General features: G+C 44.8%; 1 protein-coding gene and 2 long non-coding RNA genes across 8 annotated transcripts in view; 1 reads left to right on the top strand and 2 right to left on the bottom strand.

The window, feature by feature from the left end:
* The first annotated feature begins 9,347 nt into the window (after window positions 1-9,347).
* Window positions 9,348-10,488, top strand: LOC105762565 (protein MKS1). The gene has a single exon (XM_012580317.2). It carries the CDS (start codon window positions 9,551-9,553, stop codon window positions 10,187-10,189), a length of 639 nt encoding a protein of 212 aa, XP_012435771.1. The 5' UTR covers window positions 9,348-9,550; the 3' UTR covers window positions 10,190-10,488.
* A 363-nt stretch (window positions 10,489-10,851) lies between these two features.
* LOC105762566 (uncharacterized) lies at window positions 10,852-13,949 on the bottom strand. 6 transcript variants are annotated; one of them, XR_008192134.1, is made up of 6 exons: window positions 13,652-13,949; window positions 12,619-12,703; window positions 12,172-12,485; window positions 11,921-12,078; window positions 11,425-11,710; window positions 10,852-11,308 (listed from the first exon to the last, which is right to left on the bottom strand). It is a non-coding gene; the product is annotated as an uncharacterized LOC105762566 (long non-coding RNA). The 6 variants fall into 6 exon arrangements; XR_008192131.1 differs by having other exon boundaries at window positions 10,947-11,308; window positions 12,571-12,703; XR_008192132.1 differs by having other exon boundaries at window positions 10,947-11,293; window positions 12,571-12,703.
* Window positions 13,950-58,646: 44,697 nt separating this feature from the next.
* The window catches only part of LOC128035607 (uncharacterized), a 1,420-nt gene continuing 103 nt past the window's right edge, over window positions 58,647-59,963 (bottom strand). Inside the window, exons 1-2 of the long non-coding RNA XR_008192116.1 lie at window positions 59,407-59,963; window positions 58,647-59,229 (exon numbers count right to left, since the gene is read on the bottom strand). The exon at window positions 59,407-59,963 is cut by the window's right edge and continues 103 nt beyond it. This is a non-coding gene — a long non-coding RNA (uncharacterized LOC128035607). The remainder of the gene's footprint in view (window positions 59,230-59,406) is intronic.

Genomic DNA, 59,963 nt, shown 5'->3' with positions numbered 1-59,963 from the left:
CAATATTTCCTAGGGCTGAAAACCTAAAATCTATGGATGAAGCAAGTGATTTCCATATCAGAAAAAAAAACAAAAACGATTGAGAAGGAATAGATGAAAACGGATGAGAGTGGAAAATTTTGAAGAGAAAGAGATGGTGAAGAAATGGGAAAGTGAAGGAGAGAGGATTTAAATTTCCAACGATGGGGAAGGAAGGGGATTTGAAAAGAATGATGAAAATGGGCAGAGGGGCTCTTCTTTAGACGTGTTCATAGCGACGCCCGGCCCGACGGCCCGCCCGAAATATGGGAGGATTCGGGTAAAAATATAGGCTCGAAATATGGGTTTGGACAAAAAAATGAGGCCCGTTTAGAAAATTGGCCGGGCCTCGGCACCAATTTTTTGGCCCGGGCCCGGCCTGGCCCGAATATAATAAATATATATTTTTTATTTTTTATTTTTAAAATATTTTTAAAATACCTTTATATTTTTTATTTTTAAAATAAATTCTTGGTGTTTATTAAAAAAATGGGCCAGGATTGGGCTTAGGAATTTTTTCCTGGGATGGGCCTGGACAAAATTTTAGGTCCATATTTCGAGCCATGCCCGGGCTTAGGATGCGGGCCAAAATTTTTTTGGGTCCGGCCCATAAACACCTCTACACTTCTCCTGCCAACGGTAACTAGCTATTTAATACACTCATTTAATAAAGTGATAATTGAGTTGTTTATGTCTGAATATATTTATTTTTAAAATAATACTATTTACTATATCAAATATATAAAGAGTTAAAAAAGATAGTCAAAATTTGATAGATTAGTGATGTTAAGTGTGGTGACTAGTAAAGAGAAGCCTAAAATTTGAGACGTTATTGGGCATTTCAACCTAATATAGTAGAGGCACGCATCTTATATGGGTATGTTTGACTTTTTTTTTGGTAAGTTTTTCACTATATTTTAACCCAACTCTTCATTTTGCCTAAATAACTACTGTGTCAGAATTCATCTCCAACAAATGCTCGGACATGGGCATCGAGATATGGTCCTCCAAGAGTCCTCTAAATACATGCAATCCTAGAAAAAACTGAAAATACTCAAGTCAGATGCCTATGTCCAACACTTACACCCAAGTCCGAGTAACATAACCTTTTCATGTATTTGGAGGGTCATATGCTATACCCACGGCCGGGAATGTGTTGAACACGGATACTTCAAGAAAAATGAAAATTAAAGAAACATATGATGATTGCTTTTAATTTACATTATTCAGTTTGGTCGATTCCACAGACTGCTAAACTAGTAACCATATTATGCAGAAAGCGTTATCAGCATAACCCTATTGTCAAACGAATTCCCTGATAAGTAGAACCATGTTTAACCCGTACATTAAACAGAATTTTAACAATTTTTACAAAGGCACAATTGCTTAAACAATTTCACTAGAAATGAAGTTATATGGTCTTAGTTGAAATTTAAGCATTATATCCATAAAAGAAATATGGGTATCACGTTAAACTGGCATCTAATCCCCATTCATCTCAAGCTTTAGGGCATTAAAGAATGAATTTAAGCCATGGGAGAGTGCATATGAACATTAAAATTGAAAAGAAAAGATATTGGGATAAGAACATTACCGTGCAATACGATGAAGGGAATAGCGTGTCTATTTTGGATAAGAATCAGTGTAATAGAGAATATGAATAAGAAAGTAGTTGAATGCAAAAGGGAGGGCATTACTGGTGAAATCTTGCAGAGCCAGAGTTTCTTTCTTTCCCAAAGCATCCAACAAGAGCAACACAAAGACATCCATAGATTTGAAAAGACGAACCGAAACAATATTTCGTAGGGCTGAAAACCCAAAATCTATGGATGAAGCAAGTGATTTCCATATCAGGAAAAAAAAACAGAAACGATTGAGAAGGAAGAGATGAAAACGGATGAGAGAGGAAAATTTTGAAGAAAAAGAGATGGTGAAGAAATGGGAAAGTGAAGAAGAGAGGATTTAAATTTCCAACGATGGGGAAGGAAGGGGATTTGAAAAGACTGATGAAAACGGGCAGAGGGGCTCTTCTCTAGACGTGTTCATGGGGACGCCCAGCCCGACGGCCCGCCCGAAATATGGGAGGATTCGGGTAAAAATATAGGCTCGAAATATGGGTTTGGGTAAACAAATGAGGCCTGTTTAGAAAATTGGCCGGGCCTCGGGCACCAAATTTTTGGCTCGAGTCCAGTACGACCCGAATATAATAAATATATTTTTTATTTTTTTATTTTAAAATATTTTTAAAATACTTTTTTATTTTTTATTTTTAAAATAAATTCTTGGAGTTTATTAAAAAAATGGGCCAGGATTGGGCTTAGGAATTTTTTCCCGGGCTGGGCCTGGACAAAATTTTAGGCCCATATTTCGAGCCATGCCCGGGCTTAGGATGCGGGCCAAAATATTTTGGGTCTGGCCCATAAACACCTCTACTCTTCTCCTGCCAACGGTAACTAGCCATTTAATACACTTATTTAATAAAGTGATAATTGAGTTGTTTATGTCTGAATATATTTATTTTTAAAAGAATACTATTTACTATATCAAATATATAGAGAGTTAAGAAAGATAGTCAAAATCTGATAGATTAGTGATGCTAAGTGTGGCGACTAGCAAAGGGAAGCCTAAAATTTGAGACGATATTGGGCATTTCAAACTAATATAGTAGAGGCACGCATCTTATATGGGTCTGTTTGACTTTTTTTTGGTAAGTTATTCACTATATTTTAACCCAACTCTTTATTTGGTCTAAATAACTACTGTGTCTGAATTCATCTCCAACACATGCTCGGACATGGGCATCGAGATATGGTCCTCCAAGAGTCCTCCAAATACATGCAATCCTAGAAAAAACTGAAAATACTCAAGTCATATGCCTATGTCCAACACTTACACCCAAGTCCGAGTAATATAACCTTTTCATGTATTTGAAGGGTCATATGCTATACTCACGGCCGGGAATGTGTTCAACACGGATACTTCAAGAAAAATGAAAATTAAGGAAACACATGATGATTGTTTTTAATTTACTTTATTCAGTTTGGTCGATTCCACAGACTGCTAAACTAGTAACCATATTATGCAGAAAGCGTTATCAGCATAACCCTATTGTCAAACAAATTCCCTAATAAGTAGAACCATGTTTAACCCGTACATTTAACAGAATTTTAACAATTTATACAAAGGCACAATTGCTTAAACAATTTCACTAGAAATAAAATTATGTGGTCTTAGTTGAACTTTAAGAATTATATCCATAAAAGAAATATGGCTATTAGGTTAAACTGGCATCTAATCCCCATTCATCTCAAGCTTTAGGGCATTAAAGAATGAATTTAAGCCATGGGAGAGTGCATATGAACTTTAAAATTGAAAAGAAAAGATATTGGGATAAGAGCATTACCGTGCAATACGATGAAGGGAATAGCGTGTCTATTTGGGATAAGAATCAATGTAATAGAGAATATGAATAAGAAAGTAGTTGACGGCAAAAGAAAGGCCATTGCTGGTGAAATCTTGCAGAGCCACAGTTTCTTTCTTTCCCAAAGTATCCAACAAGAGCAACCACAAAGACATCCATAGATTTGTAAAGACGAACCGAAACAATATTTCGTAGGGCTGAAAACCCAAAATCTATGGATGAAGCAAGTGATTTCCATATTAGAAAAAAAAACAGAAACGATTGAGAAGGAAGAGTTGAAAACGGATGAGAGAGGAAAATTTTGTAGAGAAAGAGATGGTGAAGAAATGGGAAAGTGAAGTAGAGAGGATTTAAATTTCCAACGATGAAGAAGGAAGGGGATTTGAAAAGAGTGATGAAAACGGGCAAATGGGCTTTTCTCTAGACGTGTTCATGGGGACGCCCAGCCCGACGGCCCGCCCGAAATATAGAATGAATCGGGTAAAAATATAGGCTCGAAATATGGGTTTAGGCAAAAAAATGAGGCCTGTTTAGAAAATTGGCCGGGCCTCGGGCACCAATTTTTTATTTTAAAATATTTTTAAAATACTTTTTTATTTTTTATTTTTAAAATAAATTCTTGGTGTTTATTAAAAAAATGGGTCAGGATTGGGCTTAGGAATTTTTTCCTGGGTTGGGCCTGGATAAAATTTTGGGCCCATATTTCGAGCCGTGCCCGCGCTTAGGATGCGGGCCAAAATTTTTTTGGGTCTGGCCCATAAACACTTTACTCTTCTCCTGCCAACGGTAACTAGCTATTTAATACACTCATTTAATAAAGTGATGATTGAGTTGTTTATGTCGGAATATATTTATTTTTAAAATAATACTATTTACTATATCAAATATATAAAGAGTTAAAAAAGATAGTCAAAATCTGATAGATTAGTGATGTTAAGTGTGGTGACTAGCAAAGAGAAGCCTAAAATTTGAGATGTTATTGGGCATTTCAAACTAATATAGTAGAGGCACGCATCTTATATGGGTATGTTTGACTTTTTTTTTGGTAAGTTTTTCACTATATTTTAACCCAACTCTTCATTTTGCCTAAATAACTACTGTGTCTGAATTCATCTCCAACACATGCTCGGACATGGGCATCGAGATATGGTCCTCCAAGAGTATTCCAAATATATGCAATCATAGAAAAAACTTAAAATACTCAAGTCAGATGCCTATGTCCAACACTTACACCCAAGTCCGAGTAACATAACATTTTCATGTATTTGGAGGGTCATATGCTATACCTACGGCCGAGAATGTGTTGAACACAGATACTTCAAGAAAAATGAAAATTAAAGAAACACATGATGATTGCTTTTAATTTACTTTATTCAGTTTGGTCGATTCCACAGACTGCTAAACTAGTCACCATATTATGCAGAAAGCGTTATCAGCATAACCCTATTGTCAAACAAATTCCCTGATAAGTAGAGCCATGTTTAACCCGTACATTTAACAGAATTTTAACAATTTATACAAAGGCACAATTGATTAAACAATTTCACTAGAAATGAAGTTATGTGGTCTTAGTTGAACTTTAAGCATTATATCCATAAAAGAAATATGGGTATCAGGTTAAACTGGCATCTAATCCCCATTCATCTCAAGCTTTAGGGCATTAAAGAATGAATTTAAGCCATGGGAGAGTGCATATGAACATTAAAATTGAAAAGAAAAGATATTGGGATAAGAACATTACCGTGCAATACGATGAAGGGAATAGCGTGTCTCTTTGGGATAAGAATCAATGTAATAGAGAATATGAATAAGAAAGTAGTTGACTGCAAAAGAGAGGCCATTGCTGGTGAAATCTTGCAGAGCCAGAGTTTCTTTCTTTCCCAAAGCATCCAACAAGAGCAACCACAAAGACATCCATAGATTTGAAAAGGCGAACCGAAACAATATTTCGTAGGGCTGAAAACCCAAAATCTATGGATGAAGCAAGTGATTTCCATATTAGAAAAAAAAACAGAAACGATTGAGAAGGAAGAGATGAAACCGGATGAGAGAGGGAAATTTTGAAGAGAAAGAGATGGTGAAGAAATGGGAAAGTGAAGGAGAGAGGATTTAAATTTCCAACGATGGGGAAGCAAGGGGATTTGAAAGTAGTGATGAAAACGGGTAGAGGGGCTCTTCTCTAGACGTGTTCATGGGGACGCCCGGCCCGACGGCCCGCCCGAAATATTGGAGGATTTGGGTTAGAATATAGGCTCGAAATATGAGTTTGGGCAAAAAAATAAGGCCCGTTTAGAAAATTAGCCGGGCCCCGGGCACCAATTTTTTGGCCCGGGCCCGGCCCGGCCCGAATATAATAAATATATATTTTTTATTTTTTATTTTTAAAATAAATTTTTAGTGTTTATTGAAAAAATGGGCTAGGATTGGGCTTAGGAATTTTTTCTCGGGATGGGTCTGGACAAAATTTTAGGCCCATATTTTGAGCCGGGTCCGGGCCTAGGATGCGGGCCAAATTTTTTTGGGCCCGGCCCATGAACACCTCTACTCTTCTCCTGCCAACGGTAACTAGCTATTTAATACACTCATTTAATAAAGTGATAATTGAGTTGTTTATGTCTGAATATATATATATTTTAAATAATACTATTTACTATATCAAATATATAAAGAGTTAAAAAAGATAGTCAAAATCTGATAGATTAGTGATGTTAAGTGTGGTGACTAGCAAAGAGAAGCCTAAAATTTGAGATGTTATTGGGCATTTCAAACTAATAAGAAGAGGAGTTTCGATTTGATTTATTTCTCCACTAATACTCAATATGATTTAAATAATATTTTTTGTTCGTTCAATAAATATAATTTTTTAATAATTGTATTTGGAAAAGTTTATTCGTTCAATAAAGCATTTGGAAAAGTTTGGCACACTTCAATCTGGTGTATCATGAGAACTAGCTGTTGTTCGTGTTCAACATTGCTACTAAAGTTAATTGATAATTCACTGTTTTCTCGCGTAAGTCTTCTTAGGATGTGTCAACTGATGGCCTTTTTTTCTCCAACAAGCTTCATATTCTCCTATGCTTATTGATGCCTGCAATTGCTTACAAGCCTCTTACAATCGTTAATATGTGTTCACTGCAGTTCATAGAGAAAGCTCCCAAGGATGTTGTCCGTGGGGCTCAGGAAAAAGCAATAGAAGCAGAAGAGAAGATTAATCTGACCAAAAACCGATTGGCTTTCCTGAAATCAACTATTATGCTTTCGCAATTGGCTCCATATTGGTCATATTTTCAGTCTTAGCAAAGCTACACGTCCTGTTGGGATGATCTGCACTGTTTACTCATTTATGTCACTATAAACTCCATTTCAACTGTTCTGCACATTCAACCTTTAGAGGACTTTGCAGTTTTCTGTTGTGAGAAACATATTATACCCAAAGTTCCGCACTGATAACGTGAGCCCAGAACGCAACTGGCTTGGTCAGATAAGAAGGATAGAGCAATCCATAAATTGAGTGGAATTGAAATGCCATAATTGTGCTTTCATTGCTTAATCGAAGTTACAACAAAATATTAAACCTTGCTCATTGTTCTTCATTGTACCTTTATTCAGGTATTGATTTCATTGGTTTCTTGTTTTGGGTTCCAATCTTCCATAGATTTAAGTAGCATTTCTTTTATCAAATATTATTGGTGTGGGAGAATGGAAGATGATGGGTTTCTATTACTCAGTGTTAGCATTGTATATTTGCAAGATTTAATCTCTCTAATGTTTGGCGTCTTTTATGCCTCGGTTTGAGGCGTGACATGAATACTCGTGGATTCTTTTACTTTTCCTATACTAACATGTTTAGGAATTTGAATGAAATTGTGTAATAAAATGTGAATTAGGATTAAGTGAATGAATGTATGGAGGTTTCCATGGCCTTCTAGATTTGGCATGTTACTTTTTTTCTTTGGACAGTTAGGATATATTGTTTTTTTGGGTAGCAAGAATGGTCATGATGAGAATGGAATTCACAGCAATTGTTCCATTTTCATATGTATATCATCGTGGTCTAATCCGTAATTCACAAGTAAGTAGAGTTCCTAAATTATGCTACTATATAGATGCCCATCTTAAAGTAGAATTTTTTTTCTCGAGTCGTGCTCCCATTGCTCTAAGACTCAAGTTCTACCTAGTATTTTTGTAATTTCTGTTGAGCAGAATACTTTTCCTCTCTGTTTTTAGTTGAGATATATTTCTTTTTGCTAATATGTTCGGTGGGTTTTTGTCAAGGTTGGTTACTGAATCATTATGGGACTTGGGGAAGGGTTTCTAAGTTTGATTAGTTAAATTTTGTTTAATTTTTTAAAAAAAGTGAATTTTTTATTTTTAATAAAACATTAGTTAAAATATTAAAATTTTAAACATTGCAAGAATACTCACAATTTACATGTATTTGATATTTTTTAAAATTGTAATGAATTATATTTTTTTTTATTTTTTAAATATTTTAATATATTCAAGTAATAGTTAAAAATATTTTCTTTTACAAAGTAAATTATTTTATTATGATGATATTTATATATATAAAATCAATTAAAAAAATAAATAATAAGATTTTTAAAAGAATGACAAATCTCAGACTTTTTGTTTTTTTCTTTATAAATCCTTTGTCTTCGCCTGTTCATCTCTATTTCTTGTTTCAGATACACTTGAAGCAAAGCAAAAGGGGAAGTAGGAGGGTTTTGAGGAGAGTGAAAAATAGCTAATCCTGCTTCATCGGAGAGTGAAGTCATTCTGAAAATACTATTTGGGTCAGGAGGTTGCTCCAGTTCCCACCATTTTTTATCGATGGAAAAAATAAAGCTTCCAATTATTTATGGGAATTGTAAGTCACCTCTTTTTCTTCATATGTTTTAACTTGGGGATTTTGATTCTTTCATGACAAGGCCTGGAATTTTATCTTCTGCAATTGAAATGTGTGAACTTTAGGTATTATGGGGATGGGCAGCACCTAATATATACTTCTTGGGATTTGTTGGGGTTGTGAGGTTTGGCAATATCCGTATCGGTGGACTTTCTGGAATTTACAATGCGCATAATTATTGTTTAGGTTGGGTTTGAAGTTCTTTTACTTGTCTATTTTGTGTTCATTCTGGAGTTCTAATGGTAATTGTTTATTTAGTGCAAGTGAGTGTCAAATATGTTATATTGATTCTTATTTAGGGTGGAGAGTTGAAGCTTTGAAATTGAAATGAATTAGCCTTGAAATTGAGCAGGACACCATGAAAGGCCACCTTATAATGACAATACTTTCAGGTCTGTATCATGTCCGGGAGTATGATGCTCACAAGCTCATGCACCTAGAGGAACTGATTGATATTTTCCTTTCACACGATTGGCCGCTCGGCATCACTGATTATGGGAACTGCAACAACTTGTTCGCTACAAAAAAACATTTCAAAGATAAGGTAATTATAATCAATTGGTGGAAATGCGATGTGAAAGAATGAAAATCTTCATATCAAGCGTATTCAGTTTTTTTGTTGACCCTTACTGGTTGCTTATTGGTTGAAACATATTTCCTAAATCCAGCAATTTACCTTCCGAATAAATTTTAAATTGTTTTGTACAAAGCTACTTTATTAAAAAAAAATTGAGTGTTATTATGGAATTTTTTTAGCATTTTTACTTTTTTAGTACCATGAGTTTTGATTAACTGATGATTGTAGAAATTGATTGAAATTTTCTGTGTAATACACATTTTAATCATTATAGTTTATATAATATTAATTATATTAATTAAGACCAGTAGACACCAATTGGCATTTTCCTGCTGAAAGGGGAGAGCAAAAGAACCTTGGGGCCAAAAGAAGCTTATATGATATAATATGAAAATTTAAGTGTGAAATGTGATTGGAGAGAAATTAGAAATAATTAGGGAAAAAATTAAGAAAGAAAGAAAGAATAATTGCATTGACTTTTCTTTTTGGTTCGTGTTTTCCAAAGTCAAATAATTTTGCCTGAAAGTGTTCAAAATGATTCACTTCAAATCTACCAACAAATTTGGTCGCCGCTTTCCCTTCTCCTACCCCGAAAAACCCGTCTCTTCGCCGCTCATCATCAACCATGGACTCTCAATTCCCCGCCGGCGGGACAACCCCAAGGCGTCAGCTACAAATCCAAGGTCCACGCCCAACCCCACTCAAAGTCTGCAAAGACTCCCATAAAATCAAAAAGCCGCCTCACCCACCACCCCACGCTGCCGCTGCTTCCATCCCACCACCCGTTGCTGCAGATCAACGCCGTCGGGAGCCGGTTATCATCTACGCGGTCTCCCCCAAAGTCATCCACGCCAAAGAATCCGAGTTCATGTCCGTCGTCCAACGCTACACAGGACTTTCATCCGGCAACTTCTCTGGCGATGGTGACGTATCCCCGGCGGCAAGGTTGGCAGTGACCGAAAAAGCGAGTCCGAGCCCGAGAGAGAAAATAGTGGACTCGGGATTTATGGGAGAAGGTGGGATGGAAGAGGCTCTGATTCGGACACCGACAGGGATACTTTCGCCTGCACCGGAGACGTTGCCGGCAGTGGCGGCGGGGACCTTCTTTACGCCTGCTTCGGAAGCGAGAATGATGTCGCCGTGGCATGAGTGGAGCCCGATGTTACAGGGAAGTGCGTTCATGCCAAGCCCTTCTGCATTGCTTTCAGGGCCTTTAATTTCTTCTCCAAATTCCGATTATTTTGCTCAAATTTGGAACTTTTAGCCATTCTTTTTTAATATCTACATCAAATTTTGGCTCAGCAAATTTGGAGATTCCATTATTAGATTCAGGGGCTTCTTAAATTGTAATAATGTTGTTAATAATGTCTTAATGTACTAACTTTTTTTTTCATACATAGCATTATAAAAAGACGAAGAGTTAGAAAAATTAGTATAGGATGGTAAATTTGTTTTGCAAGAGATTTTGTGTCTTTTAATTGTAATTTTATTTTAGTGGTATTTGGATTTGAGTTTTAATTGTAAAATTTGGTAGTTTGTTGGATAATGGAGACTGATTTTTCATTTTTGTTTTTGTTTTTTCAAGTAATTGAATGAGGATAACAAGGTGAGGATTTGGGCCAGGTTGGTTCCGTTCAACTTCATTTGCATACCTGATACAATCATGGGGGGTTTGGTTTATTTATTTATAATGATTGTTCATCTTCACTCACTGAAATGTGTAATGATATGATTGACAGCCTTTATTTTGTTGTATTGCATTCCTGTCACATTAATTGGTTTCATTAAAATTAGTGATACATATCATTGAACACAAATAATTCCCCCTTTATCTGTTGGTCCATTTCTCGGTTCTTATGTCGGATGCTTTCAATTTTCCAGAAAAAAAGCCTAGCCTAACACACATACACTTTTCTTCGACATATATATAGATGTGAATGCCATTTGCAGAGAAGCATGAGATAGCCAGTTGTTAACACACATATACACTTTTCTTTGACTAAATATAGATGTGAATGCGATTTGTTAATCAAAAGGGGAGGGACCAGAAATGTCTGCTATTGAGTAAATGACAATGTTAAATAATAGTAAAGATTGGTACAGGCTTCAATGTTGAAACCAAAACTCCCAGGGTTCAAATCTTCAGGGAAAGAATTGAAAGGCCCACAACTTCTTGTTGGACGTGGTGTGGGTATGTTTTTGGCACCATTCGGCACTTCTCCCACGTGCTCCAGGTGCTTCTCGCGCACTCCAGGCGTTTCCGGAGCTGGCTGGACCCTTCTCCTCCGTTCTGGTGCGGCCTAACACGGACATGAGCCTGATGTGGGCTGGTTGTGCATACCTCGCCCTAGTTCACTTGGTTTGGACCCTGTGGTTCACAAACCTTAGAAAAACAAGCTTAATCAAGTAAGCATGAGCACTTCTGTTTTTAGCGCTGATTGAGCTAGAGCTTTGAAAACAGAAGTCAATCAAGCTCAAAACGAGTTTAGAGCTTCTTACTGCTTGAGAGGGGTTGAATCGATTACACTCCTAATTCTGACTGGAGAGAAAAATACTACTTTCTGCACAACCAAGAGCTGCGGCAGTAACTGTGGTGAAGAACAGGTTACCCGTTCCCACTGGAAAAGTGACAACCCTTCCTTTCTCCAAATGCATCACAGCCCTTCCAAGTATATATGGCTCTGCAACCTCCAACATACAAAAAGCAATCTGGACAAATGTTGGGATGCCAATACTCTCCATTGTTGCTAGAAGAAATACAGCATTCATTACAGTTGCAAACATTCTAGTAAAACAAACGCAGCAATAATACAAATAAGAGAGAAGATTACAGTCATCGCATAAAAGAAATTTCGATGCATAACTAATTCTTTCTTTCAGTTATTCTTTTATAGTCTATTAATAAATGAGCTGATTCTTCCTATGTATAAAATAAAATTTCCAATGTCTTTTGCTACTATAACATAAGAAACATCAAATAAAATAAAACATTTACCCAAGGCCCAAGAAGATCCATGAAAAATATGATCCCCCCGACACAATTGCAACCTACAACAAGTACCTAAAAGGATTTAGTCTCCTTCAGTCAGTAAGCCCATATGACAACCAGCAACTCTTTCTTGCTAAGCAACTTCCTCCCAGTATTTTTAATACCTTCATATGAAAGCATTTTATCAAGTAATTTCAAGTCAGCTCAACTTCATTAATAAGTAAGATTGATACCATTTTAATTTGTAGTATGAATACCTTATCCTGCTCAAACTTCTTTTTGAAATCCACCCAAATAAAGCAGATATCTTTGTTAGCAATCTCCAATAGCAATGCATGATCTTCAATCTAAAGGTTTAATCATCCCATGCTTTCAATACAAAATTGATAACAATTAAACATTATATTGCAACAATACACTTGCTAAAACTGAAAAAAGTCAACCAACTTTTAAAACGACTAGAGGAGAAAGAAAAAGGGACAAAGTATATAAATGGAAGAAGGGGCTTCAGACTAGCCTCAATGCCCAAGTGCATCACTGATGCAACCTCCCTTGCAATAGCCATCGTAATCTGTATCCAAGCAGACACTTCTATATTATCAAGAAAAGAAGATACAATACACAAGCTAAAACAATTATTCGCATCAAATCAAAACCTTTCTGTCAATGTTTTGAGAGTGATCTGCAAGTGCTTCTCCACTTACTTTAAGCAAAACCCTTCGCCATATATAAGATGGCTTGTCAACCAATTGCATTCCAAAGGGATCCATAGACACCGTGTGATTATGCCTGCTAAAACAAGGTGGTCAAAAACATTGATAACCAAATGTTTTCAAGAATGTTGAAAAAAAGAAATGGAGGGTCAGAGAGAAATTCAAGCAGCTGTTCAGCAAACCAAGGTCAGGTGGTTAAAGAATCCACTATACAACTTCAACCACAACCCACGTGTATGAATCAAGAATTTCAATTCAGTAGCTTTAAGAAGAGGAATGAGAGATTGAACGCTCAAGCATGAAAGATTATAATAGCATCCTCAATATACCAAAAAAAGAAAAATGTAAGGATAATCAATAATTCTGATTCATTAACCAAAAAATCACACAAGGAGAAAAACAGAGTCTCAAGTATCATATATGAAGGGGATTCCTAAAATGATTTCTTATGCACGTGAAAGCACCTAACAGCTTAGCTCAAGACCAAGAATCGTTAAGATAAATTCCACATCCCTCATATACCTTTTCAGAAATGTATGAGCACAAAGACATGTACATTGAATGAGTTGTTATGCACTGCTAAGATGAGCACAAAGATATGTTTGACACCATAGTACATTGACCAAGATTAACATACAACAAGATTGGTTTTGGACATCCAACTGATACAACATGGCTCCAAATACTATGTTAAATGTGCTTGAGAGAATAATTTGATTATTAGGAACAAAAATGACAATGTTGTACACAGTTAAAGTCCACCATAAAATGCTAGCGTCCTTGAAACAATAATTCCATATCACTTTTACATAAGTCATGGTAACAAGTGCAAGAATTTTGGAATTTCCACTTTCTCCTCCTAACTAATGCCCACTTGTTATCAGAACTATAATAGAATTACCAACATAAGTACATAAAATTGAACTACTACAAGACCCAAAGGTTAAGTGAAATCCTACCACTTCACAGAAATTTTCACAAACATCGAAAAGACATAAGCAAAATTGAAATAAAGCATGCTTACCGATGCAGTTCATGAGGTCTGAGAAGAAGCCGAACAGTTGATAACCAACCGTCTAAATGAGCTCTGCTGACTTAAGCTATCTTGATGACGGATTTTTACATTTGTACGATCCAAAAATGATGATGAACCTGAAGAGATTGGACCAAATGAGATGATGGCTAGAAAAGAAGTGGAGACTGCCCCGATAAAACCGGGACATTCTTTTCGGTACTAAAAAACGGGGAATTTAATCGCTACAGAACAAACTGCGCTGTGTTGGATCAAATTTGTGCCTCCAAAGGTTTTTGTACTTTCTTTATAACCGTGTTAACTCTTATACACCTGGTAATCTTAAACAGTGACACATAGTAAAGCTGATATCATTATAATATTATAATTCGAACTTTATAAAAATATTTAAAAAAATTAAAAGTATATATCTTCTAATTTTATTTTATTTTTGTAATTTTTATTTTTATTTTTATTTATGAAGGTTTATGGTTTTAAATTTTTTTACATATACTTTTAATTTATTATTATTTTTATAAAAGTCAAATTATGACATCAGCATTATCACGTGTGACTAACTAAAACTACCATGTGTATCAAACTTAAAACTATTATAAAAAAGTATCAAAACTCTCAACGGAATGAAAATCTAAATACCAACTTTGGAACAAAAAAACCTATAACTACGAACTTAGGAGAAGGTACCAACTTTGAGGTATCTTGAGTGAAAATTTATGTTTTTGTAAATTAATTGAGTTTATTTTTTAATTTAATTATATTATCTTCAAATTGTCATCTATTAGTAATTAACAAAACTCCAACAATAGAAGGTTTTGTTCTCCCAATAGGGGTTTTGCTCCCCATGCTCTACTAAGAGCCAATGTTTCTTAAAAGGATGCCTAAACAATCCTAGTTCACAGAGTTGGGAGCACCTCAATTGGTGATGATATGACTTGCAAGGCTCATGAAGGAGGTGTCAATATAGGGTGTAATATTAATTATGCAAATCACTTGACATGCATGTAGGGAGAGACTCGAATCACTAACCTAAGGCATATAAGCCACTTGCTTGTATACGTGAGTCTCCTCCCCCCTCTTCCGGCATAGGTCAAGTGATTTACATAATTAATATTACGCCTTATACTGACACCTCTATTGTGAGTTTCGTAGGTCATATCACCACTAACCAAGACACTCTCAACTTTACGATCCAGGCCTCCTTAGGCAACCTCTTAAGGCACATTGGCTCTCGAAAGAGTATGAGGGATAACCCTCCAGTAAATGACGATAACTTCTTTTGTTGAGGGTCCAACTAGCTGCTCGGTGGATAACATTTCAAAGACTTCTCTTGAAGGAGTCAACCCCCATCAACAGGTTATTATCAACTTAAGATTAAGCCCATTTTTATTCTTAGTAAAGGCCTCAACGTAGCTATTCTTAAAATAATTGTTCCGAACAATAGTTGTTCTACAGTTGTTCTCAATTGGAGCTTTTCTACTTTGTAGTTGTTTTGAACTATGGTTATTCTCATTTGTAATTATTCTTGAACAATAGTTACTTTAAACAACAATCATTTTAAACAAGAGCTGCTCTTTCGAAAGAGATATTAAGTAATGTAACATTGATACTTGTTCTTTGAGTTTAATATTTTTATTATATTATATGTATTTATATATTTTGAACATTTAAATAATTGGTAAAACTATTGTACACATCCTTGTACTATAGTACATTGTATATTTAGGTCTTTATATTTTTAAAACGAGTGAACATGTTATTGTACATTAAGAAAATGAGCAATATGATCATTTTGTAATAATTCAAAACAAAAACAAAAAATATTGTCAATTTTATAAGTTGGATCAAATTAAATATGGTATTAGTTTAAAATGTGACATTGTTATTCACTCAACCAATTATTGTAACATCTCGATATTTCGTGTAATTGAATGATACTTTTCAGAATATTAAATGATATTTTCCGGGAATATCAATAGTAAATTTTCAAGAGAGTAAGTAATTATTAATTAGATAAAGTTACTAGAGTTCAACTTAACACCGTGAAAGGAAAATATAAGTAGCAATTTTGGCTAGAGACTAAATTGAGTTTAAGTAAAGTTTGAGGATGTTAGCTTTCATTTTCAATTGTTTTAATATAATAAACTTAATTATAAAATCCCTTAATCAAATTTGTATAAATTATTTTAATCTTATCGAAATATATTTTCAAGTATTACAAACTCAAAAATAAATTTTCTAAATGACATAAACTTTTTAAAAAAGTTTTTGAGAATTACCAAGTCCTTTAAAATTTTTCTAAGCCACATTTTTTAAAATGTTTCCAAGCCATATTTTTTAAGGTTCTCAATCTTGTCTCGAGACACAAGCATGTTTGTCTTGAGATAGACCAATATCGAAGCTAAAAATGTTTCAAAAGAATCTTGTCTTAAGGCAAAAGGCATATTGTCTTATGACTAGCCAACAACGAAGCTAATGTATGCTTTAGGTGAGCCTTGCCTCGAGACAATTGGGAAATTGTCTCGAGACATGCCTATTGTGTCTTGAGACCTCAAGCTCCAACGATCATAGTTGTTCTTCGTTTCTCAAGACAATGGTTATATTTCTCGAGACATATTGTTACAGGTTGCATTAAATGCGCAAAATAAATTCTTCCAACGACTAGAAACACCCTCCAACGGCTCCAAACGTCCAAAACTTAGTTAGAGGGTATATATGTAAGTTAAGAACACTTGAAGCCACAAGAGAAGAACATCCAAGTATTGTAATCAAGAGAAAAGCCTCAAATTCTTTATTTCTTCATTTCCTCTTGTACATATCTCTTTAGGCGCTTATTGTTAAATCTATTTGTCATTCTCATTTCAATTCTTTGAGTGAGCTGAACACTTTTAAGCACACACCTTTTGTAATAGCCCGTTTTCCAATTGTGTCAAAATCAGTAGTTTCAAGACTACAAATCCAACGAGTGAGTCTGTAAATATTATTATTTAATATTTAAAAGTTAAATATAGTATTATAATTAAATTTTGAATTGATAATATTTTTTATTTGAATGAATAGTTAAGTTCAAGTGAGTTGTCTTTAAAGTCAAGTGGTTTTAGAAAATGAGGTATCGGGACCTCAATTCTGTAAACCGAGCTCGTAAATATTTTTATTAAATATTTACAGAGTGATATATAGGGGTATTAAATTTTGGTCTGGAAATTTTATCGTTTAAGTAGCTAATTAGGTAAAAAGGACTAAATCGTAAAATTTAGAAAAGTTGATTTCTATTAATTAAAGGTGTCAATTAACTAGGGAAGCTTAATTATGTGGATTTAAATGGTAAATATACCATTTGATTCTTTAGTGGACGGTTGTGCCTAACATTTAATTAATTTTCATGCTATTATATGAAGAGCAAATTGGTAATTATTTAAATAAATTAAACAAAGAAAGAAAACGATCATCTTCCTCATTTCCTTGTTTGACCGGTTTCACCATGGAAGGAAAGGTTTAAAGCTTCGGCTAGAGTTCTTCCATGTATGTATGAGTATTTGATTTCCGTTTTTAATGATTTTTATGTTTTTGTTATCGTTTTAGCTTAATTTAGCTAACCCGAGGGTCAATTTATAAATTGTTAGAAATTTAGGGATTTTACATGAATGAATTTGAAATTTTTGTGTAATTGGTTGATAGTATATTTAACTTGGTTGTTGAATAAACTTATTTTGTTAAAGAATTTTGATGAATTAGTGTTAATGGATTAAATTGAGAGAAAGGTAAATACCTCATGGTAATATTGTAAAATTATGTTAAATAATGGGCTGTTTTGAGACCCTAGGAATTCAGTTGGCTTGGAATGTGTTTAAATAAGGTTAATTTTGTAATTTTTAGGTTTAGGGATTAAATTGTATAAAATGTAAATGTTTGGAGGTAATTGTGCAAAATTATAAATAAGAAGATATATGTATTGAATTGAAAAATATGTTGAGGTTAATAATTGAAATAAAATTTACTTTATAGATCAAGAACAAGTACATAATCGTGGAAAAGGAAAAGTTATTGATTAGTCCCTAAATTTTGCCATATCTACAGTTTAGCCTCGTAAATTCATAGGGTTTAAATTAGAACAATTCATAGTATTATATTGATTTTTGAGTTGTAGTATGTTAATAAATATATAGATGTAATTTAATTGTTATAAATTGGTATAGGGTGAGAAAAATAAATTGAATTGAAAAGTGTTATACGATTATCTGTATTGAGTTCAAATGAACATATGATAGGATACAATTGACATGCTAATATATTATATTATGCGCGATACGAGATTGACTTGTGATGAGATGATGATTATTGACTTGTTACTATCCACTGAATATACCGAAGTCCAGCATTTATTGTGACTATCGTGTTATATTTACAGTGATCTGGCGTGTTATCGAGGGCGAATGTAAAGCCTTCGGGCTTGGCACTTGGTGCCCAGGTGTGTTCTCGGATGGAAAGCTTGTTTGAGCATTCTGGTGTGTTTTGGATGGATAACCGTGTATCTATATCTGTTATACCATTCACCGGGACAAATTTTTAATGGTTAAATGATTTAATGATGATAGGTAACTGATATTTAGTTATGATTTCTTGTGAAAGACTTGTACATGTGTTTATAGTTTCCGATATTTTATGGAGACTTGTTATTGGTTGATATTGTATAAATGAGGTGGTTAAATGACTTGTATTTATGAAACTCACCTGTTGAATGGCTGTGATTGATAGGGTTAATGTTAGCTATTAATTTTGTTAATTATAAAATCGTGGTTATACGGTAAGTTATAACATTTCAACCTTTGAACTTACTAAGCTCATAAAAGCTTACTCGTGTTGTTTTTCTTGATTTATTGTAGATCTTGTTTTGCAAAACTGGGCAATCGGATTAAGTGGAAGATCACACTATCCAACTATCTTCGGTAGTTTTTGAAAACGTTTACTTTGGGATATGTGACATATAATAGGAGTATCTTGTAATTTGTCTATAAGTGTTCATTATAAGTGGCATATTTTATACTTCTTTATAAGTTGATTGTTTGTGGCCAATAATGTGTTTGATCATAGCATGATTTAGAGATTTTAATGTGATATTGAAATTGATATATAGTGGATTTAACTTGATGGCATGAAATGTAATAGGTGCTTTGTAAATGTGTTGGCTACTAGTTACTTGTGATAGATGCCATACTTGAATAATTTTGGTTTTGAATAGGTTTTGGTTTATGTGTATATATGCCTATGATATTTGGCTTGTAATGGTTCATAAATAAGTGTTTTTGGTTATTTGGTTGTATGCTACTATTGAATGATTGTAATATGGTAGAAGTAAACTTGAATGGTATGTATGAATTGTAAAATTTGCATGTGAAAAATTGAATTATAGGCTTTGTAAAATTAACATTTACTATAATTAGTAAAGAATTATAGGCTTTGTATACAACTTGGTTGAAAAATTGAATTGTGGTGTCAATGAAGACACATTGGTGAGGCACTTAATATGTATATTTTGGCATACTTTATGCTTGTTAAATGTGTTTTTAAGATATGGGATTGATTGGTTTGATTTGGCTTGATACCTAAGTTTTGAATGAAAATGTGCCTTGTTTTGCAAACTTTTTAACGTACACACGGCCTAGGGCATGGACTGTCACACGATCGTGTGCCTTATTTATTTTTTTAGTGCAGGTTGGTCTACACGAGTATAGCGAGTTACATGACCATATGACCTTGAGCTACACGGTCACAATGAGTTACACGGCTTGGCTACATGGCTGTGTGACCTTATATTACATGGTACAATTAGTTACACGGTCTGCATACACAAACGTGTGAAATAGTCACATGGGTGTGTCCAGTAGCCACAAAACCATGTTCTGAGCCACACGGTATGGGCTCTGTCACACGGCCTAGCCACACGACCGTATGACCCCTATTATCAAATATTTTTAAATTATTCCTATTTTTTTATTTTGTATCAAAATGACCCTTGGTTATTCTTAAATTATTTTTAAGGCCTTGTAGTCCCGATTTAAGGCCAATAATTATATTTATGCTCTGAATGACATTTGAATTTGATTATATGTTATTTAATTTGATATTTGAATGGTTAAATGTTAGTAATTGTTATGATTTGCGTTGTAATGCTCCATAACCCTAATCTAGTGACAGAGACGGGTTAGGGGTGTTACATCTTTAAGATGTCTTCATTGTTTACATCATTCCTTTGTACTTGCTAAATGATACTTAAGGTTTTTGAGGTATAAAACCTAAAGTAATTTGTTAAGGGTTATAATTAAGCCTTGTAAAAGCTAGAGGGTTCTAGTTTAGCCAGTAAAACTAGGGGGAAGGTTTTATCTTAGCCTTATGAAAAAAAATAGGGATTGCAAAGGTTATACCGTTTCCTTGAAAGGTAATAATTCAAGTATAGTGAATTGGGAAATCCTTGGTTGAGGTATACCAAAGTAGTAGAGGTAGGTAATTAGGATCGAACCACTATAAATTGAATTGTCCAAACTTTTCTTCCCTTTCTTTATAATTTAGAAAAGTTTAAAATACCAGTTCACCCTCTTTGGTATTTTTAGGCCCAACATTAGTATCAGAGCTAGCTTTCCATCAAAGGTTTTATCACCGGAAGAGGAAATTCTAGGAGAAAATATTGAGATTGAATATGACACAAGATTTTGGCTTAACTAGCTTAAGTGAAGGTCAATCCATAATGAGACTCCCTACTTCAATGAAAAGAGCTATTCTTATTGGAAAATAAGGGTGAAGCTCTTCATTCAAGCCAATGACTTTCATGTGTGGAGAATTATCTCAAATGGTGATTTAAAGGACACCAATAATGAAGATGAATGGGAAGATGGTGACAAGAAGAAGGCTCAATTAAATGCAAAGGCCATGCACACTCTCTTTTTTGTAATAAAGCCTAATGAGTATAATAGAGTGTCCCAATATCAAAGTGCCCAGGAGATTCGGGACAAGCTTACCATTACTCATGAAGGAACAAGCTAAGTAAAAGATGTTGAATTTGGTGCCCTATGTGTAGTATTTTTGTCTATGTGCACTTTTATTTTTTCGGCGTGGTTAATTCTTTGATAAGATGTGACATTTTTATAATTATTAGCATGTTTTGGGTTATGTATGTGAATGAATGTAATTTTTTTATTATTTTATTATTTAAATGATTAAGTAATTTTGTTAAAGTTTAAGTAATTTTGTTAAAGTTTTTATTCCTAGAAATTTGGTTGTAATCATTATTAATTTTTCCAGGATATATAATTAGATTGTGAACTATCATCTTTACGTAGGAATTATTTTATTTATTTACTTTTAGAATAATTCATGTGATCCGGAAACAGACATAAGTGTTACATAACTATTTTTTCGACGAATCCTAGAGAACCAAGAGGTATCCAAGATTGATCGAGACGATGCAAACCCAACCTAGCAAATTGAAAAAAAATTGACGGTGGATCAACGACAGAGGTTGCTGGTGGTCCGATAGTGGTGACCGATGATGACAGCTCAGTAATGGTCCAGAGGTGGCCAACAACAAGCCAGCGATCCTTGATGGTGTTGATGACGGTGGTTTGACGACAATGATGGCGACATCAATCGTAGCGGTAGCAAATGTCAGTGGTGGCAATAATAGTTCGATAGTAGATCCCTTTGGTGGTTTTCAAGTCATTAGTGGAAGGGTTACGTACGAGGAAGGGTTAGCACCCTCGTAACGCCCAAAATTGGTACCGAATTGATTGTTTAATGTTTTAGTGTCGAAAATTTGAAAAGATTTTAAAATACGCTCCTTCCTTTTTTATTAATGTTAATTTTATAAAAGATGCTTGGATAAATCGAGGCAAGTACTAAAGACTTTCTCGTCTCAGAGTAATAAAATGACACACCCAATACATTAGCGCACGACATTTTTAATCCTCGAGAATAAGCTTGTCTTTTGATTTTCAAAACTCGCGCGGTGAAGTTTAAAAAGGATATCCAATTGCTTTAAGTCAGATGAAAAGTCGAAGCCCAATACGTTAGGGTACAATTTGTCAAAATTCCAAGCATTGAATATTGTCCTTATTATTTTTTGAAAAATTCTCGTCTCGAGGAATCAACATGTCATGTCCAATACATTAGGACACAACGTATCAAATTCCTGAGAGTGAGCTTTTTGTTTATATTTTGATTAAAGCATATCCTCGATTATTTAGATTCAACGAGGAAAATTGGAACCCAATACGTTAGGGCTCAATTTTTTCGAAGATCCTAAATGCCGAGTATTGCGTTATTTTTGAAAACTTTTGTATAAAATGATTTTGATATTTAAATGATATTTGATGTAACCCTTTTAACGAAAAGTGTTATGGATTGATAGTGGATGACGCAAATTGATAGTTCATAAGCCACAATATATATACTAATAAATGACGAATAATCAAATAATATGAACAAGCATAGTGACAATAATTTCAATCACACATTATGTAAATATCAACATTAGCTAATAAGAGGAAACTAATCAAAATCAAGCAAATTTATAAAACACTAATGTTTGAAATATACAAATTTAAACATAATTTAAGAAATAAAAATAATATATAAATTTAAAATTTAAAATAAATTTGAATAAATTAACGATGTTGAAATAAGTGAAATAAATTAAAGATGTTAAAATATTTGAAAGAAATAAATATCTATATAATAATATGAAGCTAACAATAGATTATATATATATGTATGTATAAATAAAATAATTTAATATGGAATACGTATACCTATGCAATATTATAATGGTATTACGTAAAAAATATATTTATACTGAATCTAAAAATATGTAATGAGTGAATATAGATAAGACATATCGTAGAATAAAATGAATTCAAATAATATTAATAATAGTATATTATAAAAAGGTAAATACATATAAAAGGTAAACTATAATACATAGAAATAAAGTAATGTATACATAATGGGAAAATATATAAGTGAATGATATTATCAATAATAGCTACAATAGTATAATAATAATTATAATACCAACACAATGATCCTAATACTAATGAAAATACTAAACTAATTAAAAAGAATAAAAAGGATAACACAAGCAAAACAAAAAAGGATTAGATTGCAACTAAAACGAAATTTATCAGGGAATAACGTAAATAAAACAACATAAGAGCCAATCTGCAATGCACGAATAACATGGAGGGTTAATTTGGAAATATTCCCAACCCTCCAGAATGCTGTGTTGCAAAATGGACTAAGATGAAATCCTTAGGAAAATAGGCGGCCCAATTTAAAGAAACAATAGAAACTAGATTGAACCAAGGCGCAAAAGTGGAGGACCTGGCCCGCAAATAACCCTTCCCACGCCAAAACGCGTGGATCTAGCCGCGGTTGGATCGGGTCATCGGAAATGGGTCCTGCAGTCAATACGGTGCCGTTTAGAGCCACCGAAACTGGCATTAAACAGTGCCGTTTCAACCTCATATAACAGCTACCGCAATCCTAAAAAAATTTAAACCCTAAGCTATTCTAAACAAACAGAAAAAGAATCCCCCTTTTCTCTCTGCCGTTTCAAATCCCAGGCCTCCGCCCATTCAACTCCGATTCTCCAGGAGGAGAAGAAAGGCTTCATCGGCGCACCCACGAAGGTAAACTCTTTCTCCTTTCCCTCTCTTTTCTGTTGTTTAATGTATTCCTAAACAAAGAAACCGAAAAAGAAAAAGAACAGTGAAGAAAAACGAAAAAGAAAAAACCGATATACCTCTCCAATCCTTTTTTTTTGTATTCAATCTCATGTAAAAAAGGGAAGAAGAAGCCCCCGAAACAATACAGAAATGGGGTTTTATAGCCTCGAAAATACATCCATTTTTCCTTCTATTTTTCTCATATTTTTTCTTTTCTGTTGCTATTTTGTTATTTTTCTTTTTCTCTTTCTGTTTGCTGCTTGTTTGTTGTGTGCAGGTACGGGTACGGAGACCTACGTGGAGGTACGGAGGTGGCCGTACGGAGGCGTGCATGGCGGTGTGTGGAGGCCACTGTTGCAGCGGTTGGAGGGTAGTGATGCTAGGGTTTTCTGATTCTCTTTTTGTTAGGCTATATTGGGCCATTAGATTTGGATTTATCTGGGCCATTGAGCCCATTGCTTGTAAATGGACACTTAAAATTGGACTATTTTTGTATATGTATACTTTGGTTTATCATTTGTTTTTGGACCGAGTGAATATTAGGTATTACAGCATGTATAGAAGACTTGATTTTGATGCTTTATGTTACAAAGAATTGAAGCAGGGCCGAATTACTATGGCAGAATATAAAAGGGAGTTTGTTAGGCTCAGCAAATATGCCCAAAAATGTGTGTCCACGGAGGCCATCATGTGCAAAAGATTTGAAGAGGGGTTAAACGAAGATATCAGATTGTATGTTGGGATTTTAGAGTTGAAAGAATTTGTAGTACTGGTTGATCGAGCTTGCATGGCTGAAGAACTGAGTAAAGAAAAGAGAAAAGCAGAGATTGAGGCTCGAGATGTAAGAAAAAGGTCAATGAGTAAGACATTTCAATCCCAATCAAAGAAGCTTAAAGAGATGAATCCACGATCAACTGGTTCAGCTGGGTATTCACGTAGAGATCGAGGGAAGTCATACTCCGGTGCTAAAACTCAAGCTACTTCAATGGCAAGTGTGGGCAATGTGGGGAATAATAGACCCGAGTGTCAACAGTGTGGTAGGCGACATTTTGGTGAGTGTTGGAGAATTAGACGAGCTTGCCGTTGCTCTATCGTCGCCGCTATCACGCACCTAAAAGTCCCCCGAACTATCTTTTATTTTTATTGTTATTTGTTATTATTTTATTTTTCGGACTTATATGCTTTATTTTATTTCATTATGCACTTTACTATTATTATTTTGTCAGTTGTTTTTCTATTTTGTTATCTTTTTATCTTATTTTATTTTTGTCTATCTTCTTATTAGTTTGCTCGGAACCATGTACTTAATTTAGGATTTCCTACGATTTCAGATTTCACTATTCTGACGAAATCATCTAAATTCAGGACAATTTCAGTTCTCTTTCTCATTATGAAATTTTGCTTATTACGTTTATTTTTGTTAGTACATTGAGGGCAATATACATCTTAAGTGTGGGGAGGATTTTATATGTTTATGCGTTATAGTCCATGAATTGTTTTTTTTTCTTGTTTTAAGTAATTTTCTCAAACCTAACATTGAAGTTAATTTTTTAATTTGGAGTTTTATTGATTCATTTGGAATTAATTTGTGAATTTTATGCATTGTGTGATTTATACTTTAAGACACGAGAGAATTAAGCTTGATAAGTTTTTTACGAAATTATTATTTTAAGTTGTCTCCTAAACTGAAGCATTATCTTGAAATTTTAAATTTATAAATTTAACATCAAAACCATAATTTTTGTGAGCTTTTAAGCCTATAGAGCATACATTTTATTTTGTGCTAATTTTATTTTTGGTTGTGAAAATGTCAACTTGATTTGTATTCTAGAACTTTTTTTCAGTTATACATGTCAAGATCACATTATTGATTTGATATATTAAGATGATAGAGACACTTAGGATTTAATCAGCTTAACTTGTAAATAGCTCACCCGTTGAATTAACCCCTAGTTAAAATAGTTGATCCTAACACATTTTTTTTCTTTTCACCTATTTGTGTTAATCCGTAACCCATAGTAATGTTGTAAATAATCCTTTTTATTAACTCCCTTTTTATCTAGATTCAATTTGCGTTATCTTTTAACTATGTTTCATCATTTGCATTGTTAAATTTTCTCACATTCGCCTTTTATTTCTTGTTGAGGTAATTTCTTTTTATTCAAAAAGTGGTTTTGTAACTTGACTCTCAATTGTAACAATTTTTCTAACCTTTTCCACACCTTTAACTTAAGCCTCGTTACAACCTTGTAAATACCTATTGATTGGTTTCTCATCTTGCTATATAGTGGTGGAGATTTGATTTTCAAGCAAGCCTATAGTAATAACATTTCTTATTCGACTATTGAGTACACATTACTTGAACCTTAAACACTTTGAGTGCTTTGAGTGAACCTTAGTGAGGGTGTTCATTATTTTCTTTCATTTTTATTTTATGCAATAAATACTTAGCTTCTTGTTCTCAATTATGTGTGCATAATTCTTAGTTTGATATTTCTAAATTATTGATCCATATTCTATGTGCTTAAATCAGAGGTTGAATAGACCCTGTTTAAGAGTAGATCTTGTATACTTGAGTAGAGTTGCATGCAATCCTAGAAATAAGATGACACAAATCATAATCAAATATTTACTCATTAAAATCATAATCAAATGTCACAGTCTATATTCCTTACAAAAAACTATCATGAATTTCATTAAAAATTTATCATCCTTACCTTGATCACTTACAATCAAACACTAAATCTTATTTTCTCTCTCCTCGAGGGAAACTATTGTTGGACTAGACGGCCACAACCGCCGGCCACCACCGTGGGGGGGTTAGACACACCCTACCCCTTAAAGAGCTAAAAAACTTTGTCAATCTGCTACCAGGAAACATTCTTTTTTTTTTAAATTTGCTACCAGGAAACATTCAACTGTCTGAAACGGGGACACTTTTCTTTAGCCCGCACATCCCAAGCACCAAGGTGCCGATGGTGCCCGAGGGTCCCGTACATCTAAGCACCAAGGTTGACGATGGTGTCCGAGGCTCCCGCACATCCTAGCCACCGAGGTTCTGATGCTGCCCGAGGCTCCCGCACATCTGAGCCAGCAAGGTGCCGATGGTGCCCGAGGCTCCCGTACATCCAAGCACTTAGGTGCCGATGGTGGCCGAGGCTCTCGCACGGCCAAGGGCATAGTTTGCCGATGGTGCCCAAGGCTCTCGTATGACCAAGGGCCTAGGTTGCCGATGGTGCACGAGGTTCCCGCACATCCAAGCATCAAGGTGTCGATGGTGCTCGAGGCTCCCGCACGACCAAGGGCCTAGGTTATCGACAGTGTCTGAGGCTCCCGCACATCATAGCACCGAGGTGCCGATGGTGCCCGAGGCTCCCGTACGACCAAGGGCCTAGTTTGCCGATGGTGTCTGAGGCTCCTACACATCCAAGGGCCCAGTTTGCCGATGGTGTCCGAGGCTCCCGCACATCTAAGCACCTAGGTGCCGATGGTAGCCGAGGTCTCACACGACCAAGGGCCTATTTTGTCGATGGAGCCCGAGGCTCTCGCACGACCAAGGGCTAAGGTTGCCAATGGTGTTCGAGGCTCCCGCACGACCAAGGGCCAAGGTTACCGATGGTGTTCGAGGGTCCCGTACATCCAAGCACCTAGGTGCCGATGGTGGCCGAGGCTTTTGCACGACCAAAGGCCTATTTTGCCAATGGTGCCCGAGGCTTCCGCACGACTAAGGGCTTAGTTTGCCGATGGTGCCCGAGGCTCTCACACGACCAAGGGCCAAGGTTGTCGATGGTGCTCGAGGCTCTGGCACAACCAAGGGCCTAGGTTGCCGATAGTGTCCGAGGCTCCCGCACATCATAGCACCGAGGTGCCGATGGTGCCCGAGGCTCCCGAACATCCGAGCGCACATATGCCGATGGTGCTTGAGGCTTTCATACGACCAAGGGCCTAGGTAGCCGATGGTGCTCGAGGCTCCCGCAAGACCAAAGGCCTAGTTTGCCGATGGTGTCCGAGGCACCCGCACATCCAAGCACCTAGGTGCCGATGGTGCCCGAGGCTCTAGCACGACCAAGGGCCTAGGTTGCTGATGGTGCCCGAGGCTCCCGCACATCAAAGCACCGAGGTGCCGATGGTGCCCGAGGCTCCTGTAAGACCAAGGGCCTAGTTTGCCGATGGTGTCTGAGGCTCCCGCACATCCAAGCACCTAGGTGCCGATGGTGGCCGAGGCTCTCGTACGGCCAAGGGCTTAGTTTGTCGTTGGTGCCCAACGCTCACGTACGACCAAGGGCCTAGGTTACCGATGGTGCACGAGGTTCCCGCACATCCAAGCACCAATGTGTCGATGGTGCTCGAGGCTCCCGCACGACCAAGGGCCTAGGTTATCGACAGTGTCTGAGGCTCCCGCACATCATAGCACCGAGGTGCCGATGGTGCCTGAGGCTCCCGCACGACCAAGGGCCTAGTTTGCCGATGGTGTCTGAGGCTCCTGCACATCCAAGGGCCCAGTTTGCCGATGGTGTCCGAGGCTCCCACACATCCAAGCACCTAAATGCCGATGGTAGCCGAGGTCTCGCACGACCAAGGGCCTATTTTACCGATGGAGCCCGAGGCTCTCGCACGACCAAGGGCCAAGGTTGCCAATGGTTTTCGAGGCTCCCGCACGACCAAGGGCTAAGGTTGCTGATGGTGTTCGAGGGTCCCGCACATCCAAGCACCTAGGTGCCGATGGTGGCCGAGGCTCTCGCACAACCAATGGCCTATTTTACCGATGGTGCCTGAGGCTCTTGCACGACCAAGGGCTTAGTTTGCCGATGGTGCCCGAGGCTCTCGCACGACCAAGGGCCAAGGTTGTCGATGGTGCTCGAGGCTCTGGCACGACCAAGGGCCTAGGTTGCCGATAGTGTCTGAGGCTCTCGCACATCATAACACCGAGGTGCTGATGGTGCCCGAGGCTCCCGAACATCCGAGCGAACATGTGCTAATGGTGCCTGAGGCTTTCGCACGACCAAGGGCCTAGGTAGCCGATGGTGCCCGAGGCTCCCGCAAGACCAAAGGCCTAGTTTGCCGATAGTGTCCGAGGCTCCCGCACATCCAAGCACCTAAGTGCCGATGGTGCCCGAGGGTCTAGCACGACCAAGGGCCTAGGTTGCCGATGGTGCCCGAGGCTCCCGCACATCGAAGCACTGAGGTGCCGATGGTGCCGAGGCTCCCGCAAGACCAATGGCCTAGTTTGCCGATGGTGACTGAGGCTCCCGCACATCCAAGCACCTAGGTGTCGATGGTGGTCAAGGCTCCTGCACGACCAAGGGCCAATTTTGGCGATGATGCCCGAGGCTCCCGCAGGACCAAGGGCTTAGTTTACCGAAGGTGCCCGAGGCTCTCGCATGACCAAGGGCCTCGGTTGCCGATGGTGTCCGAGGTTCCCGCACATCCAAGCACGAAGGTGTCGATGGTGCTCGAGGTTCCCGCACGACTAAGGGCCTAGGTTGTCGACAGTGTCCGAGGCTGCCGCACATCACAGCACCGAGGTGCCGATGGTGGCTGAGGTTCCCAGACATCTGAGCGCACATGTACCGATGGTGTCTGAGGCTCCCGCAATACCACGGGCCTAGTTTACCGATGGTTTCTGAGGCTCCCGCACATCCAAGCTCCTAGGTACCGATGGTGCCCGAGGCTCTTGCACGACCAAGGGCCTATTTTGCCAATGGTGCCCAAGGCTCCTGTAGGACCAAGGGCCTAGTTTGCCGATGGTGTCCGAGGCTCCCGCACATCTAAGCACCTAGGTGCTTATGGTGGCCGAGGCTCTCTCACGACCAAGGGCCTATTTTGCCGATGGAGCCCGAGGCTCTCGCACGACCAAGGGCCAAGGTTGCCAATGGTGTTCGAGGCTCCCGCACGACCAAGGGCCAAGGTTGTCGATGGTGTTGAACGGTCCCGCACATCCAAGCACCTAGGTGCCGATGGTGGCCAAGGCTCTCGCACGACCAAGGGCCTATTTTGTCGATAGTGCCCGAGGCTTCCGTACGACCAAGGGCTTAGTTTGCCATTGGTGCCCGAGGCTCTCGCACGACAAAGGGCCAAGGTTGTCGATGGTGCTCGAGGCTCCGGCACGGCCAAGGGCCTAGGTTGCCGATAGTGTCCGAGGCTCCCGCACATTATAGCACCGAGGTGCCGATAGATCCCGAGGCTCTTGGACATCCGATAGCACATGTGCCAATGGTGCCCGAGGCTTTCGCACGACCAAGGGCCTAGGTAGCCAATAGTGCTCGAGGCTCCCGCAAGACCAAAGGCCTAGTTTGCCGATGGTGTCCGAGGCTCCCGCACATCAAAGCACCTAGGTGCCGATGGTGCCCAAGGCTCCAGCACATCGAAGCACCGAGGTGCCTATGGTGCCCGAGGCTCCCGCAAGACCGAGAGCCTAGTTTCCCGATGGTGTTCGAGGCTCCCGCACATCCAAGCACCTAGGTGCCGATGGTGGCCAAGGCTCTCGCACGACCAAGGGCCTATCTTGTCGATAGTGCCCGAGGCTCCCGCACGACCAAGGGCTTAGTTTGCCGATGGTGCCTAAGGCTCTCGCACGACCAAGGGCCAAGGTTGTCGATGGTGCTTGAGGCTCCGGTACGACCAATGGCCTAGGTTGCCGATAGTGTACGAGGCTCCCGGACATCTGAGCGCACATGTGCCGATGGTGCCCGAGGCTTTCGCACGACCAAGGGCCTAGGTAGCCGATGGTGCCCGAGGCTCCCGCAAGACCAAAGGCCTAGTGTGCCGATGGTGTCTGAGGCTCCCGTACATCCAAGCACCGAGGTGCCGATGGTGCCCCAGGCTTTAGAACGATCAAGGGCCTAGGTTGCCGATGGTGCCCGAGGCTCCCGCACATCGAAGCACCTAGGTGCCGATGGTGCCCGAGGCTCCTGCAAGACCAAGGGCCTAGTTTGTCGATGGTGTCTGTCGCTCCCGCACATCCAAGCACCTAGGTGCCGATGGTAGCCGAGGCTCTCACACGGCCAAGGGCTTATTTTGCCGATGGTGCCCGAGGCTCCCACACGACCAAGGGCTTAGTTTGCCGATGGTGCCTGAGGCTCTCGCACGACCAAGGGCCTAGGTTACCGATGGTGTCCGAGGTTCCCGGACATCCAAGAACGAAGGTGTCGATGGTGCTCGAGGCTCCCGCATGACCAAGGGCCTACGTTGCCGACAGTGTCCGAGGCTTCGACACATCATAGCACCAAGGTGCCGATGGTGCCTGAGGCTCTCGCACATCTGAGCACACATGTGCCGATGGTGCCTGAGGCTCCCGCAAGACGACGGGCCTAGTTTGTCGATGGTGTCTGAGGCACCCGCGCATCCAAGCTCCTAGGTGCCGATGGTGCCCGAGGCTCTAGCACAACCAATGGCCTATTTTGCCGATGGTGCCCGAGGCTTTCGCACGACCAAGGGCCCAGGTTGCTGATAGTGTCCGAGGCTCCCGGACATCATAGCACTGAGGTACCAATGGTGCCCGAGGCTCCCGGACATCCGAGCGCACATGTGCCGATAGTGCCCGAGGCTCCCGCAAGACCAAAGGCCTAGTTTGTCGATGGTGTTCGAGGCTCCCGTACATCCAAGCACCTTGGTGCCGATGGTGCCTGAGGCTCACGCACATCGAAGAACCAGGGTACCGATGGTGCTCGAGGCTCCCGCAAGACCAATGGTCTACTTTGCCGGTGGTGTCCGAGGCTCTCGCAGATCCAAACACTTAGGTGGCAATAGTGGCCGAGGCTCCCGCACATCCAACCACCTAGGTGTCGATGGTGGCTGATGCTCTCGCACGACCAAGGGCCAATGTTGCCGATGGTGCTCGAGGCTCCTGCATGACCAAAGGCTCAGTTTGCCGATGGTGCCCTAGGCTCTCGCACGACCAAGGGCCTAGGTTGCCGATGGTGTCTGAGGTTCCCGCACATCCAAGCACGAAGGTGTCGATGGTGCTCGAGGCTCCCGCATGACCAAGGGCCTAGGTTGCCGACAGTGTCCGAGGCTCAGGCACATCATAGCACCGAGGTACCGATGGTGCTTGAGGCTCCTGCACAACCGAGCACGCATGTGTCGATGGTGCCCGAGGCTCCCGCAAGACCAAAGGCCTAGTTTGCCGATGGTGTCTGAGGCTCCCGTACATCCAAGCACCTAGGTACCGATGGTGCCACAGGCTCTAGCACGACCAAGGGCCTAGATTGCCGACGGTTCCCGAGGCTCCCGCACATCGAAGCACCTAGGTGCCGATGGTGCCCGAGGCTCCCACAAGACCAATGGCCTAGTTTGCCGATGGCGTCTGTGGCTCCCGTACATCCAAGCACCTAGGTGACGATGGTGGCCGAGGCTCTCGCACGACCAAGGGCCAATTTTGCCGATGGTGCCCGAGGCTCCTGCACGACCAAGGGCTTAGTTTATCGATGGTGCCCAAGGCTCTCGTACTACCAAGGGCCTAGGTTTCCGATGGTGTCCGAGGTTCCCGGACATCCAAGCACGAAGGAGTCGATGGTGCTCGAGGCTCCCGCATGACCAAGCGCCTAGGTTGCCGATAGTGTCCGAGGCTCCGACACATCATAGCACCGAGGTGTCGATGGTGCTTGAGGCTCCCACACATCCGAGCACACAAGTGCCGATGGTGCCCGAGGCTCCCGCAAGACCATGGACCTAGTTTGCCGATGGTGTCTGAGGCTCCCGCGCATACAAGGTCCTAGGTGCCGATGGTGCCCGAGGCTCTAGCACAACCAATGGCCCACTTTACCGATGGTGCCCGAGGCTTTGGTACGACCAACGGCCTAGGTTGCTGATAGTGTCCGAGGCTCCCGCACATCATAGCACTGAGGTACCGATGGTGCCCGAGGCTCCCAAACATCCGAGCGCACATGTGCCGATGGTGCCCAAGGCTTTCGCACGACCTAGGGCCTAGGTAGCCGATAGTGCCCAAGGCTCCCGCAAGACCAAAGGCCTAGTTTGTCGATGGTGTTCGAGGCTCCCGCACATCCAAGCACCTTGATGCCGATGGTGCCTGAGGCTCCCGCAAGACTAAGGGCCTAGTTTGCCGATGGTGTCCGTGGCTCCTACAGATCCAAGCACCTAGGTGCCGATGGTGGCCGACGCTCTCGCACGACCAAAGGCCAATTTTGCCGATGGTGCCCGACGCTCCCGCACGACCAAGGGCTTAGTTTACCGATGGTGCCCGAGGCTCTCGGACGACCAAGGGCCTAGGTTGCCGATGGTGTCCGAGGTTCCCGCACATCCAAGCACGAAGGTGTCGATGGTGCTCGAGGCTCCCGCATGACCAAGGGCCTAGGTTACTGACAGTGTCCGAGGCTCCAGCACATCATAGCACTGAGGTGTCGATGGTGCTTGAGGCTCCCGCACATCCGAGCACACATGTATCGATGGTGCCCGAGGCTCCTGCAAGACCACGGGCCTAGTTTGCCGATGGTGTCTGAGGCTCCCGCGCATCCAAGCTCCTAGGTGCCGATGGTGGCCGAGGCTCTCGCACGACCAAGGGCCAATTTTGCCGATGGTGCCCGAGGCTCCCGCACGACCAAGTGCTTAGTTTACCGATGGTGCCTGAGGCTCTCGGACGACCAAGGGCCTAGGTTACCGATGGTGTCCGAGGTTCCCGGACATCCAAGCACGAAGGTGTCGATGGTGCTCGAGGCTCCCGCATGACCAAGAGCCTACATTCCCGACAGTGTCCGAGGCTCCGGTACATCATAGCACTGAGGTGCCGATGGTGCCTGAGGCTCTCGCACATCCGAGCACACATGTGCCGATGGTGCCCGAGGCTCCCGCAAGACGACGGGCCTAGTTTGTCGATGGTGTCTGAGGCACCCGCACATCCAAGATCCTAGGTGTAGATGGTGCCCGAGGCTCTAGCACAACCAATGGCCTATTTTGCCGATGGTGCCCGAGGCTTTCGCACGACCAAGGGCCTAGGTTGCTGATAGTGTCCGAGCCTCCCGCACATCATAGCACTGAGGTACCGATGGTGCCCGAGGCTCCCGGACATCCGAGCGCACATGTGCCGATGGTGCTCGAGGCTTTCGCACGACCTAGGGCCTAGGTAGCCGATAGTGCCCGAGGCTCCCGCAAGACCAAAGGCCTAGTTTGTCGATGGTGTTCGAGGCTCCCGCACATCCAAGCACCTTGGTGCCGATGGTGCCCGAGGCTCTAGCAGGACCAAGGGCCTAGGTTGCCGATGGTGCCTAAGGCTCTCGCACATCGAAGAATCGGGGTGCCGATAGTGCTCGAGGCTCCCGAAGACCAAGGGTCTACTTTACCGGTGGTGTCTGAGGCTCTCACACATCCAAGCACCTAGGTGCCAATAGTGGTCGAGGCTCCCGCACATCCAACCACCTAAGTGTCGATGGTGGCTAAGACTCTCGCACGACCAAGGGCCAATGTTGCCGACGGTGCCCGAGGCTCCCGCACGACCAAAGGCTTAGTTTGCCAATGGTGCCCGAGGCTCTCGTACGACCAAGGGCCTAGGTTGCCGATGGTGTCCGAGGTTCCCGCACATCCAAGCACGAAGGTGTCGATGTGCTCGAGGCTCTCGCATGACCAAGGGCCTAGGTTGCCGATAGTGTCCGAGGCTCCGGCACATCATAGCATCGAGGTACCGATGGTGCTTGAGGCTCCTGCACAACCGAGCACACATGTGCCGCTGGTGCCCGAGGCTCCCGCAACACAAAGGCCTAGTTTGCCGATGGTGTCTGAGGCTCCCGTACATCCAAGCACCTAGGTGCCGATGGTGCCACAGGCTCTAGCACGACCAAGGGCCAAGGTTGCCGATGGTGCCCGAGGCTTCCGCACATCGAAGCACCCAGGTGCCGATGGTGCCCGAGGCTCCCACAAGACCAAGGGCCTAGTTTGCCGATGGTGTCTGTGGCTCCCGCACATCCAAGCACCGAGGCTCTCGCACGACCAAGGGCTAATTGTGCCGATGGTGCCCGAGGCTCCTGCACGACCAAGGGCTTAGTTTACCGATGGTGCCCAAGGCTCTCGCACGACTAAGGGCCTAGGTTGCCAATGGTGTCCGAGGTTCCCGCACATCCAAGCACGAAGGAGTCGATGGTGCTCGAGGCTCCCGCATGACCAAGGGCCTAGGTAGCCGATAGTGCCCGAGGCTCCCGCAAGACCAAAGGCCTAGTTTGTCGATGGTGCCCGAGGCTCCCGCACATCCAAGCACCTTGGTGCCCATGGTGCCCGAGGCTCTAGCACGACCAAGGGTCTAGGTTACCGATGGTGCCCGAGGCTCTCGCACGACCAAGGGCCAATTTTGCCGACGGTGCCTGAGGCTCCCGCACGACTAAAGGCTTAGTTTGCCGATGGTGTCCGAGGCTCTCACACGACCAAGGGCCTAGGTTACCGATGGTGTCCGAGGTTCTCGAACATCCAAGCACGAAGGTGTCGATGGTGCTCGAGGCTCCCGCATGACCAAGGGCCTAGGTTGCTGACAGTGTCCGAGGCTCCGGCACATCATAGCACTGAGGTGTCGATGGTGCTTGAGGCTCCCGCACATCCAAGCACACATGTATCGATGGTGCCCGAGGCTCTTGCAAGACCACGGGCCTAGTTTGCCGATGGTGTCTAAGGCTCCCGCGCATCCAAGCTCCTAGGTGCCGATGGTGGCCGAGGCTCTCGCACGACCATGGGCCAATTTTGCCGATGGTGCCCGAGGCTCCCTCACGACCAAGTGCTTAGTTTGCCGATGGTGCCTGAGGCTCTCGGACGACCAAGGGCCTAGGTTACCGATGGTATCCGAGGTTCCCAGACATCCAAGCACGAAGGTGTCGATGGTGCTCAAGGCTCCCGCATGACCAAGAGCCTACGTTCCCGACAGTGTCCGAGGCTCCGACACATCATAGCACCGAGGTGCCGATGGTGCCTGAGGCTCCCGCACATCCGAGCACACATGTGCCGATGGTGCCCGAGGCTCCCGTAAGACGACGGGCCTAGTTTGTCGATGGTGTCTGAGGCACCCGCACATCCAAGATCCTAGGTGCAGATGGTGCCCGAGGCTCTAGCACAACCAATGGCCTATTTTGCCGATGGTGCCCAAGGCTTTCGCACGACCAAGGGCCTAGGTTGCTGATAGTGTCCGAGCCTCCCGCACATCATAGCACTGAGGTACCGATGGTGCCCGAGGCTCCCGGACATCCGAGCGCACATGTGGTAATGGTGCTCGAGGCTTTCGCACGACCTAGGGCCTAGGTAGTTGACAGTGCCCGAGGCTCCCGCACATCCAAGTAACTTGGTGCCGATGGTGCCCGAGGCTCTAGCACGACCAAGGGCCTAGGTCGCCGATGGTGCCCGAGGCTCTCGCACATCGAAGAATCAGGGTGCCGATGGTGCTCGAGGCTCCCGCAAGACCAAGGGTCTACTTTGCCGGTGGTGTCCGAGGCTCTCACACATCCAAGCACCTAGGTGCCAATAGTGGCCGAGGCTCCCGTACATCCAAGCACCTAAGTGTCAATGGTGGCTAAGGCTCTCGCACGACCAAGGGCCAATGTTGCCGACGGTGCCCGAGGCTCCCGCACGACCAAAGGCTTAGTTTACCGATGGTGCCCAAGGCTCTCGCACGACCAAGGGCCTAGGTTGCCGATGGTGTCTGAGGTTCCCGCACATCCAAGCACGAAGGTGTCGATGGTGCTCGAGGCTCCCGCATGACCAAGGGCCTAGGTTGCCGATAGTGTCCGAGGCTCCGGCACATCATAGCACCGAGGTACCGATGGTGCTTGAGGCTCCTGCACAACCGAGCACACATGTGCCGATGGTGCCCGAGGCTCCCGCAAGACCAAAGGCCTAGTTTGCCGATGGTGTCTGAGGCTCCCGTACATCCAAGCACCTAGGTACCGATGGTGCCACAGGCTCTAGCACGACCAAGGGCCTAGGTTGCCGATGGTGCCCGAGGTTCCCGGACATCCAAGCACGAAGGTGTTGATGGTGCTCGAGGCTCCCGGATGACCAAGAGCCTACGTTGCCGACAGTGTCGGAGGCTCCGGCACATCATAGCACCGAGGTGCCGATGGTGCCTGAGGCTCCCGCACATCCGAGCACACATGTGCTGATGGTGCCCGAGGCTCCTGCAAGATGACGGGCCTAGTTTGTCCATGGTGTCTGAGGCACCCGCACATCCAAGGTCCTAGGTGCCGATGGTGCCCGAGGCTCTAGCACAACCAATGGCTTATTTTGCCGATGGTGCCCGAGGCTTTCGCACGACCAAGGGCGTAGGTTGCTGATAGTGTCCGAGGCTCCCGCACATCATAGTACTGAGGTACCGATTGTGCCCGAGGCTCCCGGACATCTGAGCGCACATGTGCCGATGGTGCCCGAGGCTTTCGCACGACCTAGGGCCTAGGTAGCCGATAGTGCCCGAGGCTCCCGCAAGACCAAAGGCCTAGTTTGTCGATGGTGTTCGAGGCTCCCGCACATCCAAGCACCTTGGTGCCGATGGTGCCCGAGGCTCTAGCACGACCAAGGGCCTAGGTTACCGATGGTGCCCGAGGCTCTCGCACATCGAAGAATCAGGGTGCCGATGGTGCTCGACGCTCCCGCAAGACCGAGGGTCTACTTTACCGGTGGTGTCCGAGGCTCTCACACATCCAAGCACCTAGGTGCCAATAGTGGCCAAGGCTCCCGCACATCCAACCACCTAAGTGTCGATGGTTGCTAAGGCTCTCGCACGACCAAGGGCCAATGTTGCCGACGGTGTCCGACGCTCCCGCACGACCAAAGGCTTAGTTTGCCGATGGTGACCGAGGCTCTCGCACGACCAAGGGCCTAGGTTGCCAATCGTGTCCGAGGTTCCCGCACATCCAAGCACGAAGGTGTCGATGGTGCTCGAGGCTCCTGCATGACCAAGGGCCTAGGTTGCCAATAGTGTCCGAGGCTCCGACACATCATAGCATCGAGGTACCGATGGTGCTTGAGGCTCTTGCACAACCGATCATACATGTTCCGCTGGTGCCCGAGGCTCCCGCAAGACCAAAGGCCTAGTTTGCCGATGGTGTCTGAGGCTCCCGTACATCCAAGCACCTAGGTGCCGATGGTGCCACAGGCTCTAGCACGACCATGGGCCTAGGTTGCCGATGGTGCCCGAGGCTCCCGCACATCGAAGCACCTAGGTGCCGATGGTGCCCGAGGCTCCCACAAGACCAAGGGCCTAGTTTGCCGATAGTGTCTGTGGCTCCCGCACATCCAAGCACCGAGGCTCTCGCACGACCAAGGGCTAATTTTGCCGATGGTGCCCGAGGCTCCTGCTCGACCAAGGGCTTAGTTTGCCGATGGTGCCCAAGGCTCTCGCACGACCAAGGGCCTAGGTTGCCGATGGTGTCTGAGGTTCCCGCACATCCAAGCACGAAGGTGTCGATTTTGGGGGAGCTCAACTATAAATAGAGAGCCTCCCCCTCATTTGTACTCACTCCTGAATTGTTTCATTATTCTTTGTGAATAAGAATTGAGAGCATTTACTCAAACACTTATGAGCGCTCTCTGTTGTTCTTTGGCTTAGCTTCTTTTGGCACAATCGCTTCCGCTATACAAGTTGGTGCCTTGGAGGAATTCTAAGGAATCCTCACTTTTGGGCGTAAAGGCTGACTTAGGCGAGTTTGGAGCAAACGGATCGCGTAAGGCCGCACGGTTTGCGAGACAAAAGGTCTAGCCCTGTGACAAGTGGTATGAGAGCCAAGGTTTGAACCAAGTAATATTCGAGTTGTTGGTTCAAAGGCACCGTTGGGATGTCAAAAGAAGAGTTCGAACAAAGGTGGGCGAGGAAGTCTTTGAGGGAGGCATTATCGGCAGTAGGGGAACGTGTGGGAAAACTCGAGGGATCCATGGAGGATGTAAAGGAGGCACTCGATGGGGTCGAGGATCGCATAGCGAACTGGAAGGAGCAGTCCAGAGACTATGTAAAGATGTCTCTTGGTTCCACCATGGGTAAGGTAAACGAGTTGTTTAATTCACACAGGGATAAACTGTCGGAAAGGAATGATACTCTCGAGGCCATGATGATGGCTTTGAAGGAGGAAACAATGGCCACGACGAGGGCTCTGAGCACAGGAATAGAGGAGCTCGAGGGAGAGCTGGCCTTGTGTCGAGCAGCCGTGGGGAAAGGAGTGGCAAATGCAGCACTCAGTAACGAGGATGTCCCGAAGCCAAAAGAGTTTGTGGGGACAAGGTCTGCATGTGAGGTGGACAATTTCTTGTGGAGGATGGAAAACTACTTCCGTGCCAAAGGCATCATGGAGGATACGGTTAAGGTAAACACTGCTTCAATGTTTCTTACTGACATTGCGCTTTTATGGTGGCGAGGTAGTACCACAGATAAAAGGCATGGTGAGATTGAGATGTGGCAAGAGTTCCAATGCGAATTGAAGGGACAGTTTTACCCAGAGTTTGCCGAGGAAGAAGCTCGGGCAAAGTTGCAAGGGATAATGCAACAGGGCACAGTGGGGGAGTATGTTCGAGAGTTCAAGGAACTTATGCTCCAAGTTTCAGATGTGACCGATGAAGAAGCATTGCTTGCTTTTCAAAAGGGATTGAAGCCGTGGGTCAGACAGGAGGTGGAACAAAGAGGTGTCCAAAAGCTGTCGGAAGCCATGACGGTAGTTGAGGCCGTGGTCAAGCTTGGTCTAGGGAAAGACAAGCTTGGGTCTTCCAAGTCCGAGGAAAGGGGTGTAAGTGAAATGGATCACAAGGAAGATAGAGTTAATGGCAATGGCAATGGCGACAATGGTGGTAATAGGAGACCACGAGTTGGGAAGAAGAAACCCAAGAGGAAAAGGGACAAGCTGAAATGCTTTTTGTGCGACGGTCCACATATGTTGAAGAAATGTCCGAGGAAATCCGCGCTTAATGAGAAGCCGGTGCGAAAGGCCTTGGTACTTGGTTCGAGCGCAAGGGGTGTCGAAGCCAAGGAGGCCGAAAGCGAGAAGAAGCCAGTGAAGTGCTTCTTGTGTCATGGTCCGTATAGGTTGCGAAAGTGTCCAAGGAAGTCTGTCATCGAGGGGAACGATGGAGCAGACAAGGAGCCCAAGAAGCTTGGTTCGAGCAAGGGAAAAGCCGAAGCCAAGAGGGCAAAGAGGAGCAAAAAGAAGCAAGTAAAATACTTCTTGTGCCGTGGTCCGTATGAGTTACGAAACTGTCCAAAGCAAGCCGGAGTCAAAAGAAAGGCAACGTCTGAGCTTGGTGAGTCGTCGGAGGGGCTTCCACCCAAGGAAGAGGTGAGTTTGTCATCGAAATTAGTGGAAAAGGTTGCGATGAAAACAGTGAAGCTGGGACCAACGAGGCTCAAGTTGACTGAAGCGTTAGAGTTGGCCGAGTCATCGACAAGGCTTCCACCTATGGGAGAGGTGGGTGGTGCATCAAACTTCAAGAAAAAGGAAGCGATGCATGTGGGACAGTTGACCAGAGTAAATGCAGCGAGTAGGACGGCTCGAGTTAAGAAGCGACGTAAGCTGAGGCAAGAGTCCCGAAGGAAGGGAAAGGCTAAGGCGTTGAGACGAGACCGAGGTGAATCAAGTCAGTGCCATTCGGAAGTCGCAACGAGGACGTTGCGAGAATGGGTGGGGGAGAATGTCACGGGCCGCAGATTCAAAGCCCGTGACCAGCCGCACCAAATGCATCCAATGGAGGTCTGTTGCTCGATGGGGATCATTTGGCCCACAAGAACGGCCCGATTCAAAGAGATATTGAGAAGCTCCGTCATATTAAAGCTGGTTGGTCTGAGCAGCGAAGAGATGACAACTTAGGCTAATATGGTAACTAATCATAGAAGATAGAGGGAATCATATCTTGTAAAGATTAGATTAGATTTGAGAAGGCTTATCTTGTAAATCCCTAAAATTAAGGGATATGGTTAAATCTCATCCGTCGATGTAATTGTATCTTGACCGTCGGTTTTGGGGAGCTCAACTATAAATAGAGAGCCTCCCCCTCATTTGTACTCACTCTGAATTGTTTCATTATTCTTTGTGAATAAGAATTGAGAGCATTTACTCAAACACTGCGGCGCTCTTTCTCGTTGTTCTTTGGCTTAGCTTCTTTTGGCACAATCGCCTCGCTATACAAGTTGGTGCCTTGGAGGAATTCTAAGGAATCCTCACTTTTGGGCGTAAAGGCTGACTTAGGCGAGTTTGGAGCAAACGGATCACCTAAGGCCGCACGGTTTGCGAGACGAAAGGTCTATCCCCGTGACAATAGGGCCTAGGTAGTCGATAGTGCCCGAGGCTCCCGTAAGACCAAAGGCCTAGTTTGTCGATGGTGTTCGAGGCTCCCGCACATCCAAGCACCTTGATGCCGATAGTGCCCGAGGCTCCCGCAAGACCAAGGGCCTAGTTTGCCGATGGTGTCCGTGGCTTCTGCACATCCAAGCACCTAGGTGCCGATGGTGGCCGAGGCTCTCGCACGACCAAGGTCCAATTTTACCGATGGTGCCCGAGGCTCCCGCACGATTAAGGGCTTAGTTTGCCGATGGTGCCCGAGGCTCTCGCACGACCAAGGGCCTAGGTTGCCGATGGTGTCCGAGGTTCCCGCACATCTAAGCACGAAGGTGTCGATGGTGCTCGAGGCTCCCGCATGACCAAGGGCCTAGGTTGCCGATAGTGTCCGAGGCTCCGGCACATTATAGCACTGAGGTGTCGATGGTGCTTGAGGCTCCCGCATATCTGAGCACACATGTGCCGATGGTGCCCGAGGCTCCCACAAGACCACAGGCCTAGTTTGCCGATGGTGTCTGAGGCTCCCGCGCATCCAAGGTCCTAGGTGCCGATGGTGCCCGAGGCTCTAGCACAACCAATGGCCTATTTTGCCGATGGTGCCCGAGGCTTTCGCATGACCAAGGGCCTAGGTTGCTGATAGTGTCCGAGGCTCCCGCACATCATAGCACTGGGGTACCGATGGTGCCCGAGGATCCCGGAGATCCGATCGCACATGTGCCGATGGTGCCCAAGGCTTTCGCACGACCTAGGGCCTAGGTAGCCAATAGTGCCCGTGGCTCCCGCAAGACCAAAGGCCTAGTTTGTCGATGGTGTTCAAGGCTCCCGCACATCCAAGCACCTTGATGCCGATGGTGCCCGAGGCTCCTGCAAGACCAAGGGCCTAGTGTGCCGATGGTGTCCGTGGCTCCTGCACATCCAAGCACTTAGGTGCCGATGGTGGCCGAGGCTCTCGCACGACCAAGGGCCAATTTTACCGATGGTGCCCGAGGCTCCCGCACATCATAGTACTGAGGTACCGATGGTGCCCGAGGCTCCCGGACATCCGAGCGCACATGTGCCAATGGTGCCCAAGGCTTTCGCACGACCTAGGGCCTAGGTAGCCGATAGTGCCCGAGGCTCCCGCAAGACCAAAGGCCTAGTTTGTCGATGGTGTCCGAGGCTCCCGCACATCCAAGCACCTTGGTGCCCATGGTGCCCGAGGCTCTAGCACGACCAAGGGTCTAGGTTACCGATGGTGCCCGAGGCTCTCGCACGACCAAGGGCCAATTTTGCCGACGGTGCCTGAGGCTCCCGCACGACTAAAGGCTTAGTTTGCCGATGGTGTCCGAGGCTCTCGCACGACCAAGGGCCTAGGTTACCGATGGTGTCCGAGGTTCTCGCACATCCAAGCACGAAGGTGTCGATGGTGCTCGAGGCTCCCGCATGACCAAGGGCCTAGGTTGCCGACAGTGTCCGAGGCTCCGGCACATCATAGCACCGAGGTGCCGATGGTGCCTGAGGTTCCCGCACATCCGAGCACACATGTATCGATGGTGCCCAAGGCTCCCGCAAGACCACGGGCCTAGTTTGCCGATGGTGTCTGAGGCTCGCGCACATCCAAGCTCTTAGGTGCCGATGGTGCCCGAGGCTCTAGCACAACCAATGGCCTATTTCGCCGATGGTGCTTGAGGCTCCCGCACATCGAAGCACCGACGTGCCGATGGTTCCCAAGGCTCCCGCAGGACCAAGGGCCTAGTTTGCCAATTATGTCCGAGGCTCCCGCACATCCAAGCACCTAGGTGCCGATGGTGGTCGAGGCTCTCGCACGACCATGGGCTTATTTTACCGATGGAACCTGAGGCTCCCGCATGACCAATGGCTTAGTTTGCCGATGGTGCCCGAGGCTCCCGTAAGACTACGGGCCTAGTTTGCCGATGGCGTCTGAGGCTCCCGCACATCCAAGCACCTAGGTGCCGATGGTGCCCGAGTCTCCCGCACATCGAAGTACCAAGGTGCCGATAGTGCCTGAGGCTCCCGCAAGACGAAGGGCCTAGTTTGTCTTTGGTGTCCGAGGCTCCCGCACATCCAAGCACCTTGGTGCCGATGGTGGTCGAGGCTCTCGTACGACGAAGGGCTAATTTTGCCGATGGTGCCCGAGGCTCCCGCACGACCAAGGGCTTAGTTTACCGATGGTGCCCGAGGCTCTCGCATGACCAAGGGCCTCGGTTACCGATGGTGTTCGAGGTTCCCGCACGACCAAGGGCCAAGGTTGCTGATGGTGTTCGAGGGACCCGCACATCCAAGCACCTTGGTGCCAACGGTGGCCGAGGCTCTCGCACGACCAAGGGCCTATTTTATGGATGGTACTCGAGGCTCCCGCACAACCAAGGGCTTAGTTTACCGATGGTGCCCGAGGTTCTCGCACGACCAAGGGCCAAGGCTGTCGATGGTGCTCGAGGCTCCGGCACGACCAAGGGCCTTGGTTGCCAATAGTGTCTGAGGCTCCCGCATATCATAGCACCGAGGTGCCGATGGTGCCCGAGGCTCCCGGACATCTGAGCGCACATGAGCCGATGGTGCCCGAGGCTTTCGCATGACTAAGGGCCTAGGTAGCCAATGGTGCCCGAGGCTCCCGCAAGACCAAAGGCCTAGTTTACCGATGGTGTTTGAGTCTCCCGTACATCCAAGCAGCTAGGTGCCGATGGTGCCCCAGGATCTAGCATGACCAAAGGCCTAGGTTACCGATAGTGTCCGTGGCTCGCGCACATCCAAGCACCTCGGTGCCGATGGTGGTCGAGGCTCTAGCACGAACAAGGGCCAATTTTGCTGATGGTGCCCAAGGCTCCCACACGACCAAGGGCTTAGTTTGCCGATGGTGCCCGAGGCTCTCGCACGACCAAGGGCCTAGGTTTCCGATGGTGTCTGAGGTTCCCGTACATCCAAGCGCGAAGGTTGTCGACAGTGTCCGAGGCTACCGCACATCACAACACTGAGGTGCCGATGGTGCCTGAGGCTCCCACACATCCGAGCGCACATGTACCGATGGTGCCTGATGCTCCTGCAATACCACGGGCCTAGTTTGCCGATGGTTTCTGAGTCTCCCGTACATCCAAGCTCCTAGGTGCCGATGGTGCCCGAGGCTCTTGCACGACCAAGGGCCTATTTTGCCAATGGTGCCCGAGGCTCCCGCACATCAAAGCACCGAGGTGCCGATGGTGCCCGAGGCACGTGCAGGACCAAGGGCCTAGTTTGCCAATGGTGTCCGAGGCTCCCGCACATCCAAGCACCTAGGTACCGATGGTGGCCGAGGCTCTCTCACGACCAAGGGTCTATTTTTCCGATGGAGCCCGAGGCTCTCGCACGACTAAGGGCCAAGGTTGCCAATAGGGTTTGAGGCTCCCGCACGACCAAGGGCCAAGTTTGCCGACGGTGTTGAACGGTCCCGCACATCCAACCACTTAGGTGCCGATGCTGGTCGAGGCTCTCGCACGACCAAGGGCCTATTTTACCGATGGTGCCCGAGGCTCCCGCACGACCAAAGGCTTAGTTTGCCGATGGTGCCCGAGGCTCTCGCACGACAAAGGGCCAAGGTTGTCAATGGTGCTTGAGGCTCCGGCACGACCAAGGGCCTAGGTTGCCGATAGTGTCCGAGGCTCCCGCACATTATAGCACCGAGGTGCCGATAAATCCCGGGGCTCTCGAACATCCGATAGCACATGTACCAATGGTGCCCGAGGCTTTCACACGACCAAGGGCCTAGGTAGCCGATAGTGCCCGAGGCTCTCGCAAGACCAAAGGCCTAATTTGCCGATGGTGTCCGAGGCTCCCACACATCAAAGCACCTAGGTGCCGATGGTGCCCGAGGCTCCCGCACATCGAAGCACCGAGGTGCCGATGGTGCCCGAGGCTCCCGTAAGACCGAGGCCCTAGTTTGTCGATGGTGTCTGAGGCTCCCGCACATCCAAGCACCTAGGTGCTGATGGTGGCCGAGGCTCTCGTACGACCAAGGGCCTATTTTGCCGATGGTGCACGAGGCTCCCGCTCGACCAAGGGCTTAGTTTGCCGATGGTGCCTAAGGCTCTCGTACGACTGAGGGCCAAGGTTGTCGATGGTGCTCGATGCTCCGTCACGACCAATGGCCTAGGTTGCCGATAGTGTCTGAGGCTCCCGGACATCTGAGCGCACATGTGCCGATGGTGCCCGAGGCTCCCGCAGGACCAAAGGCCTAGTTTGCCGATGGTGTCTGAGGCTCCCGTACATCCAAGCACCTAGGTGCCGATGGTGCCCCAGGCTCTAGCACGACTAAGGGCCTACGTTACCGATGGTGCTTGAGGCTCCCACACATCGAAGCACCTAGGTGCCGATAGCGCCCGAGGCTCCCGCAAGACCAAGGGCCTAGTTTGCCGATGGTGTCTGTGGCTCTCGCACATCCAAGCACCTAGTTGCCGATGGTGGCCGAGGCTCTCGCACGACCAAGGGCCAATTTTGCCGATGGTGCACGAGGCTCCCGCACGACCAATGGCTTAGTTTGCCGATGGTGTCCGAGGCTCTCGTACGACCAAGGGCCTAGGTTGCCGATGGTGTCCGAGGTTCCCGCACATCCAAGCACAAAGGTGTCGATGGTGCTTGAGGCTCCCGCAAGACCAAAGGCCTAGTTTACCGATGGTGTCTGAGTCTCCCGTACATCCAAGCAGCTAGGTGCCGATGGTGCCCCAGGCTCTAGCATGACCAAAGGCCTAGGTTACCGATAGTGTCCGTGGCTCGCGCACATCCAAGCACCTCGGTGCCGATGGTGGTCGAGGCTCTAGCACGAACAAGGGCCAATTTTGCCGATGGTGCCCAAGGCTCCCACACGACCAAGGGCTTAGTTTGCCGATGGTGCCCGAGGCTCTCGCACGACCAAGGGCCTAGGTTTCCGATGGTGTCCGAGGTTCCTGCACATCCAAGCACGAAGGTTGTCGACAGTGTCCGAGGCTGCCGCACATCACAACACTGAGGTGCCGATGGTGCCTCAGGCTCCCACACATCCGAGCGCACATGTACCGATGGTGCCTGACGCTCCTGCAATACCACGGGCCTAGTTTGCCGATGGTTTCTGAGTCTCCCGTACATCCAAGCTCCTAGGTGCCGATGGTGCCCGAGGCTCTTGCACGACCAAGGGCCTATTTTGCCAATGGTGCCCGAGGCTCCCGCACATCAAAGCACCGAGGTGCCGATGGTGCCCGAGGCACTTGCAGGACCAAGGGCCTAGTTTGCCGATGGTGTTCGAGGCTCCCGCACATCCAAGCACCTAGGTGCCGATGGTGGCCGAGGCTCTCTCACGACCAAGGGTCTATTTTTCCGATGGAGCCCGAGGCTCTCGCACGACCAAGGGCCAAGGTTGCCAATGGGGTTTGAGGCTCCCGCACGACCAAGGGCCAAGGTTACCGATGGTGTTCGAGGGTCCCGTACATCCAAGCACCTAGGTGCCGATGGTGGCCGAGGCTCTCTCACGACCAAGGGTCTATTTTTCCGATGGAGCCCGAGGCTCTCGCACGACCAAGGGCCAAGGTTGCCAATGGGGTTTGAGGCTCCCGCACGACCAAGGGCCAAGGTTACCGATGGTGTTGAACGGTCCCGCACATCCAAGCACTTAGGTGCCGATGGTGGTCGAGGCTCTCGCACGACCAAGGGCCTATTTTACCGATGGTGCCCGAGGCTCTCGCACGACCAAAGGCTTAGTTTGCCGATGGTGCCCGAGGCTCTCGCACGACAAAGGGCCAAGGTTGTCAATGGTGCTTGAGGCTCCGGCACGACCAAGGGCCTAGGTTGCCGATAGTGTCCGAGGCTCCCGCACATCATAGCACCGAGGTGCCGATAAATCCCGGGGCTCTCGAACATCCGATAGCACATGTACCAATGGTGCCCGAGGCTTTCACACGACCAAGGGCCTAGGTAGCCGATAGTGCCCGAGGCTCTCGCAAGACCAAAGGCCTAATTTACCGATGGTGTCCGAGGCTCCCACACATCAAAGCACCTAGGTGCCGATGGTGCCCGAGGCTCCCGCACATCGAAGCACCGAGGTGCCGATGGTGCCCGAGGCTCCCGTAAGACCGAGGCCCTAGTTTGTCGATGGTGTCTGAGGCTCCCGCACATCCAAGCACCTAGGTGCTGATGGTGGCCGAGGCTCTCGTACGACCAAGGGCCTATTTTGCCGATGGTGCACGAGGCTCCCGCTCGACCAAGGGCTTAGTTTGTCGATGGTGCCTAAGGCTCTCGTACGACTGAGGGCCAAGGTTGTCGATGGTGCTCGAGGCTCCGTCACGACCAAGGGCCTAGGTTGCCGATAGTGTCCGAGGCTCCCGGACATCTGAGCGCACATGTGCCGATGGTGCCCGAGGCTTTCGCACGACCAAGGGCCTAGATAGCAAATGGTGCCCGAGGCTCCCGCAGGACCAAAGGCCTAGTTTGCCGATGGTGTCTGAGGCTCCCGTACATCCAAGCACCTAGGTGCCGATGGTGCCCCAGGCTCTAGCACGACTAAGGGCCTACGTTACCGATGGTGCTTGAGGCTCCCGTACATCGAAGCACCTAGGTGCCGATAGCACCCGAGGCTCCCACAAGACCAAGGGCCTAGTTTGCCGATGGTGTCTGTGGCTCCCGCACATCCAAGCACCTAGGTGCCGATGGTGGCCGAGGCTCTCGCACGACCAAAGGCCAATTTTGCCGATGGTGCACGAGGCTCCCGCACGACCAATGGCTTAGTTTGCCGATGGTGTCCGAGGCTCTCGTACGACCAAGGGCCTAGGTTGCCGATGGTGTCCGAGGTTCCCGCACATCCAAGCACAAAGGTGTCGATGGTGCTTGAGGCTCCCGCATGACCAAGGGCCTAGGTTGCCGACAGTGTCCGAGGCTCCGGCACATCATAGCACCGAGGTGCCGATGGTGCCTGAGGCTCCCGCACATCCGAGCACACATGTGCCGATGGTGCCCGAGGCTCCCGCAAGAGGACAGGCCTAGTTTGTCGATGGTGTCTGATGCTCCCGCGCATCCAAGCTCCTAGGCGCCGATGGTGCCCGAGGCTCTAGCACAACCAATGGCCTATTTTGCCGATGGTGCCCGAGGCTTTGGCACGACCAATTGCCTAGGTTGGTGATAGTGTCCGAGGCTCCCGGACATCATAGCACTGAGGTACCGATGGTGCCCGAGGCTCCCGGACATCCGAGCGCACATGTACCGATGGTGCCCAAGGCTTTCGCACGACCTAGGGCCTAGGTAACCGATAATGCCCGAGGCTCCCGCAAGACCAAAGGCCTAGTTTGTCGATGGTGTTCGAGGCTCCCGTATATCCAAGCACCGTGATGCCGATGGTGCCCGAGGCTCCCGCAAGACTAAGGGCCTGGTTTGTCGATGGTGTCCGTGGCTCCTGCACATCCAAGCACCTAGGTGCCGATGGTGGCCGAGGCTCTCACACGACCAAGGGCCAATTTTTACTGATGGTGCCCGAGGCTTCCGCATGACCAAGGCCTTAGTTTGCCGATGGTGCCCGAGGCTCTCATACGACAAAGGGCCTAGGTTGCCGATGGTGTCCGAGGTTTCCGCACATCCAAGCACGAAGGTGTCGATGGTGCACGAGGCTCCCGCATGACCAAGGGCCTAGGTTGCCGACAGTGTCTGAGGCTCCGGCACATCATAGCACCAAGGTGCCGATGGTGCCTGAGGCTCCCGCACATCCGAGCACACATCTGCCGATGGTGCCCGAGACTCCCGCAAGACCACGTGCCTAGTTTGTCGATGGTGTCTGAGGCTCCCACGCATCAAAGCTCCTAGGTGCCGATGGTGCCCGAGGCTCTAGCACAACCAATGGCCTATTTTGTCGATGGTGCCCGAGGCTCCCGGACATCCGAGCGCACATGTACCGATGGTGCCCAAGGCTTTCGCACGACCTAGGGCCTAGGTAGCCGATAGTGCCCGAGGCTCCGCAAGACCAAAGCCCTAGTTTGTCGATGGTGTCCGAGGCTCCCGCACATCCAAGCACCTTGGTGCCGATAGTGCCCGAGGCTCTAGCACGACCAAGGGTCTAGGTTGCCAATGGTGCCCGAGGCTCCCGCAAGACCAAGGGCCTAGTTTGCCGATGGTGTCCGTGGCTCCTGCACATCCAAGCACCTAGGTGCCGATGGTGGTCGAGGCTCTCGCACGACCAAGGGCCAATTTTACCGATGGTGCCCGAGGTTCCCGCACGACCAAGGGCTTAGTTTGTCGATGGTGCCTGAGGCTCTCGTACGTCCAAGGGCCTAGGTTGCTGATGGTGTCCGAGGTTCCCGCACATCCAAGCACGAAGGTGTCGGTGGTGCACGAGGCTCCCGTATGACCAAGGGCCTAGGTTGCCGACAGTGTCTGAGGCTCCGACACATCATAGCACCAAGGTGCCGATGATCCCTGAGGCTCCGGCACATCCGAGCACACATGTGCCGATGGTGTCTGAGGCTCCCGTACATCCAAGCTCCTAGGTACCGATGGTGCCTGAGGCTCTAGCACAACCAAGGGCCCATTTTGCTGATGGTGCCCGAGGCTCCCGCAGGACCAAGGGCCTAGTTTGCCAATGGTGTCCGGGGCTCCCGCACATCCAAGCACCTAGGGGCCGATGGTGGCTGAGGCTCTCGCACGACCAAGGGCTTATTTTACCAATGGTGCCCGAGGCTCCCGCACGACCAAGGGCTTAGTTTGCCGATGGTGCCCGAGGCTCCCGCAAGACCACGGGCCTAGTTTGCTGATGGTGTCCGAGGCTCCCGCACATCGAAGCACCTAGGTGCCGATGGTGTCCGAGGCTCTAGTACGACCAAGGGCCTATTTTGCCGATGGTGCCTGAGGCTCCCACAAGACCACGGGCCTAGTTTGCCGCTGGTGTCTGAGGCTCCCGTACATCCAAGCTCCTAGGTGTCGATGGTGCCCGAGGCTCTAGCAAAACCAAGGGCCTATTTTGCTGATGGTGCCCAAGGCTCCAGCAGGACCAAGGGCCTAGTCTGCCAATGGTGTCCAAGGCTCCCGCACATCCAAGCACCTAGAGGCCGATGGTGGCTGAGGCTCTCGCACGACCAAGGGCTTATTTTACCAATGGTGCCCGAGGCTCCCGCACGACCAAGGGCTTAGTTTGCCTATGGTGCCCAAGGCTCCCGCAAGACCACGGGCCTAGTTTGCTGATGGTGTCCGAGGCTCCCGCACATCGAAGTACCTAGGTGCTGATGGTGCCCGAGGCTCTAGTACGACCAAGGGCCTATTTTGCCGATGGTGCCCGAGGCTCCCCCACGTCGAAGCACCGAGGTACCGATGGTGCCCGAGGCTCCCGCAAGACCGAAGGCCTAGTTTGCCGATGGTGTCCGAGGCTCCGTGCATCCAAACACACAGGTGCCGGTGGTGCTCGAGGCTTTTGCACGACCAAGGGCCTAGGTAGCCGATGATGCCCGAGTCTCCCGCAAGACCAAGGGCCTTGTTTGCCGATGGTGTCTGAGTCTTCTGCACATCCGAGCACCCAGCTACCGATGGTGCCCGAGGCTCACGCACGACCAAGAGCCTAGGTTGCCGATGGTGCCCAAGGCTCCCGCACATCGAAGCACTGAGGTGCCGATAGCGCCCGAGGCTCTCGCATGACCAAGGACTTAGTTTGCCGATGGTGTCTGGGGCTCCCGCACATCCGAGCGCCTAGGTACCGATGGTGCCCGAGGCTCTCGCACGACTAAGGGCCTAGGTTGTCGTTGGTGTCTGTGGTTCTCGCACATCCAAGCACCAAGGTGTCGATGGTGCCCGAGGCTCCCGCACGACCGAGGGCCTAGGTTCTCGACAGTGTCTGAGGCTCCTGCACATATAAGCACCTAGGTGTCGATGGTGGCCGAGGGTCTCACACGACCAAGAGCCTATTTTGACGATGGTGCCCGTCGCTTCCGTACATCCAAGCACCGAGGCTCCCGCAGATCCGAGCACACAGGTGCCGATGGTGCCCGAGGCTCCTGCACGACCAAGGGCCTGTATGCCGATGGTGCCCGGGGCTCCTGCACGACCGAGGGCCTAGGTTGTCGGTGGTGTTCGAGGCTCCCGTACATCCTAGTACCAAGGTGCCGATGGTGCCTGAGGCTCCCGCACGACCAAGGGCCTATGCTACCGGAATGGCTCACCGGTGCACCACCGGGACGGTTTGCCGGAGCACCGCCGGGACGGATCGTCGGAGCATCATCGAGAACCTAACCAGCGGTGGGGGGCACCGACGTCCGGGCATACGGTGGGCGTGGGTCGTGCCCTGGACAACCCCTGCTCGCTCAATATCACCTCCCCTCTAAAGAGCTAAAAAAACTTGGTCAATGCACTACTCGGCGACATTCTTTTTTTTTTTTTGATGGCCAAACAGTTCCACCCTCTGGACTTATCCTTTCCACTCCACCAAAACCTGGTAATCATTGTTTGGAACTTCTCCAGGACACCATCAGGGGCAAGGAAAACCGAAAGCGCATATGTGGGGATCGACTGAAGGACCGACTTAATAAAAACTTCCTTCCCACCGTTCGACAGAAGCCTCTTAGACCAACTATTAATTTTGTTAGCCATTCGATCCAGCAAACTCTGGAAAGCCGCCGACTTCTTCTTGCCAATCGGGATGGGAAGACCCAGGTAAGTATCAAGGTTATCGACCACCCTCATATTGAGAATGCAACTCAATCTTGCACGTTGGGAGCCGAGAGTATTGGGACTAAAGTAAACCATCGACCTCTCCAAATTTATCTTTTGGCTAGACATCTTTTCAAAGGACTCCAGAATTTCAGAGAAAGCCTCCGCCTCACACTGCCTGTTCCTGATAAAACATAAAGCATCATCAGCAAAAAAGAGGTGGTTTATTCTCGGGCCGTCCTTACTAACACGGACGCCCTTAATATAATTTGTCTCCTGAGCATGAATCAACATGCGAGACAGAACTTCCATGCAGAAAAGAAACAGATACGGGGATAACGGGTCTCCTTGCCGGAGCCCTCTTTTCGGCACAATAATATCAGAAATATTGGAGTTACATTTAACCCTATAACGGACCGAACACACACAATCCATAATTTTTTTCACCCACAACTCAGAGAAACCCATCTTATTCATAACATTCTTAAGGAAACTCCATTCCACATGATCGTAGGCTTTGCTCATGTCGAGCTTAACCACACAGCCCTTGTTAGGACCATTTTTAGAGCTCCCGAGATAATACAATTAGGAAGGACCGCTTTAAGTCTATTAGCAAGAGCCTTCGCCACAATCTTGTAGAGAAACCTGCACAAACTAATAGGACGAAAGTTAGCCATAGTACAGGGGTTTTTAACTTTAGGAATCAAAACAATAAGAGTTTCGTTAATCGGCTCAGCACTCCTATAACCATTAAGAATATCCAGGCACATGCGCAGAACATCCTCACCCACTGTCGACTAATGGTCCTTAAAAAAACTCCCCGACAGCCCATCGATCCCCGGGGCCTTACGAGGGTCCATTTGATTGAAAGCACGCAAGATCTCACCCTTCGAAAACTCCTCATTCAACCTCCTCTTCATATCATAACTTATGATATCGGGGATGACATGCAGTCCATTATCCTCCCCCGACTCACGAGAAGTCTTAAACAACCCATTAAAATAGTCCCAAGCAACGCGGCAGATTCCGTCTTTGTCTTCGTTCCAATTACCCTGCTCATCCTTAAGCCTATTGATACTATTCTTTTTTCTACGCCCCCGCACGTGAAAGAAGCGCGTATTTCTATCGCCTTCCCTGAGCCACTGGGCTCTTGATCTAGTAGCCCAGTACTTCTCTTTCACGTCGTACAGCTGACCCAACTCGTAACGAGCTTCTTTAATCAACTTCATGGTTCTCTCGTTCATAGGCCCGTCCATCAACCTACCGATATCCTTTTCCAAGCTTTTGACTTTGTGTTTCATCCTTCTATACCGTTGGTATTGCCACGGGCCAAGTCTCTCGCGGGTCTGCTTCATTTTTCCCAGCAAATTTATTCCCTCGTTAGACCAAATACTGGAAATAATATCTTTGGCTTCCCGCTCCTTAGCCCAACACCGATCATACCTAAACCAAACCTTAGGATCGTTGCCTTTCTCTCTCGGCCTATTCCCATACAAATCCATAAGGATGGCATCATGGTCAGACTTCGACTGGAGAACAATATAGGAGGCCAGGAAAGGCATTTTCTCCATAATATCGTCCGAAATGACAAACCTATCCAGCCTTTCTTTCACCAGCCCGTTATCTTCTCTGTTGTTTGACCAACTGAACCAACCATTGAATGTTTTCACATCCATCAGGCTTAATTCCTCCAGGAGTTCCCCAAAGTCTTCCATCACAGCCCTAGGCTTTTTGCGGCCACCATCCTTCTCCGAATCATTCAAAATAGCATTAAAATCACCCCCCACAATCCAACCTTCGTTAACCGTCCTCTTCACTCTTCTCAACATCTCCCACGCCTCACTCCTAAGGCTAGGCTCAGTATTCCCATAAAAACCAGTGAACCGCACCTTCTCCCCATTCTCCATGGAGACCACCGAGTCGATGTGGTGTCTCGAGTAATTCTGAACCGTAACATCCCCATTCTCTATGGAGACCACATCTTTTTAACTTGAATGAATTAAAATAATAAAACACTCTTATTTCAAAGAAATAAAAGGTCACACCCAGTGAGTTAGGGCGAAACATTTTTAATCTTCAAAATTAATTTTGTCTTTTGATTTTTAAAACTCATTCATTTAAATTTCAAAAGGATATTCAATTATTTGGGTCGAATGAAAAATCAAAACCCAGTAAGTTAGGGTTTAATTTCTCAAAATTCCTAAATACCAAATATTGTCTTTATTTTTAAAATCCTTAATTCGATGTAGCAAAATATCATATCCAGTGAGTTAGGATTCAACAATTTGAGTTCTCGAGAATAAGCTTTATTTGAAATTTGTATGATTTTATTGAAAAAAAAGATACTCGGCCACCTAAATTCAACGAAGAAAATTGAAGCCCAGTAAGTTAGGGCACAATTTCATCGAGAATCTTTGGATACCGGGTATTTTGGAATCTTATAAATAAAACTATTTCGATATTTTAATAAAATGTAATCTTTTAAACAATGTAATGTGATTGATGTCTAAGAGCATTATTCTATAAATCTTTAAAATATAAAAATATATAAAAGCGAATTTTAAAAGACTATATTATAAAACAAAGCCACAAAAAAATATAAATTATATTGAATTTACATAGAAAATATATAAAGTAATAAACGATAAATGTAAATAATAATACGTGATAAATTTAAAATATTAATGATGAATTTAAAATAATATTAAGCTTAAACATTAAAACCCTAAAGAGTAATAAAACAAAAAATAAAAATAAATTAAATTAAATATCAAACTATATTGAAAACAGAACAAAATAAAGGTTATGCATTTGGGTTGCGTGAACAACTTGGGTTTACCTTGTAGAAAATTGCAGCGATGTCGTGACACAAAGATTCTGATGCGAGCACGCCTCGAAGCTCACCTAGCTCAAGTAAGGAACCGATGGTGTTGCCTAAATTCCTTGCACAATCAACCATATTTTTTTTATATCCATGTACCAATACATATTTGCTTCTTTTGGAGAATCTCATATGTTATGATATCTTGAATTGGGCCAATCTCGGACATCTTTATTGTATGCCATATTCTTGAATAGAAAAATTCATCCACATCTTGGCTTTTGGTGTCATTAGCTCTTGATTGAATGTTTCAAGTATTGTTGTTCCTGTCTAAAATGTCCACATCTCTTTCCCTTCTGTTAAAAATCCCAGTATTTCCTCTGTATCTATATTTTTGAATTCCTTCAATTTATTTTATAGATATAGTCGCGATAATAGTATGGCGCGTCTTAAAATTGGCAAATACTCATCTTAGTTACCGATATATTAACCCCTTTTACCTTCACAAAAGAACGCGTCTTATAGAATGGTTTGGTTGCTTCCTTTTGTTTTAATGGTAGATAAAATTCTTGTACCATGAGGATTATTGTAGGCTCTTCGGATGACAAATAAAATTAAACTATAAAAATTTTAGCAACTAGTGTATTTTTGTAGGCCATAAAATGAGTTTCTTCCAATTCCTAGAGTTGAAATAATCTATCTCTTAGCTAATTTCGGGTCCAAATTTAACTATTTAATCGCCCAATATGCCTTCTTTTCCAATTTAATTGTTATGTGGCAATTCTTACCGTATACTAACTTATATGGAGACATACCTAGAGGAGTCTTATGTCATGGGTTGCGCATAGGATCTCGCCTTTGAAGGAGGTCATTTGGCCCAAGTGGACTGGTCCATTTCCTGGATGAATTAAAAGCCCATCTTCGGAGTTTGGCAAATAAGGAAAGTAATCTTCGGAAGATATGCTTAGCAAATATGGAAGGTGATCTTTAGGGATATGTGATCCTAGATATTAAATGTAATCTTTAGAAGATACGATTATGTAATCTTAGAGATTTGATATTGTGATGGCTTTTAATTGTAGCCATTGATGTATTTTGATTTAGACCGTTGATTTTGGAGAGCCTCAGCTATAAATAGAGGACTCTCTGCTCATTGTACATTGTTCAGTTATCAATAGAATTCTGAGAGTATTCACTCAAACTTTTCTCTCAAGTGTTCTTACTTTCTATTGTTTTTGTTCATCTTTCAAGTTCGTTCTTACTTCGTTCTTCTACTGTTCTTCATGGTTGCCTTAAAGAAAATTCTGTTGATTCCTTAATTGTTGCGAGTTAGGCTGACTTAGGCATTTTTGAGCAAAGAAACTGCCTAAGGCCGCACGAATCGCGTGAGAAAACTCTAAGTCCGTGACAGTTGGTATCCGAGCCAGTGTTTGTAGGCACCGCTGAAAAATGTCAAAAGAAGTTGCTGAAAATGTTGAGGGAATGGAAACTCGTGGGAGGGCTAGGAAAGCTAGTTGCTCAAAGGACATACTGTCAGCCTTAGACGATCGAGTCGTCACTCTCGAGGAATCTGTGGGAGATATCAAGGAGAGGATTAATGACGTCGATGATAGGCTTCATGATGGGTTGCAGTCAATGTTGGAGCAACTCAAAGAGTATGTGTTGGTCAGTGTTGAAAAGCTGAATGGCAGAGATGATGCCATTGAGGCTATGATAACGGCCTTGAAAAAGGAGATTGCAGAGCTGAAGGGTGAACTCACAATCTACAAGGCTGCCTTGGGCAATGGAGGGCTAGCTGCTGTTGCACCCAAGCCTAGTGTTGACATTTCCAAGCCCAAGGAGTTCAAGGAGACAAGGTCTGCAAGAGATGTGGACAATTTCTTGTGGGGAATCGAGCAATACTTCCGTGCCAAAGGCGAGGATGCCACTAAGGTAACTATTACTGCTATGTATCTCACTGACGTTGCTTTGTTGTGGTGGCGTCGTAGGTCCACCGATGTGAGACGTGGTGGGACTGAAATTGGAACTTGGGAGGAGTTTCGATGTGAGTTTAAAGTATAGTTTTACCCAGAGTATGCCGAGGATGGAGCTCGGGCAAAGTTGCGTCGGCTTACGTAACAATGCACAGTGAGGGAGTATGTGTAGGAATTTAGCGAAGTAATGCTGCAAACATCAGATATGGGTGAGAAAGAGGCGTTCTTTTCCTTCATGGATGGGCTGAAACCGTGGGCAAAGCAAGATTTGCAACGTCGAGGAGTCCAAGAGCTTACCAAGGCAATGTATGTGGCCAAATCGCTTGCTGAATTTGGAGGGAAGAAAAACAATGCCGATGCTTCTAAGCTTAGATTCAATCAAAAGGGAAATAGTGGGGGAGATAAAGAAAGGCCCACTAGGAATGGCAACAGTAAGAAGCCTTGGGACAAGAGCAAGAGTGGGACTATAAGTTGCTTTCACTGTGATGGTCCACATGATCAAGGACTGTCCAAAGAATGCCCTGCTGAGGAGGTCGCTCATTTATTTGCCAGAGCAGGGAGAGAGAATTTTTTTTTATTTATATAGGTGCATGAAACTGCGCCGTTTTGGCCCAACCCCCTAATGCCCAAAATGACGTCGTTATTCGTGCTTTCAAAGTAGTCCCCCCTTTTATTTATTTTCAGATTTGACCCCGAATTTCATTTTAAAATTCAATTTAGCCTTTTTTCCCTAAAATTTTCAACATTTCAATAAAGGATCGTATTTTAAATCTCTTTAAAGTTTTCAATCTTCGACACTAAAAGATTAATTAATCAACTAGGTACCAATTTTGGGCGTTACGAGGGTGCTAATCCTTCCTCATACGTAACCGACTCCCGAACCCGTTTTTCTGATTTTCGTGGACCAAAATCGTTGTTTTAATAAAATTAAATTGTTTATTAAAAACAACCACTTTTCAAGGTGGCCCGATCACACCTTATCAAAAAAGGATTGGTGACGACTCCCGTATTCGTTTTCATTTTTAAAATCCAAGTCGATTCCGTTTTACAAAAAACGATGTCAACAATATACATTACTCTAAATTATTGATACCTAACTTAACTACTGTTTTTTAGCTTCAAACCATCAAATTTTATTCAACTATTTTCTCTTGTATAAGAACTTTAAGAGTTTGTTGTTAAATCTTTTATCATTTTCATTTTATTGAATTTAGAGCTTCAGAGGTTGATTATTGGTTTGCTCAATTTCTCTTTATATTAAAGATTGTATTTAAGGTTTTAGGATAGAAAATCTTTAGGGATTAAGAGATTACTAATTGAGCCTTTGGAAAAACTAGAGAATTCTTGGAAAAACTAGAGAATTCTTGTTAAGCCATAAAAGTTAAGGAATGTTCTATTCAAGCCTTTGAAAAATAATGATAAAGGTTATACTTTTTATTCTTATAATGAATATGGAAAATCTTTAGTTGAGGTATACTATAGAAGCAAATAATTTGGGCCAAACCACTAGAAATCAAGTGTTCAAGTTTTTCTTCATTCTCCTTTCAATTTAAAAGGTTTGTAGAAGTTTTTGGAAATCACAATTCACTCCTCACTTGGTACTTTTGGATCTAACAATAACTATAATTATTTTATTAATATCATTCTATTATCAACCTTGAATATAAAACCAATAGATAGGTTTGGCATTTTTTCAATAACAAATTATTAATTTAAAATGTAAAATAAATCACAATTAGACTTATTATTATTAAATACCAATTGAAATTAAAACATAGCACTATAAATTCATACATTAATAAAACATTTCCATTCAATTAACTTATAAAAATCACCGAAAAGAAAAACAATTTTTAGTATTATTTGATAGGTTTTATTTCCATCACAAAAGATATTCAATTATTATTATTTGATATTTGATATTTGATATTTGATATTTGATATTTGAATTTGATAATGCTTACTTGCACAACTTTTTATTTTTAAATATTATGTCTATAAATTAATAATTATTTATATTAATGTAGATTAAATGGATCTTGGACTAGGTGTTGACAAAGTAGCAAACTCCTATCATAAAGCTTGGACTGATCTCGCAGGACAAACTTGTTTCACGGGGTTAGACCTTTTGTGTTGCAATCCGTGCAACTTTAGGCAATTCCTTCGCTTCAAATGCACAAAAAGGTGAAATTTGGCTTGAACTGTTGGATAATTTTTTGCATTGAGTGAACCAAGATCAAGGCTTAGCTTAATATTTTTCCAGCCAAGGACGGTCCAAATTATGAATATTTTATATACTTTATATTTAATTTTTATTCAAAGTTAATTAGGTTAAAAATTAATATAAAGCCTGAAGGAGAAAGTTAATTATGTGAGTATGGGAACTTAGGTTGGCGAAATATAGAAATGACAAATGTCAAATTAGGTTGAATTACAAATTATGTGCAGTTACATGGGTGTGAAAGTTAATTTTAGATGGCGACCTAAGAAGAATTCGACATAAGTGTTAAATAGTAAAGAAGTGAACTTTGCCCAAGTAACTTTAACATTTTGATGTGCAAAAATTAAGGATTATCGACTTGAGTACAAATTCGTGAGTATGTACAGCATAGAGAAGTACATTGTGAAATCATAAGAAAATGAGGAATTAAATATACGCAAAACATGCTGTTAACAAATTCATTCATAGGCTGCTGTTTTTGAGTTAGATATAGTGTATTGGGCATATAACACATCTTTCCACACATTTTCCTGATTCTTTAGCACCTAATACAGATGCAGATCCTAGTATCGAAGAATCCGCACATATTTGGTTAAATATATTTTGTAAACATATATAGGTAGCTTACTGATGGTTAAATCACACTTTTATCAACCTGACTATTAGGCTCTATTTATGGAGCTAAACCTATGGAGCACGGACAAGGTTGAGAGGATATATTTCCTTTGACTTGTATTGAAAAGCTTCTTATTCCCTTTGACAAGTTTGTGAATAGCTAACACCTATCTGACAACAGGACATCCTAATTAAGTAACATAAATTACGATGAGGACAATTACGATGTGAAAGACTTACACATGCATGTATTTAATGGCAGTGCATAGCATTCATTCAATCCGTGTAAAGCAAACGCACAGCTGCACAAAATGTCAGACATGGCATCTAGAACATTGTTTGTCAGGGGTAACGTTATCACGTGTTGTAGGCAATAATCTAACAGTTGACAGACATTAGTAAAATTAGCCATAACGACAGTAATAACACATGAGAAAGAGAAGAAACTTTCGGTGTTGGTACTAAGCAGTTGCAGACATTGAAACCTCAGTGAATATAACAATGGCAGTAAAGTACACAACACTCATAGAATGGATATGAAAACGAAAGACATACCCTTTTCGTCATGGGCCATGAAACATCAGTAAAACACCATAACCTACAGCAAACGTGATGGAGAGAAAAGAGCACAGCACCACGGAAAAAGTAGGTAAACCAGGAATTCAACTAACCACCGTTCATCGGCCGCCACAGTCACCATGCGGCTCCTCCGAATATAACAGGTACTGACCAAAGGACTAATTGCAGTGCAAATTGGGCAGACGGATCCTATAGCTATCGTAGAGAATGAAACACTTATGAATCTTAAGAGAATTTCATACAGAAACAGTTTAAAGGAATGAAATAACACAAATAACACAATGGAAATTGACAAACAGAAAGGAATGAAAAATAAAAGAGAAAGGAAAACATTTTGATTTGAATCGTTGTGTAGAGTTGGAGGGATGTCAAATTTTGGGAGGATTAGAGGCGGGATCTGTGAATTTCACAATTGAAACGGTGCGTGGTGAAATCAATTGAAACGGTGAGTTTTGAATAATTAATTCATAATCAATTTATGTTTTTTAGCTTGGAAAACTTTGAAAGGCCATAACTTTTGGCTCGGTTGTCCG

The sequence above is a fragment of the Gossypium raimondii genome, chromosome 12 (assembly GCF_025698545.1).
Source record: "Gossypium raimondii isolate GPD5lz chromosome 12, ASM2569854v1, whole genome shotgun sequence".
In the NCBI taxonomy this organism is placed as follows: Eukaryota; Viridiplantae; Streptophyta; class Magnoliopsida; order Malvales; family Malvaceae; genus Gossypium; species Gossypium raimondii.
Note: the sequence above shows the minus strand (reverse complement) of the source record. Positions and strands in the feature narration are given on the sequence as shown.

Coding starts and splice junctions, on each gene's coding strand:
- LOC105762565 (XM_012580317.2), top strand. CDS start 9,551: ATGGACTCTCAATTCCCCGCCGGCGGGACAACCCCAAGGCGTCAGCTA.